Source organism: Pongo abelii, chromosome 16 (assembly GCF_028885655.2).
Source record: "Pongo abelii isolate AG06213 chromosome 16, NHGRI_mPonAbe1-v2.0_pri, whole genome shotgun sequence".
In the NCBI taxonomy this organism is placed as follows: Eukaryota; Metazoa; Chordata; class Mammalia; order Primates; family Hominidae; genus Pongo; species Pongo abelii.
This window is the reverse complement of record NC_072001.2, coordinates 5,449,152-5,521,240: the sequence shown is the minus strand read 5'-3', so window position 1 is coordinate 5,521,240 and position 72,089 is coordinate 5,449,152.

Below are 72,089 nucleotides of genomic sequence, written 5' to 3'. Positions count from 1 at the left end.
AATGCAAAACATTGAATGTAGAATGGAATATGCAATAGAATGTAATGGAATGTGGAATGGAATGTGGTATGGAATGGAATGGAAAATGAAATGGAATGGAATGGAATACGGAATGGAATGCAACAGAATGTGGAAAGTAATGGAATGGAATTAAATGGCAATTGAAATAGAATGGAATGGAAATTGGAATGAAATGGAATGTAATGAAATGTGGAATGGAACGGAATGGAAACTGGAATGGAATGTGGAAAGTAATGAAGTGGAATGTGGAATGGAATCGAGTGGAATGTGGAATGGTATGGAATGGAGAGGAATGTGGAAAAGAATGGAATCGAATGTGGAATGGAAGGTGGAATGTAATGGAACGGAATGTGCAATGGAATGGAATGGAATGTCGAGTGGAATGGAATTGAATGAGGATTGGAAAGTGGAATGGAATGAAATGGAATGTGGAAGGGCATGGAATGGAATGTAGAATCGAATGTGGAACGGAATGTGGAATGGAATTGAATGGAATGTGGATTGGAATGGAATGGAATGTAGATTGTAATGTGGAATGGAATGTGCAATGGAATTTAACGGAATGTGGAATGGAATGGAATGGAAAGTAGAATGGAATGTGCAATGGCATGGAAAGGAATGTGGAACGGAACTGAATGGAATCTAGAAAGTAACGTGGAATGGAATGTGGAATGGAACTGAATGGAATGTGGAATGGAATGTGGAATGGAATGGAATGGAATGTCGAGTGGAATGGAATTGAATGAGGATTGGAAAGTGGAATGGAATGAAATGGAATGTGGAAGGGCATGGAATGGAATGTAGAATCGAATGTGGAATGGAATGTGGAATGGAATTGAATGGAATGTGGATTGGAATGGAATGGAATGTAGATTGTAATTTGGAATGGAATGTGCAATGGAATTTAACGGAATGTGGAATGGAATGGAATGGAAAGTAGAATGGAATGTGCAATGGCATGGAAAGGAATGTGGAATGGAATGTGGTATGGAATGGAATGGAATGTGGAATGGAATGGAATTGAATGAGGATTGGAAAGTGGAATGGAATGAAATGGAATGTGGAAGGGCATGGAATGGAATGTAGAATCGAATGTGGAATGGAATGTGGAATGGAATTGAATGGAATGTGGATTGGAATGGAATGGAATGTAGATTGTAATGTGGAATGGAATGTGCAATGGAATTTAACGGAATGTGGAATGGAATGGAATGGAAAGTAGAATGGAATGTGCAATGGCATGGAAAGGAATGTGGAACGGAACTGAATGGAATCTAGAAAGTAACGTGGAATGGAATGTGGAATGGAACTGAATGGAATGTGGAATGGAATGTGGAATGGAATGGAATGGAATGTCGAGTGGAATGGAATTGAATGAGGATTGGAAAGTGGAATGGAATGAAATGGAATGTGGAAGGGCATGGAATGGAATGTAGAATCGAATGTGGAATGGAATGTGGAATGGAATTGAATGGAATGTGGATTGGAATGGAATGGAATGTAGATTGTAATTTGGAATGGAATGTGCAATGGAATTTAACGGAATGTGGAATGGAATGGAATGGAAAGTAGAATGGAATGTGCAATGGCATGGAAAGGAATGTGGAATGGAATGTGGTATGGAATGGAATGGAATGTGGAATGGAATGGAATGGAAGGGAATTCAGAATGCAATGTGGAATGCAATTTAACGGAATGTGGAATGGAATGCAATGGAATGGAATGTGAAAAGGAATGGAATGGAATGTGAAATGGAATGGAATGGAATGTGGAATCGAATTTAATGGAATGTGGAATGGAATGGAATGGCATGTGGAATGGGATGGAATGGAAAACAGAATGGAATAGAATGCAATGGAATAGAATGTGGAATGGAATGGAATGGAATGGAATATGGAATGCAAAGTGGAATGGAATGGAATGGATTGGAATGGAATGTGGTATGGAATGGAATGGAATGGATTGGTATAGTATGTGGAATGGTAAGGAATGGGATGTGAAATTTAATGGAATGGAATTTGGAAAGCAATAGAATGGAGTGGAAAGTGAATGGAATTTAATGGAATGTGGAATGGAATGCAGAAGGGAATGTGAAAAGGAATGTGGAATGGAATGAGGAATGTAATGGAATGGCAAGGAATGGAATGGAATTGAATATGGAATGGAATGGAATGGATTGCAGAATGGAATTGAATGGAAAGGAATATTGAATGGAATGTGCAGAATGGAATGGAATGGAATGGAATATGGAATGGAATGGAATGAAATGGAACGGAATGAAATGGAATGGTATGTGGAATGGTATTGAATGGAATGTGGAATGGAATGGAATGGAATGTAGAATGGGAACGTGGAATGAAATGGAATGGAATGCGGAACGGAACTGAATGGAATCTAGAAAGTAACGTGGAATGGAATGTGGAATGGAACTGAACGGAATGTAGAATGGAATGGAATTGAATGTAGAATGGAATCTGGAATGGAATCGAATGGACTGTGGAATGGAATGTGGTATGGAATGGAATGAAATGTGGAATGGAATGTGGTATGGAATGGAATGAAATGTCGAATGGATTGGAATGGAATGGAATGGAAGGGAGTGCACAATGGAATGTGGAGTGTAATTAAAATGAATGTGGAATGGAATGGAATGGAATGTGGATAGGAATGCCATGTAACGTAGAATGGAATGTGGAATGGAATGTGGAATGGAATGGAATGGAACGTAAAAGGGAACGTGGAATGGATTGTGGAATGCAAAGTGGAATGGAAAGTGGAATGAAATGGAATGCAGCTTGTAATTGAATGTGGAATGAAACGTGGAGTGGAACGTGGAATAGAATGTGGAACGGAATGGAAAGGAATGCGGAATGAAATGTAATGGAATGTGGAATGGAATTGAATGGAATGTGGAATGGACATGAATGGAATGTGGAATGGAAGGGAAAGGAATGTGAAATCGAATGGAATGGAAAGTGGAATGGAAAGGATTGGAATGTGGAATGGAATGGAATGTGGAATGGAATGTGGAATGGAATATTGAATGTTATGTGGTATGGAATGCAATGGAATGTGGAATGGAATGTGGAATTGAAAGGAATGGAATTTGCAATGGAATGAAGTATGGAATGGAATGGGATGTGGAATGGCATAAAGAGGAATGTGGAATGGAAGGGAAGGTAATGGGAAATGGAATGGAATGGAATGTTTAATCGAATGTGGTAAGGAATGGAAGGGAATTTGGAGAGGAAAGTGGAATGGAATTGAACGGAATGTGGAATGGAATGTGGAATGGAATGGAATGGAATTTGGAATGGAATGTAGAATGGAATGGAATGGAATGAGGAATGGAATGTGGAATAGAATAAAATGGAACGTGGAGTGTAAAGTGGAATGCAACGTGGAATAGAATGTGGAATGAAATGGAATGCAATGTGGAATGGAATGGAATGAAAGGTGTAATGGAATGGAATGGAATGTGGAATGGAATGGAATGGAATGTAATGGCTTGGAACGTGGAATATAATGGAATGAAAACTGGAGTGGAATGGAATGCAATTTGGAATGGAAGGTGGAATGGAATGGAATGGAATGTGGAATGGAATGTGGAATAGGACATGGAATGAAAAGGAATAGAATGAGGAATGCAATGGAATGGAATGTGGAGTTGAACGTGGAATGTAATGGTATACAGTGTGGAATGGAATGTGGCATACATGGAATGTGGAACGCAATGTAGAATGAAATGTGGAATGGTATGTGGAATGGATTGGAATGGAATGTGGAATGGAATGTTAAATGGAATGTGGAATGGAATGTGGAATGGAATGGAATGGAATGTGGAATGGATTGTAGAATCTAATGGAATGGAAAGTGTAATGGAAATGAATGGAATGGAATGAGAAATGGTATGGAATGGAATGTGGAGTGGAATGGAATGGAATGGAATGTGGAATGGAATGGAACGGAATGTGGAAAGGAACGGAATGGAATGGAATGTGGAATGGAATGGAATGGAACGAGGAATCGAATGGAATGTGGAATGGAATATGGAATGGAATGGAATGTGGAATGGAACGTAGAATGAAACGTGGTATGGGACATGGAATGGAAGGTGGAATGGAAAGTGGAATGGAATGGAATGGAATGTTGAATATAATGTAGAATGGAAAGGAATGGAATGGAATGGAATATGGAATGGAATGGAATGGAATGTGGAATGGAATGGAATGGAACTTGGAAAGGAAAGTGGAATGGAAAGTGGAATGGAATGCAATGCAGTGTGTAAAGGAATGTGGAATGGAATGGAATGCAATGTGGAATGGAATGCAATGTCGAATGGAATGTTGAAAGTAACGGATTGGAATTTGCAATAGAATGTTGAATGGAATGGAAAGGGATTTGGAATGGAATGGAATGTAATGTGGAATGGAATGGAAAGTGGAACTGAATGTGGAAAGGAATGGAATGGAATTTGGAGCAGAAAGTGGAATGTAACGGAGTGGAAAGTGGAATGGAATGTGTAATGGAATGGAATGGAATGTGGAATGGAATGGAATGGAATGGAATGTGGAATGGAATGGAATGGAATGGAATGGAATGCGCAAGAGAATGGAATCAAATGTGGAAGGGAATGGATTGGAATTGAATATGAAATGGAATGGATTGGAATTGAATTTGAAATGGAATGGAATGGAATGGAATGTGGAATAGAATGGAATTGAAAGTGGAATGAAATGGAATGGAATTGAATGTGAAATGGATTGGAATGAAACGTGGAATTGAATGGATTGCAATGTGGAATAGAATGGAATGGAATGCATGTGGAAAGGAATGGAAAGGAATGTGTAATGGAATGTGGATTGGAATAGAATGGAAAGAGGAATGGAATGGAATGTGGAATGGAATGTGGAACGGAATGTAGTGGAATATGGAATGGAGTGTGGAACGGAATGGAGTGGAGTGTACAATTGAATGGAAAGGAATGTGGACTGGAATGGAATGGAATGTGGAACGGAAAGTGGAATGATATGGAGTAGATTGTGTAATGGAATGAGGAATGGAATGGAATGGAACGTGGAATGGAAAGTGGAGTGGAACGTAAAATGGAATGTGGAATGGAATGGAATGGAATGAGGGAGAGGGATTGCATGTGGAATGGAATGGAATGGAATAAGGAATAGAATGGAATGAAACGTGGAATGGAACGTAGAATGGAACATGGAATGGAATGTGGAATGCAATGGAATGAAATGTGGAATGGAATGGAACGGAATGGAATGTGGAATGGAATGGAATGGAATGTGTGATGAAATTGAATGGAATGGAGCGGGATTTGAAAAGGAGTGCAAGGGAATTTGAAATGGAATGGAATGGAATGTGCAATGAAAGGGAATGGAATGTGAAGTGGAATGGAATGTGGAATGGAATGGAATGGAATGTTGAATTTAATGCAATGGAATGGAATGTGGAATGGAAATTGGAATGTAATGGATTGAAATGTGGAATGGAATGAGGAAGGGAATGGAATGGAACGTGGAATGGAACGTGGAATGGAACATGGAATGGAATGTGGAATGGAATTTAATGAAATGCAGAATTTAATGGAATGGAATGGAATGTGGAATCGAATGTGGAATGGAATTGAATGGAATGGAATGGAATTTGAAATGGAATGGATTGGAATGTGGAATCGAAATGAAAGGATTGTGGAATGGAAAGCACAGAAGTGGAGGGTGAATTGGAATGTAATGTGAAATGGAAGTACAATTGGAAGGTGGAAATCAATGTGTAATGGAATGTGGAAAGGATAGCAGTGGAAAGTGGAATGGAATGGAAAGTAATTGAATGAGGAATGGAATGTGAAATGAATTGGAAGGGAATGTGGAATGGAACGTGGAATGGCACATGGAATGGATCGTAAAATGGAACGTGGAATGGAATGAAATTGAATGGAAAGTTGAATGGAATGGATTGCAAAGTGCAATGGAATTGAATTTTAAATGGAATGCAATGGAATGTGGAATGGAATGGAATGGCACGTGGAATGGAATGGAATGGAATTTGGAATGGAATAGAATAGCGTAGAATGTGGAAGGGAATGGAAAGGAATTTGGAATGGAATGTGGAATAGAATGGAGTGGAAAGTGGAATGGAATGGAGAGGAATGTGGAATGTAATGGATTGGAATGTGGAATGGAATGTGGAATGCAATGGAAAGGAATGTGGAATGTGGAAATTAATGGAATGGAACGTTGAGTGGAACCTGAAAAAGAATGTGGAATGGAATGTGGAATGGAGTGGAATGCAATGAGGAATGGATTGTGGACTTGAATGGAATGGAACGTGGAATAGAACGTGCAATGGAATGGAACAGATGTGGAGTGGAAAGAGGAATGTAATGGAATGGTATGTGTAATGGACTGTGGAATAGAAAGGAATATGGAATGGAATGTGGAATGGAATGTTGAAAGGAATGGAATGGAATGGAATGTGGAATGGAATGGAGTGGAATGGAATGAAATGGAATGTTGAATGGAATGTATTGGAAAGAAATGAAATGCGTAATGCCATGAAATGGAATGTGGAAAGAAATCGAATGGAATGGAATGTGAAATGGAATGGAATGGAATGTGGAATGGAAAGTGGAATAGAAAGGAATGTGGAATGGAAAGTGGAATTGAATGGAATGAAATGCGGAATGGAATGGAATGGAATGTGGAAAGCAAAGGAATGGAATGTAGAATGGAACGGAATGGAATGTGGAATGAAATGCAATTTAAGGTGTAATGGAATATAATGTAATGTGCAGTGGAATGTTGAATGAAACGTGGACTAGAACGTGGAATGCAAAGTGGAATGAAACGTGGAATGGAATGGAATGCAATGTGGATTGGAATGGAAGGGAAGGTGGAATGGAAAGGAATGGAATGGAATGTGTAATGCAATGTGGAATGGAACGGAATGTGGAATGGAAAGGAATGGATTGAAAAGGAATGTGGAATGGAATGAAATTGTATGTGGAATGGAATGGAACCGAATATGGACTGGAAGAGAATGGAATGGAATGGAATGTGAAATGGAATGGAAAGGAATGTGAAAAGAAATGGTGTGGAATGTGGATTGGAATGGAATGGAAAGTGAAAAGGAATGGAATGGAATGTGGAATGAAATGGAAAGGATTGTGGAATGGAAATTAGAATGGAATGTGGAATGGAATGTGAAATGGAATGGAATGCAATGTGTAATGAAATGTGGAAAGGAATGGAAAGGAACGTGGAATGGAACATTGAATGGAACGTGAAAGGAACGTGGAATGGAACGTGGAATGGAATGGAATGAAATGTGTAATGGATTGGAATGGAATGTGGAATGGAAAGTTGAATGGAACGTGGAATGAAATGTGGAATGGATTGGAATGGAATGTGGAATGGAAAGTTGAATGGAACGTGGAATGGAATGTGGAATGGTAAGTGGAATGGAACGTGGAATGGAACGTGGAATGAAACGCGGAATGGAATGGAATGTAACGTGTAGTGGAACATTGAATGAAACGTGGAATACAACGTGGAATGGAACGTGGAATGGAATGGAATGCAATGTGAAATGGAATGGAATGCAAAGGAATGGAATGGAATGTGGAATGGAATGGAATGGATTGGAATGGAATGAGGAATGGAATGGAATGGTATGTGGAATGTAACGGAATGGAATATCGACTGGAATATGAAGGAATGGAATGGAAATTGGAATGGAATGTGAAATGGAATGTAATGTAATGTAGAATGCAATTCAATGGAATTTGGAAGGGAATGGAATGGAATGTGGAATGGAAAGCAAAGGAATGTGGAATGGAAAGTGGAATGGAATGGAATGGAAAGTGGAATGGAATGGAACGGAACGTGGAATGGAGTGGAATGGAATGTGGAAAGAAATGGAATGGAATGTGGAATGGAATGGAATGGAATCGAATGGAATGTGGAATGGAATGGAATGGAATGTGGAATGAAATGCGCAATGGAATGGAAATGAATGGAATGGAAAGTGGAAAGGAATGGAACGTGTAATGGAAATGAATGGAACGTGGAATGGAATGGAATGGAATACAGAATGGAATGTGGAATGGAATGGAATGGAATGTAGAAAGGAATGTGGAATGGAATGGAATGTGGAACAGAATGTGATATGGAATGGAAAGGAAAGTGAAATGGAATGGAATGGATTTTGGAACGGAAAGGAATGGAATGGAATATGGAATGGAATGTAATGGAATGGAATGTGGACTGGAATGGAATGGCATGGAATGTGGGTTGCAATGGATTGGAATGGAATGGAATGGAATGGAAGGGAATGGAAGGGAAGGGAATGCGGAATGGAATTTGGAATGAATTGGAAAGGAAAGTGGAATGGAATAGAAAGGAATGGAATGTGGAATGGAATGGAATGGAATGTTGAATGGAATGTGGAATGGAATGGAATGGAATGTGAAAAGGAATGGAATGGAATGTGGTATGCAATGGAATGTGAAAAGGAATGGAATGGAATGCGGAATGGAATGGAATGGAACGTGGAATGGCTCGTGGAATGGAACGTGGAATGGAAAGTGTAAAGGAATGTGTAATCGATCGTGGAATGGACTGTGGAATGGAATGTGGAATGGAATGGAATGGAAGCGAATGGAACGTTTAATGGAATGGAATGGAATGGAATGTGGAATGATATGTGGAATGGAATGGAATGGAATAATAAATGGAATGGAATGGAATGAGGAATGCAATGTGAAATGGAATGGAATGGAATGTGAAATGGAACGGAATGGAATGGAATGTGCAATGGAATGGAGTGCCAGTTGTAATGGAATGGAAAGGAATGGAGTGGAAAGTGGAATGGAATGGAATGGAATGTGGAATTGAATATAGAATGGAATGTGGAATGCAATGTGGAATGGAATGGAATGATATGTGGAATGCAAGGTGGAATGGAAAGGAATGGAATGTGAAATTGAATGGAATAGAATGGAATGTGGAATGGAATGAAATGTAATGTGGATCAGACTGGAAAGCCATGTGAAATGGAATGGAATGGAATGGCATGTGAAACGGAATGGAATGCAATGGTATGTTAAATGGAATGGAATGGAAGATGGAATGGAATGGAATGGAGCAGAAAGTGAAATCAAATTCAATGGAATATGGAATGCAATGCAGAATAGAATGGAATGGAAAGTTAAATGTAATGGAATGGAGTGTGGACAGGAATTAAACGGAATGGAATGGAAAGTGAAATGGATTGTAATGGAATGCTGAATGGAATTCAATGGAATTTGGAATGGAATGGAAAGGAATGTTGAATGGAAAGTGGAATGTAATGGAACGGAACGTGTATTGGAAGGGAATGGATCGCGGAATGGAAAGGAATGGAACGGAACGTGGAATGGAATGGAATGGAATGGGATGTGGAATGGAATGGAATGGAAAGGAATGGAAGGAGGACTGGAATGGAAAGAATGTGGAAAGGAATGTGGAATGGAATGGAAGGGATTGTGGAAAACAATGGAATGGAACGTTATGAAATGTAATGGAATGTGGAATGGAATAGAATGTGGAAGGGAATGTGAAATGGAATGGAATGGAATGGAATGGAATGTGGAATGGAATGGAATGGAACATGGACTGGAATGGAAAGGAATGGAATGGAATGTTAAACAGAATGGAAAGGAATGTGGAATGGAATTGAATGGAATGTAGAATGGAAAGTAATGGAATGTAGAATGGAATGTGGTAAGGAATGTGGAAAGGAATGTGGAATGGAACTGAATGGAATGTTTAATGGAATGGTTTGGAATACAGAAAGGAATGTGGAATGGAATGGAATGGAATGTGAAGTGCAATGTGGTATGTAATGGATAGGAAAGTGGAATGGAATGGAATGGATTGTGGAATGGAATGGAATGGAACGGAATGGAATATGGAAATGAATGGAATGGAACGGAATGTGGAATGGAATGGAATGGAAAGGAGTGTGGAAGGCAATGCATTGGAATGGAATGGAATGGAATCGTATCGAATGGAAAGGAAGAGAATGTGGAATGGAATGTGGACTGGAATGGAAAGAATGTAGAACGGAATGGAAAGAATGGAATGTGGAAATGAATGGAATGTAATGTGGAATGGATTGTGAAATGGATTGGAATGGAATGTGAAAAGGAATTAAAAGGAATGTGGAATGGAATGGAATGGAATGTGAAAAGGAACAGACTGGAATGTGGAAAGGAATGGCATGGGATGTGGAATGGAATGGAATGGAAAGTGGAATGGAATGTGGAATTTAATGGAAAGGAACGTGGAATGGATCGTGGAATGGAACGTAGAATGGAAAGTGGAAAGGAACGTGGAATGGACTGTGGAATGGAATGTGGAATTGATTGGAATGGAATCGAATTGAATGTGGAATGGAATGGAAGGGAATGTGGAAAGGAATGTGGAAAGGAATGGAATGGAATGTGAAATGGAAGGGAATTTAATGTGTAATGGAAAGTGGAATGGAAATGAATCGAATATGAAACGGAATGGAATGGAATGGGAAATGTAATGTGAAATGGAATGGAATGGAATCAAATGAAATGTGGAATGGAAATTGGAATGGAGTGTGGAATGGAATGGAAAGTAATGTGAAACGGAATGGAATGGAATGGAATGGAATGTGGAATGGAATGGAATAGGATGTGAAATGGAATGGAATGGAAGGTGGAATGGAATGGAATACAGTGGAAAGTGGAATGGTATGGAATGGAATGTGGAATTGAATGTAGAATGGAATGTGGAATGGAATGGAATGTGGTACATAACGGAATGGAATGTGCACAGGTATGGAATGGAATGGGATGCAACGTGAAATGGAATTGAATGGAATGTGGAATGGAATTCATTGGAATTTGGAATGGAATGGAATCGAAGGGAATGTGGTATGAAATGGAAAGTAACGTGGATTGGAAAGTGGAATGGAATGTGGAATGGAGTGGAATGGACTGCGAAATGGAATGGAATGCAATGGAATGTGGAGTGGAATGCAATGGAATGTGGAATGGAATGGAGTGGAAGTTGAATTGGAATGAAGTGGAAATTGGAATGGAACGGAATGGAATGGAATGGAATGGAATGGAGTGGAATGGAATGCGGAATGGAATGGAATGGAATGCAATGTGTAAAGGAATGTAATGGAAAACAATGGAATGGAATGGAATGTGGAATGAAATGGAATGAAAATTGGAATAGAATGCAACGGAATGTGGAAAGGAATGAGGAAAGGAAAGGAGGGGAATGCGGAATGGAAAGGAATATAATAGAATGTGGAATGGAATGGAATGGAATGTGCAATGGAAAGCAGAATAGAATGGATTCGATCGGAAATGGAATGGAATGGAATGAGGAATGGAATGGTATCGGATGTGAAATTGAATGGAATGGGAGGTGGAATGGAATGGAATGGAGTGGAAAGTGCAATGGAAAGGAATGGAATGTGGAATGTAATGTAGAATGGAATGTGGAATCGCAAGTGGAATGGAAAGAAATGTGGAATGGAATGGAATGGAAAGGAATGGAATAGAACGTGGAATTGAATGGAATGGAAAGTGTAATGCAATGGAATGGAATTTGGAGTGGAATGGAATTTAATGAAATGTGTAATGGAATGGAATGGATTGGAATGTGGACTGGAATGAAAGAAAATGGAATGTGGAATGGAGTGGAATGGAATGGAATGTTGAATTCAAAGGAATCGAATGGAGTGGAATGGAAGGGAATGCGGAATGTAATGTGGAATGGAATGGAAAGGAATATGTAATGTAATGGAATGGAAAGGAATGTGTAATGTAATGGAATTGAATGTGGAAAGGAATGGAATGGAAAGTGGAATGGAATGGAATGTGAAATGGAATGTGGAATGGAAATTGGATTGGAATGTGAAAAGGAATGGAATGGAATGGAATGGAATGTGGAATGGAATGGAATGGAATGGAATGGAATGTGGAATGGAATGGAACGGAATGTGGAATGGAACGTGGAATGCAATGGAACGGAATGGAATGTGGAATGGAATGTGGAATGGAACGTGGAATGGAAATTAAAGGAATGGATCGTGGAATGGAATGCAACGGAATGGAATGTGGAATACAATGTAATGAAATGGAATATGGAATGGAATGGAATGGAATGGAATGTGGAATGGAATGGAATGTGAAATGTCATGGAATGGAATGTAGAATGGTATGTTGAATGGAATGGAATGTGGAATGGAATAGAATGGAATTTGGAATGGAATGTGGAATGGAACGGAATGGAATATAGAATGGAATGGAATGTTGAATGGAATGGAATGGAACGTTGAATGGAATGTGGAATTTAACGTAGAATGGAACATGAAATGAAAAGTGCAACGGAATGCGGAATGGAATGTAATGGAATGTGTAATGGAATGTTTAATGTAGTGTGGATTGAAATGGAATGGAATGGAATGTGTAATGGAATGGAATGGAATGTGTAATTGAATGTGGAATGGAATGGAACGGAATGGAATGGAATGGAATTTGAAATGGAATGGAATGGAATATGGAATGGAATGACAGGGAATGTGGAATGGAATGGAATGGAATGTGGAATGGAATGGAATGTAACATGGAATGGAATGTGGAATTGAATGGAATGGAATGTGGAATGGAATGGAATATAACATGGAATGGAATGTGGAATTGAATGGAATGGAATGTGGAATGGAATGGGATATGGAATGGAATAGAATGAAATTTTCAATGGAATTGAATGGAGGGTGGAATGGAATAGAATGGAGCGTGGAATGGAATGTGGAATGGAATGGAATGGAATGGAATTTTGAATGGAATAGAATGGAACGTGTAATGGAAAATGTAATTCAACGTGGAACGGAACGTGAAATGGAACTGGCAATGGAATGCGGAATGGAGTGGAATGGAAAGTTGAATGTAATTTGGAATGGAATGGAATGGAATAGAATGTTGAATTAAATGTGGAATGGAATGGAATGGAAAGGAATTTGAAATGAAATGGAATGGAATGCGGAATGGATTGGAATGGAAAGTGGAATGGAATGGAATCTAATGGAATATGGAATGGATTGGAATTGAATGGGGAATGGAATGGAATGTGGAATGGAGGAATGGATTGGAATTTAATGGGGAATGGAATGGAATGTGGAATGGAGGAATGGAATGGAATGTGTAATGGAGGAAAGGAATGTAATGTGGAATGGAAGGAAAAATGGAGGAATGGAATGGAATGCAGAAACGAATGTGGAATGGAATGGAATGGAATGTGGAAAGAAATGTGGAATGGAATGAAATAGAATGAGGAATGGAAGATGAAATGGAATGGAAAGGAATCTGGAATGCAATGGAATGGAATAGAATGGAAGGTGGAAGGGAATGTGGAATGTAATGGAATGGAATGGAATGGAATGCGGAGTCGAATGTGGAATGTAACGTGGAATGGAAGGGAACAGAATGTGGGATGGAGTGGAAAGGAAAGTGCAATGGAATATAATGGAATTTGGAATGGAACGGAATGCAGTGTGGAATGGAATGGAATGGAATGGAATGGAAAGTGAAATGTAATTGAGTAGAATGTGGACTGGAAGGTAATTGACTGTGGAATGGAGTATGGAATGGAATGTGGAATGGAACAGAATGGAATGTGGAATGCAATGTGGAATGGAATTGCATGTAATGAGGAATGGAATGGAATGGAAAGGAATGGAATATGGAATGGAATGGAATGCAAAGGACTGGAATGCGAAATGGATACGCGAATGGAAAAGAATGCAACGCGGAATGGAATGTGGAATGCAATGTGGCATGCAATGCAATGGAATATGGAATGCAAAGGAATGGTATGTGGAATGGAATGGAATGGAGTGTGGAATTGAATGGAATAGAAAGGAATGTGGAAGGGAATGGTATCGAATGGAATCAGGAATGGAATGCAATGGAATGTGGAAAGAAACGTGAAATGGGATGGAATGGAATGGAAAGTGAAATGGAATGGAATGGAATGGAATGTGAAATGGAATTGAAAGCAATGGGGAATGGAAAGTGGAATGGAGTGGAATGGAAGATGGAATTGAATGGATCGGAACGCGGAATGGAATGGAATGGAATGGAATGTGTAATGGAACGGAATGGAAAAGAATGGACTGGAATGTGGAATGAAATGCAATGGAATGTGGAATGTATTTGAATGTAATGTGGAGTGGAATGGAATGGAATGTGGAAAGGAAAGGAATGGAAGAACTGGAATGTCGAATGGAAAGTGGAAAGGAAAAGAATGCAACGTCAAATGGAATGTGGAATGGAATGTGGAATGGAATGCAATGGAATGTGGAATTGAAAGGAATGGAATGTGGAATTGTGTGGAATGGAATGTGGAATTGTTTGGAATGGAATGTGGAATGGAATGGAATGGAATGGAATGTGGAATGGAATGGAATTGAATGGAATGAGGAATGGAATGGAATGGAGTGTGGAATCGAATACCATGCAATGTGAAATGGAATGTGAAATTGAATGGAATGGAATGGAATGTGAAATGGAATGGAATGAAATTGAATGTGGAATGGCATGGAATAGAATGTGGAATGGAACTTGGAATGGAATGTGGAATGGAATGAAATGGAAGTTGGAGTGTAAAGTGGAATGGAACGTGGAATGGAACTTGGAATGAAGTGGAATGCAATGTGGAATGGAATGGAATGAAAGTTGTAATGGAACAGAATGGAATGTGGGATGGAATGGATTGTAATAGATTGGAAAGTGGAATGTAATGGAATGGAATATTTAATGGAATGGAATGGAATTTGGAATGGAATGTGGAATGGAATGGAATGGAATGTGGAATGGAATGAAATGGAATGTGGAATGCAATGTGGAATGGAATGCAAAGGAAGGTGGTATGGAATGGAAAGGAATGCAGAATGGAATGGAATGGAATGTGGAATGGAATGTGGAATGGAATGGAATGTAATGTGGAATGCATTGTGGAATGGAATGGAATATGGAATGGATTGTGGAATGGAATGGAATGGATTGTAGAATGGAATTTAATGGAATGGAAAATAGAAGAGAATGGAATGGAACATGGAATGGAATGGAATGGAATGGAACGGAATGTGGAATTGAATGAAATGGAATGGAATGTGGAATGCAATGGAATGGAATGGAATGGAAGGGAATGGAGAATGGAATGAGGAATGGAGTGGAAAGGAATGTGGAATGGAATGGAATGGAATGGAAAGCAATGTGGAATGGAATTGAATGGAATGGAATGTGGAATGGAAAGGAATGGAATGTGGAATGGAATGGAATGGAATGTGGAATGGAATGTGAAATGGAATTGAGTGGAATGTAAAAAGGAATGGAATAGAATGTGGAATGGAATGGAAAGGAATGTGATATGGAATGGAATGGAATACGGAATGGAATTTGGAATGGAATGGAATGGAAAGTGAGAAGGAATGGAATGGAAGGTGGAATGGAATGGAATAGAATGTGGAATGGAATGTAATGAAATATGGAATGGAATGGAATTAAATGAAGATTTTAACGTGGAATGGAATGGAATGGAAAGTGGAATAGAATGTGGAATGGAATTGAATGGAATGTGGAATGGAATGGAATGGAATGTGGAATGGAATGTGAAATGGAATTGAGTGGAATGTGAAAAGGAATGGAATAGAATGTGGAATGGAATGGAAAGGAATTTGATATGGAATGGAATGGAATACGGAATGGAATGTGGAATGTAATGGAATGGAAAGTGAAAAGGAATGGAATGGAAGGTGGAATGGAATGGAATAGAATGTGGAATGGAATTTAATGAAATATGGAATGTAATGGAATTAAATGAAGATTTTAACGTGGAATGGAATGGAATGGAATGTGGAATGGAATGTGGAATGGAATTGAATGGAATGTGGAATGCAAAGAAATTGAATGTAGAATGGAATATGCAAGAGAATGTAATGGAATGTGGAATGGAATGTGGTATGGAAAGGAATGGAAAATGAAATGGAATGGAATGGAATGTGGAATGGAATGCAACAGAATGTGGAAAGTAATGGAATGGAATTAAATGGAAATTGAAATAGAATGGAATGGAAATTGGAATGAAATGGAATGTAATGAAATGTGGAATGGAACGGAATGGAAACTGGAATGGAATGTGGAAAGTAATGAAGTGGAATGTGGAATGGAATCGAGTGGAATGTGGAATGGTATGGAATGGAGAGGAATGTGGAAAGGAATGGAATCGAATGTGGAATGGAAGGTGGAATGTAATGGAACGGAATGTGCAATGGAATGGAATGGAATGTCGAGTGGAATGGAATTGAATGAGGATTGGAAAGTGGAATGGAATGAAATGGAATGTGGAAGGGCATGGAATGGAATGTAGAATCGAATGTGGAATGGAATGTGGAATGGAATTGAATGGAATGTGGATTGGAATGGAATGGAATGTAGATTGTAATGTGGAATGGAATGTGCAATGGAATTTAACGGAATGTGGAATGGAATGGAATGGAAAGTAGAATGGAATGTGCAATGGCATGGAAAGGAATGTGGAACGGAACTGAATGGAATCTAGAAAGTAACGTGGAATGGAATGTGGAATGGAACTGAATGGAATGTGGAATGGAATGTGGAATGGAATGGAATGGAATGTGGAATTTAATGAAATGGAATGTGGAATGCAATGTGGAATGGAATGCAAAGGAAGGTGGTATGGAATGGAAAGGAATGCAGAATGGAATGGAATGGAATGTGGAATGGAACGTGGAATGGAATGGAATGGAATGTGGAATGGATTGTGGAATGGAATGGAATATGGAATGGATTGTGGAATGGAATGGAATGCATTGTAGAATGGAATGGAATGGAATGGAAAATGGAAGAGAATGGAATGGAATATGGAATGGAATGGAATGCAATGGAACGGAATGTGGAATTGAATGAAATGTAATGGAATGTGGAATGCAATGCAATGGAATGGAATGGAATGAAATGGAAAGGAATGGAAAATGGAATGAGGAATGGAGTGGAAAGAAATGTGGAATGGAATGGAATGGAAAGCAATGTGGAATGGAATTGAATTTAATGGAATGTGGAATGGAAAGGAATGGAATTTGGAATGGAAAGGAATGGAATGTGGAATGGAATGGAATGGAATGTGGAATGGAATGTGAAATGGAATAGAGTGGAATGTGAAAAGGAATGGAATGGAATGTGGAATGGAATGGAATGGAATGTGATATGGAATGGAATGGAATACGGAATGGAATGTGGAATGGAATGGAATGCAAAGTGAAAAGGAATGGAATGGAAGGTGGAATGGAATGGAATAGAATGTGGAATGGAATGTAATGAAATATGGAATGGAATGGAATTAAATGAAGATTTTAACGTGGAATGGAATGGAATGGAATGTGAAATGGAATGTGGAATGGAATTGAATGGAATGTGGAATGCAAAACATTGAATGTAGAATGGAATATGCAATAGAATGTAATGGAATGTGGAATGGAATGTGGTATGGAATGGAATGGAAAATGAAATGGAATGGAATGGAATACGGAATGGAATGCAACAGAATGTGGAAAGTAATGGAATGGAATTAAATGGCAATTGAAATAGAATGGAATGGAAATTGGAATGAAATGGAATGTAATGAAATGTGGAATGGAACGGAATGGAAACTGGAATGGAATGTGGAAAGTAATGAAGTGGAATGTGGAATGGAATCGAGTGGAATGTGGAATGGTATGGAATGGAGAGGAATGTGGAAAAGAATGGAATCGAATGTGGAATGGAAGGTGGAATGTAATGGAACGGAATGTGCAATGGAATGGAATGGAATGTCGAGTGGAATGGAATTGAATGAGGATTGGAAAGTGGAATGGAATGAAATGGAATGTGGAAGGGCATGGAATGGAATGTAGAATCGAATGTGGAACGGAATGTGGAATGGAATTGAATGGAATGTGGATTGGAATGGAATGGAATGTAGATTGTAATGTGGAATGGAATGTGCAATGGAATTTAACGGAATGTGGAATGGAATGGAATGGAAAGTAGAATGGAATGTGCAATGGCATGGAAAGGAATGTGGAACGGAACTGAATGGAATCTAGAAAGTAACGTGGAATGGAATGTGGAATGGAACTGAATGGAATGTGGAATGGAATGTGGAATGGAATGGAATGGAATGTCGAGTGGAATGGAATTGAATGAGGATTGGAAAGTGGAATGGAATGAAATGGAATGTGGAAGGGCATGGAATGGAATGTAGAATCGAATGTGGAATGGAATGTGGAATGGAATTGAATGGAATGTGGATTGGAATGGAATGGAATGTAGATTGTAATTTGGAATGGAATGTGCAATGGAATTTAACGGAATGTGGAATGGAATGGAATGGAAAGTAGAATGGAATGTGCAATGGCATGGAAAGGAATGTGGAATGGAATGTGGTATGGAATGGAATGGAATGTGGAATGGAATGGAATTGAATGAGGATTGGAAAGTGGAATGGAATGAAATGGAATGTGGAAGGGCATGGAATGGAATGTAGAATCGAATGTGGAATGGAATGTGGAATGGAATTGAATGGAATGTGGATTGGAATGGAATGGAATGTAGATTGTAATGTGGAATGGAATGTGCAATGGAATTTAACGGAATGTGGAATGGAATGGAATGGAAAGTAGAATGGAATGTGCAATGGCATGGAAAGGAATGTGGAACGGAACTGAATGGAATCTAGAAAGTAACGTGGAATGGAATGTGGAATGGAACTGAATGGAATGTGGAATGGAATGTGGAATGGAATGGAATGGAATGTCGAGTGGAATGGAATTGAATGAGGATTGGAAAGTGGAATGGAATGAAATGGAATGTGGAAGGGCATGGAATGGAATGTAGAATCGAATGTGGAATGGAATGTGGAATGGAATTGAATGGAATGTGGATTGGAATGGAATGGAATGTAGATTGTAATTTGGAATGGAATGTGCAATGGAATTTAACGGAATGTGGAATGGAATGGAATGGAAAGTAGAATGGAATGTGCAATGGCATGGAAAGGAATGTGGAATGGAATGTGGTATGGAATGGAATGGAATGTGGAATGGAATGGAATGGAAGGGAATTCAGAATGCAATGTGGAATGCAATTTAACGGAATGTGGAATGGAATGCAATGGAATGGAATGTGAAAAGGAATGGAATGGAATGTGAAATGGAATGGAATGGAATGTGGAATCGAATTTAATGGAATGTGGAATGGAATGGAATGGCATGTGGAATGGGATGGAATGGAAAACAGAATGGAATAGAATGCAATGGAATAGAATGTGGAATGGAATGGAATGGAATGGAATATGGAATGCAAAGTGGAATGGAATGGAATGGATTGGAATGGAATGTGGTATGGAATGGAATGGAATGGATTGGTATAGTATGTGGAATGGTAAGGAATGGGATGTGAAATTTAATGGAATGGAATTTGGAAAGCAATAGAATGGAGTGGAAAGTGAATGGAATTTAATGGAATGTGGAATGGAATGCAGAAGGGAATGTGAAAAGGAATGTGGAATGGAATGAGGAATGTAATGGAATGGCAAGGAATGGAATGGAATTGAATATGGAATGGAATGGAATGGATTGCAGAATGGAATTGAATGGAAAGGAATATTGAATGGAATGTGCAGAATGGAATGGAATGGAATGGAATATGGAATGGAATGGAATGAAATGGAACGGAATGAAATGGAATGGTATGTGGAATGGTATTGAATGGAATGTGGAATGGAATGGAATGGAATGTAGAATGGGAACGTGGAATGAAATGGAATGGAATGCGGAACGGAACTGAATGGAATCTAGAAAGTAACGTGGAATGGAATGTGGAATGGAACTGAACGGAATGTAGAATGGAATGGAATTGAATGTAGAATGGAATCTGGAATGGAATCGAATGGACTGTGGAATGGAATGTGGTATGGAATGGAATGAAATGTGGAATGGAATGTGGTATGGAATGGAATGAAATGTCGAATGGATTGGAATGGAATGGAATGGAAGGGAGTGCACAATGGAATGTGGAGTGTAATTAAAATGAATGTGGAATGGAATGGAATGGAATGTGGATAGGAATGCCATGTAACGTAGAATGGAATGTGGAATGGAATGTGGAATGGAATGGAATGGAACGTAAAAGGGAACGTGGAATGGATTGTGGAATGCAAAGTGGAATGGAAAGTGGAATGAAATGGAATGCAGCTTGTAATTGAATGTGGAATGAAACGTGGAGTGGAACGTGGAATAGAATGTGGAACGGAATGGAAAGGAATGCGGAATGAAATGTAATGGAATGTGGAATGGAATTGAATGGAATGTGGAATGGACATGAATGGAATGTGGAATGGAAGGGAAAGGAATGTGAAATCGAATGGAATGGAAAGTGGAATGGAAAGGATTGGAATGTGGAATGGAATGGAATGTGGAATGGAATGTGGAATGGAATATTGAATGTTATGTGGTATGGAATGCAATGGAATGTGGAATGGAATGTGGAATTGAAAGGAATGGAATTTGCAATGGAATGAAGTATGGAATGGAATGGGATGTGGAATGGCATAAAGAGGAATGTGGAATGGAAGGGAAGGTAATGGGAAATGGAATGGAATGGAATGTTTAATCGAATGTGGTAAGGAATGGAAGGGAATTTGGAGAGGAAAGTGGAATGGAATTGAACGGAATGTGGAATGGAATGTGGAATGGAATGGAATGGAATTTGGAATGGAATGTAGAATGGAATGGAATGGAATGAGGAATGGAATGTGGAATAGAATAAAATGGAACGTGGAGTGTAAAGTGGAATGCAACGTGGAATAGAATGTGGAATGAAATGGAATGCAATGTGGAATGGAATGGAATGAAAGGTGTAATGGAATGGAATGGAATGTGGAATGGAATGGAATGGAATGTAATGGCTTGGAACGTGGAATATAATGGAATGAAAACTGGAGTGGAATGGAATGCAATTTGGAATGGAAGGTGGAATGGAATGGAATGGAATGTGGAATGGAATGTGGAATAGGACATGGAATGAAAAGGAATAGAATGAGGAATGCAATGGAATGGAATGTGGAGTTGAACGTGGAATGTAATGGTATACAGTGTGGAATGGAATGTGGCATACATGGAATGTGGAACGCAATGTAGAATGAAATGTGGAATGGTATGTGGAATGGATTGGAATGGAATGTGGAATGGAATGTTAAATGGAATGTGGAATGGAATGTGGAATGGAATGGAATGGAATGTGGAATGGATTGTAGAATCTAATGGAATGGAAAGTGTAATGGAAATGAATGGAATGGAATGAGAAATGGTATGGAATGGAATGTGGAGTGGAATGGAATGGAATGGAATGTGGAATGGAATGGAACGGAATGTGGAAAGGAACGGAATGGAATGGAATGTGGAATGGAATGGAATGGAACGAGGAATCGAATGGAATGTGGAATGGAATATGGAATGGAATGGAATGTGGAATGGAACGTAGAATGAAACGTGGTATGGGACATGGAATGGAAGGTGGAATGGAAAGTGGAATGGAATGGAATGGAATGTTGAATATAATGTAGAATGGAAAGGAATGGAATGGAATGGAATATGGAATGGAATGGAATGGAATGTGGAATGGAATGGAATGGAACTTGGAAAGGAAAGTGGAATGGAAAGTGGAATGGAATGCAATGCAGTGTGTAAAGGAATGTGGAATGGAATGGAATGCAATGTGGAATGGAATGCAATGTCGAATGGAATGTTGAAAGTAACGGATTGGAATTTGCAATAGAATGTTGAATGGAATGGAAAGGGATTTGGAATGGAATGGAATGTAATGTGGAATGGAATGGAAAGTGGAACTGAATGTGGAAAGGAATGGAATGGAATTTGGAGCAGAAAGTGGAATGTAACGGAGTGGAAAGTGGAATGGAATGTGTAATGGAATGGAATGGAATGTGTAATGGAATGTGGAATGGAATGTGGAATGGAGAATGGAATGGAATGGAATGGAATGTGGAATGGAATGTGGAATGGAATAGATTGTAATGTGGAATGGAATGGAATGGAATGTGGAATGGACTGTTGAATGCAATGGAATGAAATGGAATACAGAATGGATTGGAATGGAACGTGGAATGGAACGTGGAATGGAACGTGGAATTGAACGTGAAATGGAATGTGCAGTGGAATGCGGAATGGAATGGAATGCAATGCGGAATTTAATGTGGAATGGAATGGAAAGGAATGTGGAATGAAATGGAATGGAAAGTGGAATGAAATGGGATGGAATGTTGAATGGAACGGAATGGAATTTGGAATGGAACGTGGAATGAAATAGAATGGAATGTGGAATGGAATGAGGAATGGAACGGAATGGAATGGAAAGGAATGTGGAATGGAAAGGAATGGAATGCAATGTGGACTGGAATGGAATGGAATTGAATATGGACTGGAATGGAGTGGAATGCAATGGACTGTGGAATGGAACGGAGTGTGGAATGGCAAGGAATGGAATATGGAATGGAATGGAATGTGGAATGGAAAGGAATGGTATGTTGAATGGAAAGTGGAATGGAATGGAATATGGAATGGCATGTAAAATGCAATGGAATGGAATTCGGAATACAATGAAATGGAACTGAATGTGGACTGGACTGGAATGGAATGTGGAATTCAACGGAATGCAATGGAATGTGGAATGGAAAGGTATGGAATGTGGAATGCATTGGAAAGGAAATTGGAATGGAATGGAATGGAATGGAATGTGGACTGGAATGGAATGGAGTGTGGAATGGAATGGAATGGAATGTGGAATGGCATGGAATGGAATGTAGAATGGAAAGTTGAATGGAATGCAATGGAATGGAATGTAGAATGGAATGGAATATGGAATGGAATGGAACGTGGAATGGAATTGAAAGGAATGTGCAAAGTAATGTGGTATGGAGTGAAAGAGAATGTGGAATGGAAAGGAAAGTGGAAAGGAATGCGGAGGGAAATGGAATGGAATGTGGAATGGAATGTGGAATGGAATGGAATTGAATGTGGAATGAAATGGAATGGAAAGTGGAAAGAAATGGGATGGAATGTTGAATGGAACGGAATGGAACGTGGAATGGAACGTGGAATGAAATAGAATGGAATGTGGAATGGAATGTGGAATGGAACGGAATGGAATGGAAAGGAATGTGGAATGGAAAGGAATGGAATGCTATGTGGACTGGAATGGAATGGAATGGAATATGGACTGGAATGGAGTGGAATGCAATGGACTGTGGAATGGAACGGAGTGTGGAATGGCAAGGAATGGAATATGGAATGGAATGGAATGTGGAATGGAAAGGAATGGTATGTTGAATGGAAAGTGGAATGGAATGGAATATGGAATGGCATATAAAATGCAATGGAATGGAATTCGGAATACAATGAAATGGAACTGAATGTGGACGGGAATGAAATGGAAAGTGGAATTCAAAGGAATGCAATGGAATGTGGAATGGAAAGGTATGGAATGTGGAATGCATTGGAAAGGAAATTGGAATGGAATGGAATGGAATGGAATGTGGACTGGAATGGAATGGAGTGTGGAATGGAATGGAATGGAATGTGGAATGGCATGGAATGGAATGTAGAATGGAAAGTTGAATGGAATGCAATGGAATGGAATGTGGAATGAAATGGAATATGGAATGGAATGGAACGTGGAATGGAATTGAAAGGAATGTGCAAAGTAATGTGGTATGGAGTGAAAGGGAATGTGGAATGGAATGGAATGGAAAGTGGAAACGAATGCGGAGGGAAATGGAATGAAATGTGGAATGGAATGGAATTGAATGTGGAATGAAATGGAATGGAGCGTGGAATGGAACGTGGCATGGAACGTGCAATGGAACGTGGAATGAAAAGGATTGTGAAATGGAATGGAATGTGGAATGGAATGTGGAATGTAATGTGGAACAGAATGGAATGTAATGTGGAATCGAATGGAACGGATTGTGGAATGGAATGTGTAATGGAATGGAATGGAATGTCGAATGGAATTTAATGGAATGTGGAATGGAATAGAATCGAATGTGTTATGGAATGGAAAGGAAAGGAATGTGGAATGGAAGGGAATTGATTGTGGAATGGAATGGAATGGAATGTGGAATTGAACGTGTAAAGGAATGTGGAATGAAATGGAATGGAATAGAATTTGCTACAGAATGGAATGGAATGGAATTTAATGTGGAATTTAATGGAATGTAATGTGGATTGGAATTAAATGGAATGGAATAAAATGTGCAATGGAATGGAATGGAATGTGGAATGCAATGTGGAATGGAATGGAATGGAAAGTGGAATTGAATGTTGAATGGAATGGAATGGAATTTGGAATAGAATCTGGATGGGAATGGAATGGACAAAGGAATGGCATGTGGAATGCAATGGAATGGAATGTGGAAAGGAATGCTGGATGGAATGGAATGGAAATTTGAATTTAATGTGGAATGGAATGGAATGGAATATGGAATGGAATGGAATGGAATGTGGAATAGAATGTGGAACGGAATGGAATGCGAAACAGAATGGAATGGAACGTGGAATTAAATGGAAAGGAACGTGGAATACAATGGAATGGAACGCGGAATGGAATGGAACGGAATGTGGATTGGAATGGAATGGAAATTGGAATGGAAAGGAAAGGAATGGAATGTGGAGTGGAATGATGTGGAATGTGGAATGGAATGTGGAATGGAATGGAGTGGAAGGTGAAATGGAATGTGGAATGGGACGTGGAATGGAATGAAATGGAATGTGGAATGGATTGCGTATTGGAATGCAATGTAATGTGGAAAGGAATGGAATGAAAAGTGGAATGGAATGTGGAAAGGAATGTGGAATGGAACATGGAATGGAATGGAATGGAATATGGAATGGAATGAGGAATGCAATGGAATGGAAAATAGAATGGAATGGGAAATGGAACGTGGAATGGAAAATGGAGTGGAATGTTTAATGGAATGAAATGGAATGTGGAATGGAATGGAATGGAATGTGCAATGTAATGTAATGGAATGTGGAATGGAATGTTGAATGGAATGGAATGTGGAATGGAACCTGGAATGCAACCTGGAAAGGAACATGGAACGGAAAGTGGAAGGGAACGTGGAATGGAATGTGGAATGGATCGTGGAGTGGAATGTAACGTGGAATGGAATGTGGAATGAAACGTGGAATGGAAAGTGTAATGGAAAGTGGAAGGAAAACTGGAATGGAACGTGGAAAGGAAGGTGAAATGGAATGGAATGGAACATGGAATGGAAGGGAATGGAATGGAATTTTATGTGTAATGGAATGTAATGGAATGTGGAATGGAAGGCAATGGAATGGAATGGAAAGTGTAATGGAATGGAATGGAATATGGAATTGAATGTGGAAAGGAATACAGAATGCAATGTGGAATGTAATGGAATGGAGTATGGAATGGAACCTGGAATTGAATAGAATGGAATTTGGAATGGAATGGAAGGGAATGTGGAATGGAACGTGGAATGGAATGGAATGGAACGTGGAATGGAATGGAATGCAATGTGGAATGGAATGGAATGGGATGCGGAATGAAATAGAATGGACCTTGGAATGGAATGGAATGGAATGTGGAATGGAATGGAATGGAATGGAATGTGGAATGAAATGGAATGGAATCTGGAATGGAATTTGGAATGTAATGGAATGGAATGTGGAATGGAATGAGGAATGGGACGTGGAAAGGAAAGTGGAACGGAACCTGGAATTAAATGGAATGGAAACTGGAATGGATTGGAATGGAACGTGCAATGGAATTGAAATAAATTTGGAAAGCAATGGAATCGAATGTGCAATGGAATGGAAGTGAATGTGGAATGGAATATTATCTGGAATGGAATGTGGAATGGAATGGAATGGAATGTGGAGTGGAATAGAATGGTATGTGGAATGGACTGTGGAAAGGAATGGAATGGAATGTGGAATGGAATGGAATGGAATGTGGAATGGAACACGGAATGGAATGGAATGGAATGTTGAATGGAATGGAATGGAAAGTGGAATAGAACGTAATGGAATGTGGAATGGAAAGGAATGGAACGTGGAAAGGAATATGGAATGGAATGGAATGGAATGTTGAATGAAATCTGGAATGGAGTGGAATGCAACGTAGAATGGAACCTGGATTGGAAGATGGAAGGCAATGTGCAATGGATTGGAATGGAATGTGGAATTGAATTTGAAATGTAATGGACTGGAACGGAATGGAATTTAATGGAATTGAATGGAATGGAATAGAATTGAGTGGAATGGAATGGAATTTGAAATGGAACATGGAATGGATTGGAATGGAATGTGGAATGAAATTGAATGGAATGGAATGCAATTTGAAATTCAATGGAATGGAATGTGGAATGCAATGGAATAAAGAGGAAATTGGAATGGAATGGAATGGAATGTGGAATGGAATGTGGAATGGAATGGAATGGAATATGGAATAAAATGGAATGTAATGGAATTTCGAACGGAATGTGGAATGGATTGCAATAAAATCTGAAATGGAATGTGGAATGGAGCGTGGAAAGTAATGGAATGGAATGCGTAATGGAATTTGGAATAGAACGTGGAATTGAACCTGGAGTGGAAGGTGGAGTGGAATGGAATCTAATGGAATGTGGCATGGAATGGAATGGAATGTGGAATGGAATGAAATGTGGAATGGACTGGAATATGAAATGGAATCGAATGGAAAGTGGAATGGAATGGAATGGAATGTGGAATGGAAAGTGGAATGGAACGTGGGAAGGAACATGGAATGGAACGTGGAATGGAACGTGGAACGGAATGTGGAATGGAATGTGTAATGGAATGCAATGGAATGTGGAATGGAATGTGGAATGGAATGTGGAATGGAACGTGGAATGGAAGGGGGAAAGGAACATGGAATGGAAAGTAGAATGCAACGTGGAATGGAATGTGGAATGGAATGCGGAATGGAATGCAATGAAATTTGAAATGGAATGTCGAATGGAATGGAAGGTGGAATGCAATGTAGAACGATATATGCAATGGAATGTGGAATGTAATGGAATGGAATGTGGAAAGGAATACGGAATGGAATGTGGAATGGAATGGAATGGAATGTGCAATGGAATGTGGAATATAATGGAATATGTAACGGACTGTAGAATGGAATGTGGAATGGAATGTGGAATGCAATGGAGTGGATTCTGGAATGGAATGTGGAATGCAATTGAATGGAAAGTGGAATGGAATGGAATGGAATGTGCAATGGAATGTGGAATGGAATGAAATGGAATGTGGAATGGAATGTGGAATGGAATGGAATGGAATGTGGAATTTTATGTGGAATGGAATCAAATGGAATGTGGATAGGAATGCGGGATGGAATGGAATGGAATGTGGAATGGAATGGAATGGAATGTGGAATGGCATGTGGAAGGAATGGAATTTAATGTGGAATGGAAGGGAATAGAATATGCAATGGAATGGGATGGAATGTGGAAAGGAATGTGGAATGGAATGAAGAATGGAATCGCATGGAATGTGGAATGGAATTGAATTGAATTTTGAATGGAATGTGGAATGAAAGGGAATGCAAAGTAAAGTGGAATGGAATGCAATGTGTAATGGAATAGAATGGAACGTGGAATGGATTGGAATGGAATCTGGAACGGAATGTGGAATGGATGGTACGGAATCTGGAATGGAATGTGGACTGGAATGGAATGTGTAATAGAATGAAAGGTGGAATGAAATGGAATGGAAATGAGTTTGATATGGAAGGAAATGTAATGTGGAACGGAATGTGGAATGCAATGGAATGTTGAATACAATGTGGAATGGAAAGGAATGGAATGAAATGGAATGTGGAAAAGTCTGGAATTTAATGAAATGTGGAATGGAATGGAATGGAACGTGGAATGGAACGTTTAGTGGAAAGTGGAAAGGAATGTGGAATTGAATTGAATGGAATGGAATGTGGAAGCGAATGTAAGGAAAATTAGAAAATATTGTGGAATGGAATGGAAGCAAATTTGGAATGGGATATGGAATGGAATGGAATAGAATGTGGAATGGAATGTAACTGAATTTGGATTGAAATAGAATGAAATTGAATGTGGAATTGAATGGAATGGAATGTGAATTGGAAAGTAATGGAATGTAATGGAATGTGGAATGGAATGGAGTGGAATGGAACTGATGTGGAATGGAATGGAATCGAATGGAATGGAATGTGGAATGGAATGGAATGTGGAAAGAAATGTGGAATGGAATGTAAAATGGAATGGAGTGGAATGTCGAATGGAATGTGGAATGGAATGAAATGGAACATGGAAAGGAATGGAATGGAATGTGGAATGGAATGTGGAATGGAATGGAATGGAATGGAATGTGGAATGAAATGAGGAATGGAATGGAATGGAACGTGGAATGGAACCTAGAATGGAACAAAGAATGCAATATGCAACGGAATGGAATGGAATGTGGAATGGAATTTGGAATGTAATGTAATCTAATGAAATGGAATCTGGAAAGCATTGGAATGTAATGTGGAACGGAATTGAATGAAATGGAATGGAATTTGAAATGGAATGTGAAATTGTTTGGAATGGAATGTGGAATGGAATTGAACGGAATGGAATGGAAATTTAAATGGAATGGAATGGAATGTGGAATGGAATGGAATGATGAGGAGGGTGGAAAGGAATGCAATGGAATGTGGAATAGAATGTGGAATGGAATGTGGAATGGAATGGAGTGGAAATTGGAATGGAATGGAATGTAAAGCAATTTCGTATAGAATGTGGAATGGATTGCATTGAATTGTGGAATGGATTGTGGAATTAAGCGTGGAATGGAATGGAATGGAATGTGTAATGGAACGTGGAATAGATAGTGGAATGGAACGTGGAATGGAAGATGGAATGGAATGGAATAGAATGGAATGTGGCATGGAATGGAATGGAATGTGGAATAGAATGAAATGTGGAATGGAATAGCATATGAAATGGAATGGAATTCAATGTGGAATGGAATGGAATGCCATGCGGAGTGGAATGGAATTGAGTGGAATGTGGAATGGAATGGAATGGAACATGGAAAGGAATGTAGAATGGAATATGGAATGGAATGGAGTGGAATGTGGACGGGAATGTGGAATGGAATGGAGTAGAATGCGGAATGGAATGTGGAATGGAATGTGGAATGAAATGAGGAATGGAATGGAATGGAACGTGGAATGTAACCTAGAATGGAACAAGAAATGCAATATGCAACGGAATGGAATGGAATGTGAAATGAAATTTGGAATGTAACGTAATGGAATGGAATGGAATCTGGAATGGATTGGAATGGAATGCGGAACGGAATTGAATGGAATGGAATGGAATTTGAAATGGAATGTGGAATTGATTGGAATGGAATCTGGAATGGAATTGAACGGAATGGAATGGAAATTGAAATGGAATGGAATGGAAAGTGGAATGGAATGGAATGATGAGGAGAGTGTAATGGAATGCAATTGAATGTGGAATAGAATGTGGAATGGAACGTGGAATGGAATGGAGTGGAATGTGGAATGGAATGGAATGGAATGTGGAAAGAAATGAAGAATGGAATATGGAATGGAATGGAGTGGAATGTGGACGGGAATGTGGAATGGAATGGAGTGGAAGGTGGAATGGAATGTGGAATGGAATGGAATGTGGAATGCAATGCAATTTAACGTTTAATGGAATGTGGAATGGTATGGAATGGAACGTGGAATGGAACGTTTAATGTAAGGTGGAAAGGAATGTGGAATTATGTGCAATGGTATGTGGAATGAAATGTCGAATGGCATGCAATGGAACTTGGAATGGAGCGTGGAATGGAACGTGGAAAGGAACGTGGAATGGAAGGTGGAATGGAACGTGGAAAGGAATGTCGAATGCAATGTGGAATGGAATGCAATGGAATGTGGAATGGATTGTGGTATGGAATGGAATGTGGAATTGAAAGTAAAATGGAATATGGAATGGAATGTGCATTGGAATGGAATGGAATATGGAATGGAATCTGGATTCGAAGGTAAAGTAGAATGGAATGTAGAATGGAATGTGGAATGGAATGTGGAACAGAATGTGGAATGGAATGGAATGGAATGTAGAATGGAATATGGAATGGAATGTGAAATGGAATGGAATGGAAAGTGCAATGGAATGTTGAATGGAATGGAATGTGGAATGGATGGTTGAATGGAATGTGGAATGGAATGCGGAATCGAATGGAGTGTATTGTGGAATGGAATGTGCAATGCAATGGAATGGAATGTGGAATGGAATGTGGAATGGAATGGAATGGAATGCAATGTGGAATGGAATGTGGAATGGAATGGAATGGAATGTGGAATGCACTGCAATTTAATGGAATGTGGAATGGTATGGAATGGAACATGGAATGGAACGTTTAATGTAAGGTGGAAAGGAATGTGGAATTATGTGCAATGGAATGTGGAATGAAATGTCGAATGGCATGCAATGGAACATGGAATGGAGCGTGGAATGGAACGTGGAAAGGAACGTGGAATGTAAGGTTAAATGGAACGTGGAAAGGAATGTCGAATGCAATGTGGAATGGAATGCAATGGAAGGTGGAATGGATTGTGGAATGGAATGGAATGAGGAATTGAAAGTAAAATGGAATATGGAATGGAATGTGCAATGGAATGGATTGGAATATGGAATGGAAACTGGATTCGAAGGTAATGTAGCATGGAATGTAGAATGGAATGTGGAATGGAATGTGGAACGGAATGTGGAATGGAATGGAATGGAATGTAGAATGGAATATGGAATGGAATGTGAAATGGAATGGAATGGAATGTGCAATGGAATGTTGAATGGAATGGAATGTGGAATGGATTGTTGAATGGAATGTGGAATGGAATGCGGAATGGAATGGAGTGTATTGTGGAATGGAATGTGCAATGCAATGGAATGGAATGTGGAATGGAATGTGGAATAGAATGGAATGGAATGCAATGTGGAATGGAATGTGGAATGGAATGGAACATAATGTGGAATGCAATGTGGAATGGAATGGAATGGAATGTTGAAAGGAATGTGGAATGAAATGGAGTGGAATGTGGAACGGTATGTGGAATGCAATGGAATGGAATTTGTAATGGAATCTGGAATGGAATGGAATGGAATGTGGAATTGAATGGACTGGAATATGGAATGGAATGTGGAATGGAATGTGGAATGCAATGGAAAGAATGTGGAAAAGAATGTGGAATGCAATATGGAATGGAATGCGGAATGGAATGGAATGATATGTGGAATGAAAAGTGGAATCGAATGGAATGGAATGGAATGTGGAATGGATTGGAATGGAATGGAGTGTTGACTGGAATGGAATGGAAGGGAATGTGCAGCGAAACGTGGAATGGAATGGAATGGAAATTGGAATGGAATGTGAAATGGAATGGAAAAGAATGTGGAATGGAAGGTGGAATAGAATGGAATTGAATTTGGAATGGAATGTGGGATGGAATGGAGTGCAACGTGGAAAGGAATGGAATGCAACATGGAATGGAATGGAATGGAATATGGATTGGAATGGAATGTAATGGAATATGGATTGGAATGGAATGGAATGTGGAATGGAAAAGAATGGAATGTGGAAGGGTAGGTGGAATGGAATGGAATGGAATGTGGAATGGGATGTGGAATGGAATGGAAAGTGGAATAGAAAAGTGGAACGGAAAGGAATGGAATGGAGTGTGAAATGGATTGGAATGGATTGTGGAATGGAATGTGGAATGCGATGGAATGTTTAATGCAATGTGGAATGGAAAGGAATGCAATGAAGTGGAATGTGGAATTTAATGGAATGGAATGGTATGTGGAATGGAATGGAATGGAAAGGAATTGAATGTGCAATGCAAGGAAATGGAATGTGTAGAAGTATGGAATGGAATGGAATGTGCAATGGAATGGAATGGAATGGAATGGAATATGGAATGTAATGCAATTGAATGTGGAATGGAAAGGAATGGAATGTGGAATGGAATTGAAATGAATATAGAATGGAATGGAATGGAAAGGAATGGAATGTGGAATGGAGTGGAAGAGAATGTGGAATGTAATGTGGAATGGAATGGAACGGAAAGATTGGAATGTGGAAAGGAATGGAAGGGAATTTGAATGGAATTCGGAATGGAATGGAATGGAATGCAGAATTGAATGGAATGGAATTTCGAATGGAATAGAATGGAATAGGTTGTGGAATGGAATGGAAAGGAATGTGGAACGTAACGTAATGGAATGTGGATTGGAATGGAGTGGAATGCAAAGAATGTGGAATGGAATGGAATGCAATGTGGAATGGAATGGAGTGGAATGTGGAATGGAATGGAGTGGAATATGGAATGGAATGGAATGGAATGTGGAATGGAATGTGGAATGGGATATGGAATGGGATATGGAATGGGATGTGGAATGGGATGTGTAAAGGAATGGAGTGGAATGTGGAATGGAATGTGGAATGGAATGAAATTGAACGTGGAAAGCAATGGAGTGGAATGTGGAATGGAATGTGGCCTGGATTGGAATGGAATGTGGAAAGGAATGTGGAATGGAATGGAATGGAACGTGGATTGGAATGTGGAATGGAACATGGAACGCAATGTGCAGTGGAATGGAATGGACTGTGGAATGGAATTTGGATTGGAATGGAATCGAATGGATTTTAATGGAATGCGGAATGGAATGAAACGGAATGTTGAATAGGATTGAATGGAATGGAACGGAATGTGGAATGGATTGGAATGAAATCTGGAATGGAATGTGAAATGTAATGGAATGGAATTTGGAATGGAATGTGGAATGGAATGTGGAATCGAATGTGGAAAGGAATGGAATGAAATGTGCAATGGAATGGAATGTAATTTGGAATGGAATGTGGAATTGAATGGAATGAAATGTGAAATGGAATGGAATGTGGACTGGAATGGAAAGGAATGGAATGGAATATGAAATGCAATGGATTGGAATGTGGAATGGAATTCAATTGAATGTGGAATGTAATGGAAAGAATTGTGGAATGGAATGCGGAATGGAATGGAATGTAGAATGATATGTGGAATGGAATGGAATGGAATGTGGAAAGGAATGTGGTATAGAATTGAATGGAATATGGAAAGGATTGGAATGGGTTGTAGAATGGAATGGAATGGAATAGAATAGAATATGAAATTTTATGGAATGGAATATGGAACGGAATGGAAAGGAATGGAATGTGGAATGGAATGGAATGGAAAGGAATGTGGCATGCAATGGAATCAAATGGAATGGAATGGAATGGAAAGAATGAGGAATGCAAAAGAATCGAATGGAATGGAATGGAATGGAAGGGAATGGAGAATGGAATGTGGAATGGATTCGAAAGAAATGCGGAATGGAATGGAATGGAATGGAATGTGGAATGGAATGGAATGGAATGTGGAATGAAAAGAGGAATGCATTGGAATGGAAAGTGAAAAGGAATGGAATGGAATGGATTGTGGAATTGAATGGAATGGAATGGATTGGAATATGGAATGGAATGGAATGGAATGGAATGGATTGTGGCATGGAATGTAATGGAATGGAAATAGTAATGCAATGGAACGGAATGGAATGGAATGGAATTGAATGAGAATTGGAACGTGGAATGGAATGGAATGGAATGTGGAATGGAATGGAATTTGGAATGGAAATGAATGCAATGTAGTATGGAATGGAATGAAATGTAGAATGGAATGTGGAATGGAATGTGGAATGCAATTGAATGGAATGTGGAATGGAATGTGGAATGGAATTTGGAATGGAAAGTGGAATGGAATGTGGAATGGAATTGGATGGAAGGTGGAATAGAATGGAATGGAATGTACAATGGAATGTGGAATGGAATGGAATGGAATTTGGTATGGAATGGAATAGAATATGGAATGAATTGGAATGTATTTTAGAATGGAATGGAATGGAATAGAATGGAATATGGAATGGAATGGAGTGGAATATGCAATGGAATGGAATGGAATGAAATGTGGTGTGGAATGGAATGGAAACGAATGAGGAATGCAATGGAATCGAATGGAGAGGAAGCGAATGGATAATGGAATGGGGAATGGAATGCAAAGGAATGTGGAATGGAATGGAATGGAATGTGGAATGGAAAGTGGAATGAAGTGGAATGGAAAATGAAAAGGAATGGAATGGAATGTGGAATGGAATGGAATGGATTGCAGAAATTAATGGAATGGAATGGAAAGGAATATTGAATGGAATGAAATGGAATAGATTGTGGAATGGAATGGAATGGAATGGAATGTGTATTGCCATGGAATGGAATGGAATGGAATGGAATGGAAGGGAATGGAGAATGGAATGTGGAATGGAATGCAACGGATTGTAGAATGGAATGGAATGTGTAATGGAATGGGATGGAATGTGAAAAGTAATGGAATGTAATGTGGAATGGAATGGAAGGGAATGTGGAAGGGAATGGAATGGAATGGAATGTGGAATTGAATGTGGAATTTAATGGAATGGAAACTGAAAATGAAAGGCCTGGAATGTAGAACGGAATGGAATGGAATGTCGAATGAAATTGAAAGCAATGTGGTATGGAGTGTAATGGAATATAGAGTGGAATGTGGAGTGGAATGTAGAATGGAATTGAGTGGAATGTGGAATGGAATCTAATGTAATGTAGAATGGAATTTGGAATGGAATATAATGCGGAATGGAATGGAACAGAAGGTGGAATGGAATGTGGAGTGGAACTTGGAATGGAAAGGAATGGACCATGGAGTGGAAAGTGGAATAGAACGTGGAATGGAAAGTGAAATGGAAAGGAATGCAATGTGGAATGTAATGAAATGGAAGGTGGAATGCAATGGAATGGAAGGTGGAATGTATAGAAATGGAATGTGGAAGTGAATTGAATGGAATGTGGAATGGAATGAGGAATGGAATGAAATGGAAAGTGGAATAGAATATGAAATGGAAAGGAATGGAACCGAGAATGGAATGTGGAATACAAAGTGGAATGGAATGTGGAATGTAATTTGGAATTGGATGGAATGGAATGTGGAATGCAATGGAGTGGAATGTGGAATGGAATGGAATGGAGAGCAACGTGGAATGGAATGGAATGGAAAGTGGAATGGAATGTGGAATCGAATGTGGAATGCAACATCGAATGGAATGGAATGTAACATGGAATGGAATGGAATGGAGTGTGGAATGGAATGCAAAGCAATGTGGAATGGAAAGGAATGTAATTAAATGGAAATTGAAATGCAATTGAATGGAACGTAGAATCGAATGGAATGGAATGCGGAATGGAATGGAATAGAATGGAAAGTGGAAGGGAAGGGAATGGAATGTGGAACGGAATGTGGGATGGAATGCGGAATGCAAAGTAGAAAGGAATGTAGTGGAATGTGGAATGGATTGTTGAATGGAATGGAGTGGAATGTGAAATAGTATGGAATGGAGAGGAATGTGGAAAGGAGTGGAATGGAATGCGGAATAGAATGTGGAATGGAATGGAATGGAATGTGAAATGGAATTAATGGAAAGTGGAATGGAACCTGGAAAGGAATGTGGAATGGAATGTGTAATGAATGGAATGGAAAATGGAAACAAAGACGGATGGAATGGAATGGAATGTGGAATGGAATGGGATGGAGTGGAATGTGGAATGGAATGTAGAATGGAATGGAGTGGAATTTGAAATGGAATGTAGAAAGGAATGTGTTATGCAATGTGGAATGGAATGGAATGTGGAATGGAAAGTGGAGTGGAATGGAATGGAATGGAATGGAATGTGGAATGGAATTTGGAATGGAATGTAATGGAACGGATTGGAATGGAATGTGGAATGGAATGGAATTTAAAGAAATGAAATGTGTAATGGAATGACACGGAATGTAGAAAAGAATAGAATGGAATAGAATGTGGAATTGAACGTAATGGAAAGGAAAGTAATGCGGAATGGAATCGAATGTAATACGGAATGGAATGGAATGGAATATGGAATGGAATGTGAAAAGGAATAAAATGAGATGCGGAATGGAATGTTAAATGGAATGGAAAGGAATTTGGAATGGAATTTGTAATGGAATGCAGAATGGAATGTGGAATCGAATGTCGAAAGGAAATTAATGCCATGTCTAATGTAATGTAGAAAGGAGTGTGCAATGGATTAGAATGGAATGTGGAATGGAATGGAATGTAGGGTGAAATGGAATGGAATGGAATGTGCAATGGAATGTGAAATGGAATTGAATGTGGAACGGAATGGAATGTGGAATGGAATGGAATGGAATGTGAATTGCAATGGAAACGAATGGAATGGAATGTGAAATGGAATATGGAATGGAATATGGAATGGAATTGAGTGGAATGTGGAATGGAAAGGAATGGAAAGTCGAATGGAATGTGGAATGGAATGGAATGGAATGTGGAAAGAAATGTGGTATGGAATGTAATGGAATGTGGAATGGAATGGAATGGATTGTGGAATGGAATGGAATAGAATGGAACGGAATACGGAATGGAATAGAATGGAATGGAATATAATGTGGAATGGAAAGGAATGCAATCGAATGTGGAATTCAATGGAAAGGAAGGGAACGGAATGGAATGGAATGGAATGGAATTCAACGCACGGGAACACGGAATGGAATGTGGAACGGAATGTAAAGATATGTGGAATTGAATGTGGAATGGAATGCAAAGGAATGGGAAAACGAATGGAATTGAATGTGGAATGGAATAGAATGGAATGTGCAATGGAATGGAATCGAATGTGGAATGGAATGTAAAATGGAATAGAATGTGGAATGGAATGGAATGGAATGTGGAATGGAATGGAATGGAAAGTGGAAAGGAATGGAAACGAATGGAATGCAATTTGAAATGGAATGGAATGGAAGGGAACGGAATGTGGAATGGAATGGAGTGGATTGCAGAATATAATGGCAGGGAATGGAATCTGGAATGGAATGGAATGGAATTTAATGGAATGGAATCTGGAATGGAATCGAATGGAATTGAATGGAATGGAATGGAATGTGGAATGGAATGGAATGGAATGGAATGTGGAATTTAAAGTCATGGAATGGAATTGAATGCAACGTGGAATGGAAAGGAATGGAATACGGAATGCAATGTGAAATGGAAAGGAATGGAACGTGGAATGGAATGGAAGGCAATGTGGAATGGAATGTGGAATGGAATGGAAAGGAATATGAAACGGAATGCAATCGAATGTGGAATGGAATGGAAGGAGGAATGGAAAGTAATGGAATGTGTAACGGAATGGAATGGAAAGGAATGCATTGGAATGTGGTATGGAATGGAATGGAATGTTGAATGGAATGGAAGGGAATTTGGAAAGGAATGGAATTTAAAGGAAGCGAATATGGAATGGAATGGAATGGAATGCAATGTGGAATGGAATGGAATGGAATAGAATGTGGAATGGAATGCAATGGAATGGAATTAAATGGAATATGGAATGGAATATGGAATGGAATGGAATATGGAATGGAATATGGAATGTAATGGAATATGGAATGGAATATGGAATGTAATGGAATATGGAATGTAATGGAATATGGAATGGAATGGAATATAGAATGGAATGGAATATGGAATGGAATGGAATATAGAATGGAATGGAATGCATTTCGGAATCTAATGGAATGAAATGGAATGGAAGGTGGAATGGAAAGTGGAAAGGAATGAAATGGAATACAATGGCATGGAATGTGGAATGGAATGGAATGGAATATGGAATGGGATGGTATGCAATGTGGAATGGAATGGAATGGAATATGAAATGGACTGGAATGGATTGTGGAATCTAATGGAATGGAATGGAATGGAACTTGGAATGGAACGTGGAAAGGAATGGAATGAAATAGAATGGAATGGAATGTGGAATGGAATGTAATGGAATGTGGAATTGAATGTTATCTCTAATGGAAAGTGGAATGGAATGGAATGGAATGTTTAATGGAATGAAATGGAATTTAATGTGGAATGGAATGTGGAATGGAATAGAATGGAATGTGGAAAGGAATGTGGAATTGAATGGAATGAAATGTGTACTTTAAAGGAATGGATTGTGGAATGGAATGGAACGGAATGTGGAATGGAAAGCGGAATTAAATGGAATGGAATGTGAAATCGAATGGAATGTAATGTGGAATGGAACGTGGAAAGGAATGGAATGGAATGTGGAAGGGAAAGTGGAATGGAATGTGGAATGAGACGTGGAATGGAATGGAATATGGAAACGAATGTGAAATGGAATGAGGAAAGGAATGGAATGGCAAGTAGAATGGAATGTGGAATGGAATGGAATGGAATGTGGAATGGAATGTGGAATTAAATGAGGAAAGGAAAGTGGTATGGAATTGAATGTGGAATGGAATGTAAACTGGAATGAAATGGAATGGTATGTGGAAAGGAATGGAATGGAATTTGGAATGGAATGGAATGGAATGGAATGTGGAATGGAATGGAAATTGGAACGGAATGGAACGTGGAATGGAATGTGGAATGGAAGGGAATGGAATGTGGAATGAAATGTGGAATGGAATGAGGAATGGAAAGTGGAATAGACCGTTGAGTAGAACGTGGAATGGAACGTGGAATGGAATGTGGAATAGAAAGGAAAGGCATATGGAACGGGATGGAATGGAATGGTATGTGAAATGAAATGGAATGGAAAGTGGATTTGAATGGAATGGAATGTGGAATGGAATGTAATGAAATGTGGAATAGAATGTCAACTGGAATGCGGAATGGAATGGAATGGAATGAAATGGAATGCGGAATGCAATGTGGAATGGAATGGAATGGAATGTGGCATGGAAAGGAATGGAAACTGGATAGGAATGGAATCGAATGGAATGTGGAATTGAATGGAATGGAATGGGAAAAGGAATGGAATGTGGAATGTAATGTAATGTTGAATGTAATGGAGTGGAATGTGAAATGCAATGGAATGGCATGTGCAATGCAATGGAATGGAAAGCGGAATGGAATGTGAAAGGAATGGAATGGAATGGAATAAAATGTGGAATGGAACGTGGAATTGAACGTGGAATGGAACGTGGAATGGAACGTGGAAAGGAATGTGGAATGGAAGGGAATTGAATGGAATGGAATGTGGAATGCAATGTGGAATGGAATGGGATTGAATGTGGAATGAAATGTGGAATGGAATTTGCAATGGAATGTAGAGTGGAATGGAATGGAATATGTAATAGAATGTTGAATGGAATGTGTAATGGATCGTGGAGTGGATCATGGAATGGAATGTGGAATGGAATGGAATTGAATGGAATGTGAAATTTCATGGAATGCAATGTGGAATGGAACGTGGAACGGAATGGAATTTAATGGAATGTGGAATGGAATGGAAAGTAGAATGGAATGGAATGTGGAATGGAATGAGGAATGGAAGGGAATGGAATGTGGAATTTAATGTGGAAGTGAATGAGGAATGGAATGTGGAAGGGACCGTTGAGTAAAACGTTGAATGGAACATGTAATTGAATGTGGAATAGAAAGGTATGGAATATGGAATGGAATGGAATGGAATGGTAAGTGAAATGAAATGGAATGGAAAGTGTATTTGAATGGAATGGAATGTGGAATGGAATGGAATGATATGTGGAGTAGAATGTCGAATGGAATTTGGAATGGAACGGAATGGAATGAAATGGAATGTGGAATGCAATATGGAATGGAATGGAATGGAATGTGGAATGGAAAGGAATGGAAACTTTAATGGAATGGAATCAAATGGAATGGAATGGGAAAAGAAATGGAATGTGGAATGTAATGTAATGTTGAATGTAATGGAATGGAATGTGAAATGGAGTGGAATGGAACGTGTAATGCAATGGAATGGAAAGAGGAATGGAATGTGAAAGGAATGGAATTGAATGGAATGAAATGTGGAAAGGAAAGGGGAATGGAACGTGGAATGGAACGTGGAATGGAATGTGGAAAGGAATGTGGAATGGATGGGAAAGGAATGGAATGGTATGTGGAATGGAATGTGGAATGGAATGCGATTGAATGTGGAATGGAATGTGGAACAGAATTTGCAATGGAATGTAGAGTGGAATGGAGTGGAATATGTAATCGAATGTGGAATGGAATGTGTAATGGATCGTGGAGTGGATCATGGAATGGAATGTGGAATGGAACGTGGAATGGAAAGTGGAATTGAATGCAATGGAACGTGGAATTGAACATCGAATAGAATATGAAATGGAATGGAATCGAATGTGGAATGGAATGGAAACGAAAGGACTGTGGATTGGAATGTAATGGAATGGAATGTGAAATAGAATGTGGACTTGAAAGGAATGGAATGGAATCGAAAGTGGAATTGAATGGAATCAAACGTGGAATTGAATGGAATGAAATTTGGACTTGAATGGAATGGAATGGAATGGAATGTGGAATTGAATGTAATCGAATGTGAAATTGAATGGAATGGAGTGTGGATTATAACGGAATGGAATGTGGAATAGAATGTGAAATGGAATGGAATGGAATGTGGAATGAAACGGAAAGGAATGGATTGTGGACTGGAAAGGAATGGAATGTGGAATGGAATGGAATGCAAAGGAATGGGGATTGCAAAGGAATGGATTGTGGAATGGAATGGAATGTGGAATGGAATGGAATGGAATTTGCAAAGGAATGTGGGTTGGAATGTGGATTGGAATGGAATGGAATGTGGAATGGAATGTAATTGCTTGGAATTTGGAATGGAATGTCCAATGGAATATCATGGAATGTGGAATGCAATGGAATGGATTGGAATGTGGAATGGAATGGAAAGGAAATTGGAATGGAATGGAATTTGGAATGCAATGGAATGGAATGTGGAATGGAATGTGGAATGGAATGGAATTTGGAATGGAATGAAATGGAAAGTGGGATGGAATGTGGAATGGAATGCAATATAATGTGTAATGGAATAGAATGGAATGCAGAATGGAATGGAACGGAAATTAGAATGGAATGTGGAATGGAATGGAATGCAATGTGGAATGGAATGGAATGGAATGCGGAATGGAACGTGGAATGGAACGTGGAATTGAACGTGAAATGGAATGTGCAGTGGAATGCGGAATGGAATGGAATGCAATGCGGAATTTAATGTGGAATGGAATGGAAAGGAATGTGGAATGAAATGGAATGGAAAGTGGAATGAAATGGGATGGAATGTTGAATGGAACGGAATGGAATGTGGAATGGAACGTGGAATGAAATAGAATGGAATGTGGAATGGAATGAGGAATGGAACGGAATGGAATGGAAAGGAATGTGGAATGGAAAGGAATGGAATGCAATGTGGACTGGAATGGAATGGAATTGAATATGGACTGGAATGGAGTGGAATGCAATGGACTGTGGAATGGAACGGAGTGTGGAATGGCAAGGAATGGAATATGGAATGGAATGGAATGTGGAATGGAAAGGAATGGTATGTTGAATGGAAAGTGGAATGGAATGGAATATGGAATGGCATGTAAAATGCAATGGAATGGAATTCGGAATACAATGAAATGGAACTGAATGTGGACTGGACTGGAATGGAATGTGGAATTCAACGGAATGCAATGGAATGTGGAATGGAAAGGTATGGAATGTGGAATGCATTGGAAAGGAAATTGGAATGGAATGGAATGGAATGGAATGTGGACTGGAATGGAATGGAGTGTGGAATGGAATGGAATGGAATGTGGAATGGCATGGAATGGAATGTAGAATGGAAAGTTGAATGGAATGCAATGGAATGGAATGTAGAATGGAATGGAATATGGAATGGAATGGAACGTGGAATGGAATTGAAAGGAATGTGCAAAGTAATGTGGTATGGAGTGAAAGAGAATGTGGAATGGAAAGGAAAGTGGAAAGGAATGCGGAGGGAAATGGAATGGAATGTGGAATGGAATGTGGAATGGAATGGAATTGAATGTGGAATGAAATGGAATGGAAAGTGGAAAGAAATGGGATGGAATGTTGAATGGAACGGAATGGAACGTGGAATGGAACGTGGAATGAAATAGAATGGAATGTGGAATGGAATGTGGAATGGAACGGAATGGAATGGAAAGGAATGTGGAATGGAAAGGAATGGAATGCTATGTGGACTGGAATGGAATGGAATGGAATATGGACTGGAATGGAGTGGAATGCAATGGACTGTGGAATGGAACGGAGTGTGGAATGGCAAGGAATGGAATATGGAATGGAATGGAATGTGGAATGGAAAGGAATGGTATGTTGAATGGAAAGTGGAATGGAATGGAATATGGAATGGCATATAAAATGCAATGGAATGGAATTCGGAATACAATGAAATGGAACTGAATGTGGACGGGAATGAAATGGAAAGTGGAATTCAAAGGAATGCAATGGAATGTGGAATGGAAAGGTATGGAATGTGGAATGCATTGGAAAGGAAATTGGAATGGAATGGAATGGAATGGAATGTGGACTGGAATGGAATGGAGTGTGGAATGGAATGGAATGGAATGTGGAATGGCATGGAATGGAATGTAGAATGGAAAGTTGAATGGAATGCAATGGAATGGAATGTGGAATGGAATGGAATATGGAATGGAATGGAACGTGGAATGGAATTGAAAGGAATGTGCAAAGTAATGTGGTATGGAGTGAAAGGGAATGTGGAATGGAATGGAATGGAAAGTGGAAACGAATGCGGAGGGAAATGGAATGAAATGTGGAATGGAATGGAATTGAATGTGGAATGAAATGGAATGGAGCGTGGAATGGAACGTGGCATGGAACGTGCAATGGAACGTGGAATGAAAAGGATTGCGAAATGGAATGGAATGTGGAATGGAATGTGGAATGTAATGTGGAACAGAATGGAATGTAATGTGGAATCGAATGGAACGGATTGTGGAATGGAATGTGTAATGGAATGGAATGGAATGTCGAATGGAATTTAATGGAATGTGGAATGGAATAGAATCGAATGTGTTATGGAATGGAAAGGAAAGGAATGTGGAATGGAAGGGAATTGATTGTGGAATGGAATGGAATGGAATGTGGAATTGAACGTGTAAAGGAATGTGGAATGAAATGGAATGGAATAGAATTTGCTACAGAATGGAATGGAATGGAATTTAATGTGGAATTTAATGGAATGTAATGTGGATTGGAATTAAATGGAATGGAATAAAATGTGCAATGGAATGGAATGGAATGTGGAATGCAATGTGGAATGGAATGGAATGGAAAGTGGAATTGAATGTTGAATGGAATGGAATGGAATTTGGAATAGAATCTGGATGGGAATGGAATGGACAAAGGAATGGCATGTGGAATGCAATGGAATGGAATGTGGAAAGGAATGCTGGATGGAATGGAATGGAAATTTGAATTTAATGTGGAATGGAATGGAATGGAATATGGAATGGAATGGAATGGAATGTGGAATAGAATGTGGAACGGAATGGAATGCGAAACAGAATGGAATGGAACGTGGAATTAAATGGAAAGGAACGTGGAATACAATGGAATGGAACGCGGAATGGAATGGAACGGAATGTGGATTGGAATGGAATGGAAATTGGAATGGAAAGGAAAGGAATGGAATGTGGAGTGGAATGATGTGGAATGTGGAATGGAATGTGGAATGGAATGGAGTGGAAGGTGAAATGGAATGTGGAATGGGACGTGGAATGGAATGAAATGGAATGTGGAATGGATTGCGTATTGGAATGCAATGTAATGTGGAAAGGAATGGAATGAAAAGTGGAATGGAATGTGGAAAGGAATGTGGAATGGAACATGGAATGGAATGGAATGGAATATGGAATGGAATGAGGAATGCAATGGAATGGAAAATAGAATGGAATGGGAAATGGAACGTGGAATGGAAAATGGAGTGGAATGTTTAATGGAATGAAATGGAATGTGGAATGGAATGGAATGGAATGTGCAATGTAATGTAATGGAATGTGGAATGGAATGTTGAATGGAATGGAATGTGGAATGGAACCTGGAATGCAACCTGGAAAGGAACATGGAACGGAAAGTGGAAGGGAACGTGGAATGGAATGTGGAATGGATCGTGGAGTGGAATGTAACGTGGAATGGAATGTGGAATGAAACGTGGAATGGAAAGTGTAATGGAAAGTGGAAGGAAAACTGGAATGGAACGTGGAAAGGAAGGTGAAATGGAATGGAATGGAACATGGAATGGAAGGGAATGGAATGGAATTTTATGTGTAATGGAATGTAATGGAATGTGGAATGGAAGGCAATGGAATGGAATGGAAAGTGTAATGGAATGGAATGGAATATGGAATTGAATGTGGAAAGGAATACAGAATGCAATGTGGAATGTAATGGAATGGAGTATGGAATGGAACCTGGAATTGAATAGAATGGAATTTGGAATGGAATGGAAGGGAATGTGGAATGGAACGTGGAATGGAATGGAATGGAACGTGGAATGGAATGGAATGCAATGTGGAATGGAATGGAATGGGATGCGGAATGAAATAGAATGGACCTTGGAATGGAATGGAATGGAATGTGGAATGGAATGGAATGGAATGGAATGTGGAATGAAATGGAATGGAATCTGGAATGGAATTTGGAATGTAATGGAATGGAATGTGGAATGGAATGAGGAATGGGACGTGGAAAGGAAAGTGGAACGGAACCTGGAATTAAATGGAATGGAAACTGGAATGGATTGGAATGGAACGTGCAATGGAATTGAAATAAATTTGGAAAGCAATGGAATCGAATGTGCAATGGAATGGAAGTGAATGTGGAATGGAATATTATCTGGAATGGAATGTGGAATGGAATGGAATGGAATGTGGAGTGGAATAGAATGGTATGTGGAATGGACTGTGGAAAGGAATGGAATGGAATGTGGAATGGAATGGAATGGAATGTGGAATGGAACACGGAATGGAATGGAATGGAATGTTGAATGGAATGGAATGGAAAGTGGAATAGAACGTAATGGAATGTGGAATGGAAAGGAATGGAACGTGGAAAGGAATATGGAATGGAATGGAATGGAATGTTGAATGAAATCTGGAATGGAGTGGAATGCAACGTAGAATGGAACCTGGATTGGAAGATGGAAGGCAATGTGCAATGGATTGGAATGGAATGTGGAATTGAATTTGAAATGTAATGGACTGGAACGGAATGGAATTTAATGGAATTGAATGGAATGGAATAGAATTGAGTGGAATGGAATGGAATTTGAAATGGAACATGGAATGGATTGGAATGGAATGTGGAATGAAATTGAATGGAATGGAATGCAATTTGAAATTCAATGGAATGGAATGTGGAATGCAATGGAATAAAGAGGAAATTGGAATGGAATGGAATGGAATGTGGAATGGAATGTGGAATGGAATGGAATGGAATATGGAATAAAATGGAATGTAATGGAATTTCGAACGGAATGTGGAATGGATTGCAATAAAATCTGAAATGGAATGTGGAATGGAGCGTGGAAAGTAATGGAATGGAATGCGTAATGGAATTTGGAATAGAACGTGGAATTGAACCTGGAGTGGAAGGTGGAGTGGAATGGAATCTAATGGAATGTGGCATGGAATGGAATGGAATGTGGAATGGAATGAAATGTGGAATGGACTGGAATATGAAATGGAATCGAATGGAAAGTGGAATGGAATGGAATGGAATGTGGAATGGAAAGTGGAATGGAACGTGGGAAGGAACATGGAATGGAACGTGGAATGGAACGTGGAACGGAATGTGGAATGGAATGTGTAATGGAATGCAATGGAATGTGGAATGGAATGTGGAATGGAATGTGGAATGGAACGTGGAATGGAAGGGGGAAAGGAACATGGAATGGAAAGTAGAATGCAACGTGGAATGGAATGTGGAATGGAATGCGGAATGGAATGCAATGAAATTTGAAATGGAATGTCGAATGGAATGGAAGGTGGAATGCAATGTAGAACGATATATGCAATGGAATGTGGAATGTAATGGAATGGAATGTGGAAAGGAATACGGAATGGAATGTGGAATGGAATGGAATGGAATGTGCAATGGAATGTGGAATATAATGGAATATGTAACGGACTGTAGAATGGAATGTGGAATGGAATGTGGAATGCAATGGAGTGGATTCTGGAATGGAATGTGGAATGCAATTGAATGGAAAGTGGAATGGAATGGAATGGAATGTGCAATGGAATGTGGAATGGAATGAAATGGAATGTGGAATGGAATGTGGAATGGAATGGAATGGAATGTGGAATTTTATGTGGAATGGAATCAAATGGAATGTGGATAGGAATGCGGGATGGAATGGAATGGAATGTGGAATGGAATGGAATGGAATGTGGAATGGCATGTGGAAGGAATGGAATTTAATGTGGAATGGAAGGGAATAGAATATGCAATGGAATGGGATGGAATGTGGAAAGGAATGTGGAATGGAATGAAGAATGGAATCGCATGGAATGTGGAATGGAATTGAATTGAATTTTGAATGGAATGTGGAATGAAAGGGAATGCAAAGTAAAGTGGAATGGAATGCAATGTGTAATGGAATAGAATGGAACGTGGAATGGATTGGAATGGAATCTGGAACGGAATGTGGAATGGATGGTACGGAATCTGGAATGGAATGTGGACTGGAATGGAATGTGTAATAGAATGAAAGGTGGAATGAAATGGAATGGAAATGAGTTTGATATGGAAGGAAATGTAATGTGGAACGGAATGTGGAATGCAATGGAATGTTGAATACAATGTGGAATGGAAAGGAATGGAATGAAATGGAATGTGGAAAAGTCTGGAATTTAATGAAATGTGGAATGGAATGGAATGGAACGTGGAATGGAACGTTTAGTGGAAAGTGGAAAGGAATGTGGAATTGAATTGAATGGAATGGAATGTGGAAGCGAATGTAAGGAAAATTAGAAAATATTGTGGAATGGAATGGAAGCAAATTTGGAATGGGATATGGAATGGAATGGAATAGAATGTGGAATGGAATGTAACTGAATTTGGATTGAAATAGAATGAAATTGAATGTGGAATTGAATGGAATGGAATGTGAATTGGAAAGTAATGGAATGTAATGGAATGTGGAATGGAATGGAGTGGAATGGAACTGATGTGGAATGGAATGGAATCGAATGGAATGGAATGTGGAATGGAATGGAATGTGGAAAGAAATGTGGAATGGAATGTAAAATGGAATGGAGTGGAATGTCGAATGGAATGTGGAATGGAATGAAATGGAACATGGAAAGGAATGGAATGGAATGTGGAATGGAATGTGGAATGGAATGGAATGGAATGGAATGTGGAATGAAATGAGGAATGGAATGGAATGGAACGTGGAATGGAACCTAGAATGGAACAAAGAATGCAATATGCAACGGAATGGAATGGAATGTGGAATGGAATTTGGAATGTAATGTAATCTAATGAAATGGAATCTGGAAAGCATTGGAATGTAATGTGGAACGGAATTGAATGAAATGGAATGGAATTTGAAATGGAATGTGAAATTGTTTGGAATGGAATGTGGAATGGAATTGAACGGAATGGAATGGAAATTTAAATGGAATGGAATGGAATGTGGAATGGAATGGAATGATGAGGAGGGTGGAAAGGAATGCAATGGAATGTGGAATAGAATGTGGAATGGAATGTGGAATGGAATGGAGTGGAAATTGGAATGGAATGGAATGTAAAGCAATTTCGTATAGAATGTGGAATGGATTGCATTGAATTGTGGAATGGATTGTGGAATTAAGCGTGGAATGGAATGGAATGGAATGTGTAATGGAACGTGGAATAGATAGTGGAATGGAACGTGGAATGGAAGATGGAATGGAATGGAATAGAATGGAATGTGGCATGGAATGGAATGGAATGTGGAATAGAATGAAATGTGGAATGGAATAGCATATGAAATGGAATGGAATTCAATGTGGAATGGAATGGAATGCCATGCGGAGTGGAATGGAATTGAGTGGAATGTGGAATGGAATGGAATGGAACATGGAAAGGAATGTAGAATGGAATATGGAATGGAATGGAGTGGAATGTGGACGGGAATGTGGAATGGAATGGAGTGGAATGCGGAATGGAATGTGGAATGGAATGTGGAATGAAATGAGGAATGGAATGGAATGGAACGTGGAATGTAACCTAGAATGGAACAAGAAATGCAATATGCAACGGAATGGAATGGAATGTGAAATGAAATTTGGAATGTAACGTAATGGAATGGAATGGAATCTGGAATGGATTGGAATGGAATGCGGAACGGAATTGAATGGAATGGAATGGAATTTGAAATGGAATGTGGAATTGATTGGAATGGAATCTGGAATGGAATTGAACGGAATGGAATGGAAATTGAAATGGAATGGAATGGAAAGTGGAATGGAATGGAATGATGAGGAGAGTGTAATGGAATGCAATTGAATGTGGAATAGAATGTGGAATGGAACGTGGAATGGAATGGAGTGGAATGTGGAATGGAATGGAATGGAATGTGGAAAGAAATGAAGAATGGAATATGGAATGGAATGGAGTGGAATGTGGACGGGAATGTGGAATGGAATGGAGTGGAAGGTGGAATGGAATGTGGAATGGAATGGAATGTGGAATGCAATGCAATTTAACGTTTAATGGAATGTGGAATGGTATGGAATGGAACGTGGAATGGAACGTTTAATGTAAGGTGGAAAGGAATGTGGAATTATGTGCAATGGTATGTGGAATGAAATGTCGAATGGCATGCAATGGAACTTGGAATGGAGCGTGGAATGGAACGTGGAAAGGAACGTGGAATGGAAGGTGGAATGGAACGTGGAAAGGAATGTCGAATGCAATGTGGAATGGAATGCAATGGAATGTGGAATGGATTGTGGTATGGAATGGAATGTGGAATTGAAAGTAAAATGGAATATGGAATGGAATGTGCATTGGAATGGAATGGAATATGGAATGGAATCTGGATTCGAAGGTAAAGTAGAATGGAATGTAGAATGGAATGTGGAATGGAATGTGGAACAGAATGTGGAATGGAATGGAATGGAATGTAGAATGGAATATGGAATGGAATGTGAAATGGAATGGAATGGAAAGTGCAATGGAATGTTGAATGGAATGGAATGTGGAATGGATGGTTGAATGGAATGTGGAATGGAATGCGGAATCGAATGGAGTGTATTGTGGAATGGAATGTGCAATGCAATGGAATGGAATGTGGAATGGAATGTGGAATGGAATGGAATGGAATGCAATGTGGAATGGAATGTGGAATGGAATGGAATGGAATGTGGAATGCACTGCAATTTAATGGAATGTGGAATGGTATGGAATGGAACATGGAATGGAACGTTTAATGTAAGGTGGAAAGGAATGTGGAATTATGTGCAATGGAATGTGGAATGAAATGTCGAATGGCATGCAATGGAACATGGAATGGAGCGTGGAATGGAACGTGGAAAGGAACGTGGAATGTAAGGTTAAATGGAACGTGGAAAGGAATGTCGAATGCAATGTGGAATGGAATGCAATGGAAGGTGGAATGGATTGTGGAATGGAATGGAATGAGGAATTGAAAGTAAAATGGAATATGGAATGGAATGTGCAATGGAATGGATTGGAATATGGAATGGAAACTGGATTCGAAGGTAATGTAGCATGGAATGTAGAATGGAATGTGGAATGGAATGTGGAACGGAATGTGGAATGGAATGGAATGGAATGTAGAATGGAATATGGAATGGAATGTGAAATGGAATGGAATGGAATGTGCAATGGAATGTTGAATGGAATGGAATGTGGAATGGATTGTTGAATGGAATGTGGAATGGAATGCGGAATGGAATGGAGTGTATTGTGGAATGGAATGTGCAATGCAATGGAATGGAATGTGGAATGGAATGTGGAATAGAATGGAATGGAATGCAATGTGGAATGGAATGTGGAATGGAATGGAACATAATGTGGAATGCAATGTGGAATGGAATGGAATGGAATGTTGAAAGGAATGTGGAATGAAATGGAGTGGAATGTGGAACGGTATGTGGAATGCAATGGAATGGAATTTGTAATGGAATCTGGAATGGAATGGAATGGAATGTGGAATTGAATGGACTGGAATATGGAATGGAATGTGGAATGGAATGTGGAATGCAATGGAAAGAATGTGGAAAAGAATGTGGAATGCAATATGGAATGGAATGCGGAATGGAATGGAATGATATGTGGAATGAAAAGTGGAATCGAATGGAATGGAATGGAATGTGGAATGGATTGGAATGGAATGGAGTGTTGACTGGAATGGAATGGAAGGGAATGTGCAGCGAAACGTGGAATGGAATGGAATGGAAATTGGAATGGAATGTGAAATGGAATGGAAAAGAATGTGGAATGGAAGGTGGAATAGAATGGAATTGAATTTGGAATGGAATGTGGGATGGAATGGAGTGCAACGTGGAAAGGAATGGAATGCAACATGGAATGGAATGGAATGGAATATGGATTGGAATGGAATGTAATGGAATATGGATTGGAATGGAATGGAATGTGGAATGGAAAAGAATGGAATGTGGAAGGGTAGGTGGAATGGAATGGAATGGAATGTGGAATGGGATGTGGAATGGAATGGAAAGTGGAATAGAAAAGTGGAACGGAAAGGAATGGAATGGAGTGTGAAATGGATTGGAATGGATTGTGGAATGGAATGTGGAATGCGATGGAATGTTTAATGCAATGTGGAATGGAAAGGAATGCAATGAAGTGGAATGTGGAATTTAATGGAATGGAATGGTATGTGGAATGGAATGGAATGGAAAGGAATTGAATGTGCAATGCAAGGAAATGGAATGTGTAGAAGTATGGAATGGAATGGAATGTGCAATGGAATGGAATGGAATGGAATGGAATATGGAATGTAATGCAATTGAATGTGGAATGGAAAGGAATGGAATGTGGAATGGAATTGAAATGAATATAGAATGGAATGGAATGGAAAGGAATGGAATGTGGAATGGAGTGGAAGAGAATGTGGAATGTAATGTGGAATGGAATGGAACGGAAAGATTGGAATGTGGAAAGGAATGGAAGGGAATTTGAATGGAATTCGGAATGGAATGGAATGGAATGCAGAATTGAATGGAATGGAATTTCGAATGGAATAGAATGGAATAGGTTGTGGAATGGAATGGAAAGGAATGTGGAACGTAACGTAATGGAATGTGGATTGGAATGGAGTGGAATGCAAAGAATGTGGAATGGAATGGAATGCAATGTGGAATGGAATGGAGTGGAATGTGGAATGGAATGGAGTGGAATATGGAATGGAATGGAATGGAATGTGGAATGGAATGTGGAATGGGATATGGAATGGGATATGGAATGGGATGTGGAATGGGATGTGTAAAGGAATGGAGTGGAATGTGGAATGGAATGTGGAATGGAATGAAATTGAACGTGGAAAGCAATGGAGTGGAATGTGGAATGGAATGTGGCCTGGATTGGAATGGAATGTGGAAAGGAATGTGGAATGGAATGGAATGGAACGTGGATTGGAATGTGGAATGGAACATGGAACGCAATGTGCAGTGGAATGGAATGGACTGTGGAATGGAATTTGGATTGGAATGGAATCGAATGGATTTTAATGGAATGCGGAATGGAATGAAACGGAATGTTGAATAGGATTGAATGGAATGGAACGGAATGTGGAATGGATTGGAATGAAATCTGGAATGGAATGTGAAATGTAATGGAATGGAATTTGGAATGGAATGTGGAATGGAATGTGGAATCGAATGTGGAAAGGAATGGAATGAAATGTGCAATGGAATGGAATGTAATTTGGAATGGAATGTGGAATTGAATGGAATGAAATGTGAAATGGAATGGAATGTGGACTGGAATGGAAAGGAATGGAATGGAATATGAAATGCAATGGATTGGAATGTGGAATGGAATTCAATTGAATGTGGAATGTAATGGAAAGAATTGTGGAATGGAATGCGGAATGGAATGGAATGTAGAATGATATGTGGAATGGAATGGAATGGAATGTGGAAAGGAATGTGGTATAGAATTGAATGGAATATGGAAAGGATTGGAATGGGTTGTAGAATGGAATGGAATGGAATAGAATAGAATATGAAATTTTATGGAATGGAATATGGAACGGAATGGAAAGGAATGGAATGTGGAATGGAATGGAATGGAAAGGAATGTGGCATGCAATGGAATCAAATGGAATGGAATGGAATGGAAAGAATGAGGAATGCAAAAGAATCGAATGGAATGGAATGGAATGGAAGGGAATGGAGAATGGAATGTGGAATGGATTCGAAAGAAATGCGGAATGGAATGGAATGGAATGGAATGTGGAATGGAATGGAATGGAATGTGGAATGAAAAGAGGAATGCATTGGAATGGAAAGTGAAAAGGAATGGAATGGAATGGATTGTGGAATTGAATGGAATGGAATGGATTGGAATATGGAATGGAATGGAATGGAATGGAATGGATTGTGGCATGGAATGTAATGGAATGGAAATAGTAATGCAATGGAACGGAATGGAATGGAATGGAATTGAATGAGAATTGGAACGTGGAATGGAATGGAATGGAATGTGGAATGGAATGGAATTTGGAATGGAAATGAATGCAATGTAGTATGGAATGGAATGAAATGTAGAATGGAATGTGGAATGGAATGTGGAATGCAATTGAATGGAATGTGGAATGGAATGTGGAATGGAATTTGGAATGGAAAGTGGAATGGAATGTGGAATGGAATTGGATGGAAGGTGGAATAGAATGGAATGGAATGTACAATGGAATGTGGAATGGAATGGAATGGAATTTGGTATGGAATGGAATAGAATATGGAATGAATTGGAATGTATTTTAGAATGGAATGGAATGGAATAGAATGGAATATGGAATGGAATGGAGTGGAATATGCAATGGAATGGAATGGAATGAAATGTGGTGTGGAATGGAATGGAAACGAATGAGGAATGCAATGGAATCGAATGGAGAGGAAGCGAATGGATAATGGAATGGGGAATGGAATGCAAAGGAATGTGGAATGGAATGGAATGGAATGTGGAATGGAAAGTGGAATGAAGTGGAATGGAAAATGAAAAGGAATGGAATGGAATGTGGAATGGAATGGAATGGATTGCAGAAATTAATGGAATGGAATGGAAAGGAATATTGAATGGAATGAAATGGAATAGATTGTGGAATGGAATGGAATGGAATGGAATGTGTATTGCCATGGAATGGAATGGAATGGAATGGAATGGAAGGGAATGGAGAATGGAATGTGGAATGGAATGCAACGGATTGTAGAATGGAATGGAATGTGTAATGGAATGGGATGGAATGTGAAAAGTAATGGAATGTAATGTGGAATGGAATGGAAGGGAATGTGGAAGGGAATGGAATGGAATGGAATGTGGAATTGAATGTGGAATTTAATGGAATGGAAACTGAAAATGAAAGGCCTGGAATGTAGAACGGAATGGAATGGAATGTCGAATGAAATTGAAAGCAATGTGGTATGGAGTGTAATGGAATATAGAGTGGAATGTGGAGTGGAATGTAGAATGGAATTGAGTGGAATGTGGAATGGAATCTAATGTAATGTAGAATGGAATTTGGAATGGAATATAATGCGGAATGGAATGGAACAGAAGGTGGAATGGAATGTGGAGTGGAACTTGGAATGGAAAGGAATGGACCATGGAGTGGAAAGTGGAATAGAACGTGGAATGGAAAGTGAAATGGAAAGGAATGCAATGTGGAATGTAATGAAATGGAAGGTGGAATGCAATGGAATGGAAGGTGGAATGTATAGAAATGGAATGTGGAAGTGAATTGAATGGAATGTGGAATGGAATGAGGAATGGAATGAAATGGAAAGTGGAATAGAATATGAAATGGAAAGGAATGGAACCGAGAATGGAATGTGGAATACAAAGTGGAATGGAATGTGGAATGTAATTTGGAATTGGATGGAATGGAATGTGGAATGCAATGGAGTGGAATGTGGAATGGAATGGAATGGAGAGCAACGTGGAATGGAATGGAATGGAAAGTGGAATGGAATGTGGAATCGAATGTGGAATGCAACATCGAATGGAATGGAATGTAACATGGAATGGAATGGAATGTAACATGGAATGGAATGGAATGGAGTGTGGAATGGAATGCAAAGCAATGTGGAATGGAAAGGAATGTAATTAAATGGAAATTGAAATGCAATTGAATGGAACGTAGAATCGAATGGAATGGAATGCGGAATGGAATGGAATAGAATGGAAAGTGGAAGGGAAGGGAATGGAATGTGGAACGGAATGTGGGATGGAATGCGGAATGCAAAGTAGAAAGGAATGTAGTGGAATGTGGAATGGATTGTTGAATGGAATGGAGTGGAATGTGAAATAGTATGGAATGGAGAGGAATGTGGAAAGGAGTGGAATGGAATGCGGAATAGAATGTGGAATGGAATGGAATGGAATGTGAAATGGAATTAATGGAAAGTGGAATGGAACCTGGAAAGGAATGTGGAATGGAATGTGTAATGAATGGAATGGAAAATGGAAACAAAGACGGATGGAATGGAATGGAATGTGGAATGGAATGGGATGGAGTGGAATGTGGAATGGAATGTAGAATGGAATGGAGTGGAATTTGAAATGGAATGTAGAAAGGAATGTGTTATGCAATGTGGAATGGAATGGAATGTGGAATGGAAAGTGGAGTGGAATGGAATGGAATGGAATGGAATGTGGAATGGAATTTGGAATGGAATGTAATGGAACGGATTGGAATGGAATGTGGAATGGAATGGAATTTAAAGAAATGAAATGTGTAATGGAATGACACGGAATGTAGAAAAGAATAGAATGGAATAGAATGTGGAATTGAACGTAATGGAAAGGAAAGTAATGCGGAATGGAATCGAATGTAATACGGAATGGAATGGAATGGAATATGGAATGGAATGTGAAAAGGAATAAAATGAGATGCGGAATGGAATGTTAAATGGAATGGAAAGGAATTTGGAATGGAATTTGTAATGGAATGCAGAATGGAATGTGGAATCGAATGTCGAAAGGAAATTAATGCCATGTCTAATGTAATGTAGAAAGGAGTGTGCAATGGATTAGAATGGAATGTGGAATGGAATGGAATGTAGGGTGAAATGGAATGGAATGGAATGTGCAATGGAATGTGAAATGGAATTGAATGTGGAACGGAATGGAATGTGGAATGGAATGGAATGGAATGTGAATTGCAATGGAAACGAATGGAATGGAATGTGAAATGGAATATGGAATGGAATATGGAATGGAATTGAGTGGAATGTGGAATGGAAAGGAATGGAAAGTCGAATGGAATGTGGAATGGAATGGAATGGAATGTGGAAAGAAATGTGGTATGGAATGTAATGGAATGTGGAATGGAATGGAATGGATTGTGGAATGGAATGGAATAGAATGGAACGGAATACGGAATGGAATAGAATGGAATGGAATATAATGTGGAATGGAAAGGAATGCAATCGAATGTGGAATTCAATGGAAAGGAAGGGAACGGAATGGAATGGAATGGAATGGAATTCAACGCACGGGAACACGGAATGGAATGTGGAACGGAATGTAAAGATATGTGGAATTGAATGTGGAATGGAATGCAAAGGAATGGGAAAACGAATGGAATTGAATGTGGAATGGAATAGAATGGAATGTGCAATGGAATGGAATCGAATGTGGAATGGAATGTAAAATGGAATAGAATGTGGAATGGAATGGAATGGAATGTGGAATGGAATGGAATGGAAAGTGGAAAGGAATGGAAACGAATGGAATGCAATTTGAAATGGAATGGAATGGAAGGGAACGGAATGTGGAATGGAATGGAGTGGATTGCAGAATATAATGGCAGGGAATGGAATCTGGAATGGAATGGAATGGAATTTAATGGAATGGAATCTGGAATGGAATCGAATGGAATTGAATGGAATGGAATGGAATGTGGAATGGAATGGAATGGAATGGAATGTGGAATTTAAAGTCATGGAATGGAATTGAATGCAACGTGGAATGGAAAGGAATGGAATACGGAATGCAATGTGAAATGGAAAGGAATGGAACGTGGAATGGAATGGAAGGCAATGTGGAATGGAATGTGGAATGGAATGGAAAGGAATATGAAACGGAATGCAATCGAATGTGGAATGGAATGGAAGGAGGAATGGAAAGTAATGGAATGTGTAACGGAATGGAATGGAAAGGAATGCATTGGAATGTGGTATGGAATGGAATGGAATGTTGAATGGAATGGAAGGGAATTTGGAAAGGAATGGAATTTAAAGGAAGCGAATATGGAATGGAATGGAATGGAATGCAATGTGGAATGGAATGGAATGGAATAGAATGTGGAATGGAATGCAATGGAATGGAATTAAATGGAATATGGAATGGAATATGGAATGGAATGGAATATGGAATGGAATATGGAATGTAATGGAATATGGAATGGAATATGGAATGTAATGGAATATGGAATGTAATGGAATATGGAATGGAATGGAATATAGAATGGAATGGAATATGGAATGGAATGGAATATAGAATGGAATGGAATGCATTTCGGAATCTAATGGAATGAAATGGAATGGAAGGTGGAATGGAAAGTGGAAAGGAATGAAATGGAATACAATGGCATGGAATGTGGAATGGAATGGAATGGAATATGGAATGGGATGGTATGCAATGTGGAATGGAATGGAATGGAATATGAAATGGACTGGAATGGATTGTGGAATCTAATGGAATGGAATGGAATGGAACTTGGAATGGAACGTGGAAAGGAATGGAATGAAATAGAATGGAATGGAATGTGGAATGGAATGTAATGGAATGTGGAATTGAATGTTATCTCTAATGGAAAGTGGAATGGAATGGAATGGAATGTTTAATGGAATGAAATGGAATTTAATGTGGAATGGAATGTGGAATGGAATAGAATGGAATGTGGAAAGGAATGTGGAATTGAATGGAATGAAATGTGTACTTTAAAGGAATGGATTGTGGAATGGAATGGAACGGAATGTGGAATGGAAAGCGGAATTAAATGGAATGGAATGTGAAATCGAATGGAATGTAATGTGGAATGGAACGTGGAAAGGAATGGAATGGAATGTGGAAGGGAAAGTGGAATGGAATGTGGAATGAGACGTGGAATGGAATGGAATATGGAAACGAATGTGAAATGGAATGAGGAAAGGAATGGAATGGCAAGTAGAATGGAATGTGGAATGGAATGGAATGGAATGTGGAATGGAATGTGGAATTAAATGAGGAAAGGAAAGTGGTATGGAATTGAATGTGGAATGGAATGTAAACTGGAATGAAATGGAATGGTATGTGGAAAGGAATGGAATGGAATTTGGAATGGAATGGAATGGAATGGAATGTGGAATGGAATGGAAATTGGAACGGAATGGAACGTGGAATGGAATGTGGAATGGAAGGGAATGGAATGTGGAATGAAATGTGGAATGGAATGAGGAATGGAAAGTGGAATAGACCGTTGAGTAGAACGTGGAATGGAACGTGGAATGGAATGTGGAATAGAAAGGAAAGGCATATGGAACGGGATGGAATGGAATGGTATGTGAAATGAAATGGAATGGAAAGTGGATTTGAATGGAATGGAATGTGGAATGGAATGTAATGAAATGTGGAATAGAATGTCAACTGGAATGCGGAATGGAATGGAATGGAATGAAATGGAATGCGGAATGCAATGTGGAATGGAATGGAATGGAATGTGGCATGGAAAGGAATGGAAACTGGATAGGAATGGAATCGAATGGAATGTGGAATTGAATGGAATGGAATGGGAAAAGGAATGGAATGTGGAATGTAATGTAATGTTGAATGTAATGGAGTGGAATGTGAAATGCAATGGAATGGCATGTGCAATGCAATGGAATGGAAAGCGGAATGGAATGTGAAAGGAATGGAATGGAATGGAATAAAATGTGGAATGGAACGTGGAATTGAACGTGGAATGGAACGTGGAATGGAACGTGGAAAGGAATGTGGAATGGAAGGGAATTGAATGGAATGGAATGTGGAATGCAATGTGGAATGGAATGGGATTGAATGTGGAATGAAATGTGGAATGGAATTTGCAATGGAATGTAGAGTGGAATGGAATGGAATATGTAATAGAATGTTGAATGGAATGTGTAATGGATCGTGGAGTGGATCATGGAATGGAATGTGGAATGGAATGGAATTGAATGGAATGTGAAATTTCATGGAATGCAATGTGGAATGGAACGTGGAACGGAATGGAATTTAATGGAATGTGGAATGGAATGGAAAGTAGAATGGAATGGAATGTGGAATGGAATGAGGAATGGAAGGGAATGGAATGTGGAATTTAATGTGGAAGTGAATGAGGAATGGAATGTGGAAGGGACCGTTGAGTAAAACGTTGAATGGAACATGTAATTGAATGTGGAATAGAAAGGTATGGAATATGGAATGGAATGGAATGGAATGGTAAGTGAAATGAAATGGAATGGAAAGTGTATTTGAATGGAATGGAATGTGGAATGGAATGGAATGATATGTGGAGTAGAATGTCGAATGGAATTTGGAATGGAACGGAATGGAATGAAATGGAATGTGGAATGCAATATGGAATGGAATGGAATGGAATGTGGAATGGAAAGGAATGGAAACTTTAATGGAATGGAATCAAATGGAATGGAATGGGAAAAGAAATGGAATGTGGAATGTAATGTAATGTTGAATGTAATGGAATGGAATGTGAAATGGAGTGGAATGGAACGTGTAATGCAATGGAATGGAAAGAGGAATGGAATGTGAAAGGAATGGAATTGAATGGAATGAAATGTGGAAAGGAAAGGGGAATGGAACGTGGAATGGAACGTGGAATGGAATGTGGAAAGGAATGTGGAATGGATGGGAAAGGAATGGAATGGTATGTGGAATGGAATGTGGAATGGAATGCGATTGAATGTGGAATGGAATGTGGAACAGAATTTGCAATGGAATGTAGAGTGGAATGGAGTGGAATATGTAATCGAATGTGGAATGGAATGTGTAATGGATCGTGGAGTGGATCATGGAATGGAATGTGGAATGGAACGTGGAATGGAAAGTGGAATTGAATGCAATGGAACGTGGAATTGAACATCGAATAGAATATGAAATGGAATGGAATCGAATGTGGAATGGAATGGAAACGAAAGGACTGTGGATTGGAATGTAATGGAATGGAATGTGAAATAGAATGTGGACTTGAAAGGAATGGAATGGAATCGAAAGTGGAATTGAATGGAATCAAACGTGGAATTGAATGGAATGAAATTTGGACTTGAATGGAATGGAATGGAATGGAATGTGGAATTGAATGTAATCGAATGTGAAATTGAATGGAATGGAGTGTGGATTATAACGGAATGGAATGTGGAATAGAATGTGAAATGGAATGGAATGGAATGTGGAATGAAACGGAAAGGAATGGATTGTGGACTGGAAAGGAATGGAATGTGGAATGGAATGGAATGCAAAGGAATGGGGATTGCAAAGGAATGGATTGTGGAATGGAATGGAATGTGGAATGGAATGGAATGGAATTTGCAAAGGAATGTGGGTTGGAATGTGGATTGGAATGGAATGGAATGTGGAATGGAATGTAATTGCTTGGAATTTGGAATGGAATGTCCAATGGAATATCATGGAATGTGGAATGCAATGGAATGGATTGGAATGTGGAATGGAATGGAAAGGAAATTGGAATGGAATGGAATTTGGAATGCAATGGAATGGAATGTGGAATGGAATGTGGAATGGAATGGAATTTGGAATGGAATGAAATGGAAAGTGGGATGGAATGTGGAATGGAATGCAATATAATGTGTAATGGAATAGAATGGAATGCAGAATGGAATGGAACGGAAATTAGAATGGAATGTGGAATGGAATGGAATGCAATGTGGAATGGAATGGAATGGAATGCGGAATGGAACGTGGAATGGAAAGTGGAATTGAACGTGAAATGGAATGTGCAGTGGAATGCGGAATGGAATGGAATGAAATGCGGAATTTAATGTGGAATGTAATGGAAAGGAATGTGGAATGAAATGGAATGGAAAGTGGAATGAAATGGGATGGAATGTTGAATGGAACGGAATGGAATGTGGAATGGAACGTGGAATGAAATAGAATGGAATGTGGAATGGAATGTGGAATGGAATGGAACGGAATGGAAAGGAATGTGGAATGGAAAGGAATGGAATGCAATGTGGACTGGAATGGAATGGAATTGAATATGGACTGGAATGGAGTGGAATTCAATAGACTGTGGAGTGGAACGGAGTGTGGAATGGCAAGAAATGGAATTTGGAATGGAATGGAATGTGGAATGGAAAGGAATGGTATGTTGAATGGAATGTGGAATGGAATGGAATATGGAGTGGAATGTAAAATGCAATGGAATGGAATTCGGAATGCAATGGAATGGAACTGAATGTGGACTGGACTGGAATGGAATGTGGAATGCAACGGAATGCAATGGAATGTGGAATGGAAGGTATGGAATGTGGAATGGATTGGAAAGGAAATTGGAATGGTATGGAATGGAATGGAATGTGGACTGGAATGGAATGGAGTGTGGAATTGGATGGAATGGAATGTGGAATGGCATGGAATGGAATGTAGAATGGAAAGTTGAATGGAATGCAATGGAATGGAATGTTTAATGGAATGGAATATGGAATGGAATGGAACGTGGAATGGAATTGAAAGGAATGTGCAAAGGAATGTGGTATGGAGTGAAAGGGAATGTGGAATGGAATGGAATGGAAAGTGGAAAGGAACGCGTGGTGAAATGGAATGGAATGTGGAATGGAATGGAATGGAATGTGAAATGAAATGGAATGGAACGTGGAATGGAACGTGGAATGGAACTTGGAATGAAATGGAATGCAAAATGGAATGGAATGTGGAATGTAATGTGGAATGGAATGAAATGGAATGCAATATGGAATGGAATGTGGAATGGAATGTGGAACAGAATGGAATGTAATGTGGAATCGAATGGAATGGATTGTGGAATGGAATGTGTAATGGAATGGAATGGAATGTTGAATGGAATTTAATGGAATGTGGAATGGAATAGAATGGAATGTGTTATGGAATGGAAAGGAAAGGAATGTGGAATGGAAGGGAATGGATTGTGGAATGGAATGGAATGGAATGTGGAATAGAACGTGTAAAGGAATGTGGAAAGAAATGGAATGGAATAGAATTTGCTATGGAATTGAATGGAATGGAATTTAATGAGGAATGGAATGAAATGTAATGTGGATTGGAATTAAACTGAATGGAATAAAATGTGCAATGGAATGGAATGGAATGTGGAATGCAATGTGGAATGGAATGGAGTGGAAAGTGGAGTTGAATTTTGAATGGAATGGAATGGAATTTGGAATAGAATCTGGATTGGAATGGAATGGACAGAGGAATGGCATGTGGAATGCAATGGAATGGAATGTGGAAAGGAATGTTGAATGGAATGGAACAGAAATTTGAATTTAATGTGGAATGGAATGGAATGGAACGCGGAATGGAATGGAATGGAACGGAATGTGGATTGGAATGGAAAGGAAATTGGAATGGAATGGAATGGAATGTAGAATGGAACATAATGAATGTGGGATGGAATGTTGAATGGAATGGATTGGAATGTGGAAAGGAACATGGAACGGAATGGAATGGAACGTGGAATGGAAAGGAATGGGAAGTGTAAAGGAATCTAACGGAAAGTGGAATTGAATGTAATGGAGGGCAATGTATAATGGAATGGAATGGAATGTGGAATGGAACGTGGAATGGAATGGAATGTGGAATGGAATGTGAAATAGAAAGGAATGGAACCTATAATGGAATGTGGAATGGAAAGTGGAATGGAATCTGGAATGGAACTTGGAATGGAATGGAATGGAATGGAGTGTAAAGTGGAATGGCATGGAATGGAATGTGGAATGCAATGGGTAATGGAATGTGGAATGGAATGAAGTGGAATGATGAGTGGAATGTGGAATGGAATGCGGAATGGAATAGAATGGAATGTGGAATGGAATGTAATGTTGAATGAAATGTGGAATGTAATGAATAGGAATGAGGAAATTAATGTGGAATTTAATGGAATGGAATGTGGAATTGAATGGAATCGAAAGTGGAATGGAATGTGAAATAGTATGTGGAATGGAACGTGGAATGTAATGGAATTGAACGTGGAATGGAATGGAATGGAACGTGGAATGGAATGGAATGGAATGTGGAATGCAATGCAAAGGAATGTAGAATGGAATGGATTGGAATGAAATTTAAATGGAAATGGAATGGAATGGAATGTGGAATGGAATGAGATGGAATGCGGTATGGAATGGAATTGAATGGAATGTGGAATGGAATGGAATGGAATGTGGAATGGAATGTGGAATGGAATGTGGAATGGAATGTGCAAAGGAATGAAGTAGAAGGTGGAACTGAATGTGTAATGGAAATTAGTGGAATGAGGAATGCTATGGAATGGAGAAGAATACGGAAAGGAATGGAATGGAATGTGTAATGGAAAGTGGAATTTAATGGAATGGAATGTGGAATGGAATAGGGAATAGAATTTATTGGAGCTTGGAATGCAATGTGGAATAGAACGTGGAATGAAATGCGCAATGAATGAAATGGAATATGGAAAGAAATGTGGAATGGAATGGAATGGAATGGAATGTCCAATGGAATGGAATGGAGTGGAATGTGGAATGCAATGTAGAATGGAATGTGGAATGCAATGTGGAATCGAATGGAAGGTGGAATGGAAAGTGGAATAGAATGGAATGGAAGGGAATGGAATGTGGAATGAAATTAGGAACAGAATAGAATGGAATGGAATGGAATGTGGAATGGAATGGAAAGGAAATGAATGGGATGGAAAGTGGAATGGAATGCAATGCAATGTGGAATGGAATGGAATGGACTGCAATGTGGAAAGGAAAGGAATTGAAAGGAATGGAAAGTGCAAAGGAATGGATTGTAATGTGGAATGGTATGTGGAATGGAATGGAATGGAATGTGGAAAGGAAATGAATGGAATGTGGAAAGGAATGGACTGGAATGTGGAATGGAACGTGGAATGGAATGGAATGGAATGTGGAAAGGAACGGAATGGATTCTGGAATGGAACGGAATGGAATGTTGAATGGAATGGAATGGAATGAGGAATGGAATGGAATTGAATGGAATGTGGACTGGAATGGAAAGGAATGTGGTATGGAATGTGGAAAGCAATGGAAGGGAATGGAACGTGGAATGGAATGGAATGCATTGTGGAATGGAATGAATTTTGGAATGGAATGGAATGGAATGCGGAAGAAAATGGAGTGGAATGTGCAATGGAACATGAAATGGAATGTAATGGAATGTGTAAAGGAATGAAATGGAATGCAGACTGGAATGGAGTGGAATGTGGAATATAAAGAGGAATGGAATGGAAGGGAATATGGAATGGAATGGAATGGAATTGAATGGAATTTGGAATGGAATGTAATGGAGTGGAACGTGGAATGGAATGGAATGGAATGTGGAATGGAAGGTAGAATGGAATGTGGAATGCAATGTGGAATGTAATTTGGAATGGAAAGCAATGGCATATGAAACGTATTGGAATTGAATGTGAGTTGGAAAGGAATGGAATTTAATGGAAAGTGAAATGGAATGGAATGTGCAGTAGAATTCAATGGAATTTGGAATGCAATGGAATAGAACATGGAATGGAAAGGAAAGGAATGTAAAATGGAATGGAATGTAAAGTGGAATAGAATGGAATCGAATGTGGAATGGAATGGAATGGATTATGGAATGTAATTGAATGGAATGGAATGTGGAATGGAATGCAATGGAAAAGAATGGAATGGAATGCGGAATAAAATGCATTGGAATGTGGAATGGAATGGAATGGAACATGGTATGGAAAGAAATGGAATGTGGAAAGCAATGTGGAATGGAAAGGAATGGAACGTGGAATGGAATGTGGAATGGAATGTGGAATTAAATGGAATGGAATGTGGAATGCAAAGGAATGGAATGTGGAATGGATCAGAATAGACTATTTAAAGGAATGGAATGTGGAATGGAATGGGATGGAGTGGAATGTGGAAAGGAAAGTAATGTAATTGAATGGAATGGAATGGAATGTGGAATAGAATGGAATTGAATGTGGAAGGGAATAGAATGGAATTTGGAATGGAATGCAATGGAAAGGAATGGAATGTGAAATGGAATGTGGAATGGAAAGAAATGGAACGTGTAATGGAAAGTGGAATGGAATGTGGAATTGAATGGAATGGAATGTGGAATGCAAAGTGAAATAGAATGGAATGGAATGTGAGAAGTAATGGAATGGAATGTGGAATGGAATGGAATGCAATGCAAAAAGGAATGGAATAGAATGTGGAAAGTTTGGAATGGAATGGAATGTGGAATGGAATGGAATTCAGTCAGGAATGGAACGTGGAATGGAAAGGAAAGGAATGTGGAATGGAATTGAATGGAAAGTGGAAAGGAATGACAGGGAATGTAGAATGGAATGTGGAATGGAATGTGGAATGGAATTGAATAGAATGTGGAATGGAATGGAATGAAACGTAGAATGGAATGTGGAATGGAATGTGGTATGGAATGGAATGGAATTTGGAATGGAATGGAATGCAATGGAATGTTTAATGGAATGGAAAGGAATAGAATGGAATGGAATGGAATGGAATGGAATGGAATGGAACGGAATGGAATGGAAGGGAATGCGGAATGGAAAGTGGAATGTAATGGAAATGAATGTGGAATGGAATGGAATGGAATGGAATGTGGAATGGAATGGAATTGAATGTGGAATGGAATGTGGAATGGAATGGAATGGAATGTGAAAAGTAATGGAAGGGAATGTGGAATGGAAACTGGAATGGAATGGAATGGAACGTGGAAGAGAACATGGAATGGAATGTGGAATGGAATGGAATGGAATGGAATATGGAAAGTAATGTGGAATGGAAAGGAAAGGAATGCGAAAAGGAATGGAATGGAATGTGGAATGAAATGGAATGGAATGTGGAATGGAAAGGAATGGAATTTAAAATGGAATGGAATGGAATGTGGAATGGAATGTGGAATGGAATGGAAAGGAACATGGAATGGAACGGGGTATAAAACGTGGAATGGAATGGAAAGGAATGTGGAATGGAATGGAACGGAATGTGGAATGGAACGGAATGTTATGGAATGGACTTTGAAATGGTTTGGAATGGATTGGAATGGAATGTGGAATGGAATGGAGTGCATTGATGAATGGAAGGGAAAGGAAGGGAATGTGGAATGGAAAGTAATGGAAAGGAATGGAAAGGAATTGAATGGAATGTGGAATGGAATGGAATGGAATGTGGAGTGGAATGTGGAATGGAATGGAATGGAATATGGAACGGATTTTGGAATATAATTGAATGGAATGTGAAATGGAATGGAAAGGAATATGGAATGCAATGAGAAATGGAAATGAATGGAATGTGGAAAGGAATGGAATGCAAAGTGGAAGGGAATGTGGAAAGGAATGGAGTGGAATATGAAATGGAGGGGAATGGAATGTGGAATGGAATGGTATGGAATGGAATGAGGAATGGAAAGGGATGCATTTTGGAAAGGAATGTAATGGAATGGAATGTGGAATGGAATGGTATGTAATGGAATTGATTGGAATGTGGTATGGACTGGAATTGAATGTGTAATGGAATGGAATGGAATTTGTAATGGAATGGAATGGAATGTGGATTTGAATGGAATGGAGTGGAACGGAATGTGGAATGGAATGGAAAAGAATGTGGAATGTAAAATGGAAGGGAATGGAATGGTATGTGGTATGGAATGGAAAGAAATCTGGAATGGAATTGAGTGTAATTGAATGTGGAATGGAATGCAATGGAATAAAATGTGGAATGGAATGGAAAGGAATGGAACAGAATGGGATATGGAATGGAATGGAAGGGAATGTGAAATGGAATGGAATGGAATGTGGAATGGAATGGATTGGAATTTAGAAAGGAATGGAATGGAATGGAATGTGGAATAGAATGGAATGGAAAGGAACTAAATATGGAAAGGAATGTGGAATGGAATGGAATGGAATGTGGAATGGAATGGAATGGAATACGGAATGGAAATTGGAATGGAATGGAAAGGAATGAATGGAATTGAATGTGGAATTGAATGTAGAATGCAATGCAACGGAATGTGAAATGTCATGGAAAGGAATCTGGAATGGAATTGAATGGAATGGAATGTGGAATGGAATGGAATGTAGTGGAAGGTGGAATAGAATGGAATGGAATTTGAAATGGAATGGAATGGAATGTGTAATGGAATTTGGAATGGAATGGAGTGGATTGAGGAATGGAATGGAATGGAATGGAATGTGGAATGGAATGGAAAGGAATGGAATGGAAAGTAGAATGGAACGTGGAATGGAACGTGGAGTGGAACGTGGAAGGGAACGTGGAATGGACCGTGGAAAGGAATGTGGAATGCAACGTGGAAGGGAACGTGGAATGGAAAGTGGAATGGAACATAAAATTGAACATGGAATGGAATGGAATGGAACGTGGAGTGGAAAGTGGAATGGAACGTGGAGTGGAAAATGGAATGGAAAGTGGAATGGAACGTAGAATGGAATGGAATGTAATGTGGAATGGAATGGATTGGAAAGTGGAATGGAGTGGAATTGAATGTGTAATGGAATGGAATGGAATATGAAATGTAATGGAATGGAATATGTAATATAATGGAAGGGAATGTGGAATGGAATGGAATGGAACTTGGAATGGAATGTGGAATGCAATGGCTTGAAATGTGGAATGGAATGTGGAATGGAATGGAATGGAAAGTGGAATGTAATGTGTAATGGAACGTGGAATAGAATGGAATGGAAGGTGGAATAAAATGGAATGGAATATGGAATTCTATGCAACGGAATGTGGAACGGAATGGAAGGGAATGTTGTTTGGAATTGAATGGAGTGGAATCTGGAATGGAACGGAATGGAATGTGGCAAGGATTGTGGAATGGAATGTGGAAATGAATGAAGTGGAAGGTGGAATGGAATGTTGAATGCAATGGAGTGGAATGTGGAATGGTATGGAATGGAGAGTAATGTGGAAACGAATGCAATGGAATGTGCAATGGAATGTGGAACGGAAAAGAATCGAATGTGGAGTGGAATGGAATGGAATGAGGAAAGGAAAGTGGAATGGAATGAGGAATGGAATGGAATGGAATGTGGAATGGAATGGAATGGAGTGCAATGTGGAATGGAAGGGTGTGGGATGTGGAATGGAATGGAATGGAATGGAATGTGGAATATAATGGAATGGAGTGGAATGTGGAATGGAATTGAATGTAATGAGGAATGGAATGTGGAATGGAATGGAGGGGAATGCGGAATGGAATGTGGAATGGAAAGGAATGGAATGTGGAATTGAATAGAATGGAATGTGGAATGGAATGGAATGGAATGTGGAATGGATTGTGGAATAAAATGTGGAATGTAATGTGGAATGGAGTGGAGTTGAAAGGAATGGACTGGAATGAGTAAAGGATTGTGGAATGGAATGGAATGAAATATGGAATGGAATGTGAAATGGAATTAAATGGAATGCAATGGAATGTGTAATGGAATTGAATGGAATGTGGAATGGAATGGAATGAAATGGAATGGAATTGAAAGTGGAATGGATTTTGGAATGGAATGTGGAATGGAATGAGTAATGGAATGGAAGGGAATGCAATGGAATGTGTCATGGAATGGAATGGAATGGAATGGAATGAAATGTGGAATGGATTTTGGAATGGAATGGAATGGAAACTGGAATGGAATGTGGAATGGAATGGAATGAAATGTAATATGGAATAAAAGGAAATAGAATTTGGAATGGAATGGAATGGAATTTGGTATGCAATGTGAAATGGAATGAGGAATGGAAAGTGGAATGGAATGTGGAATTGAAAGTGGAATGGAACGGAATGGAATGGAATGTGGAAAGGATTAGAATGGAATGGAAAGGAATGTGGAATGGAATGGAATGGAATGTGGAATCAGTGAAATGGAATGGGGAATGGAATGGAGTGGAATGGAATGAGGAATGGAATAGAATGGAATGTTGAGTTAAATGTAATGCAATGTGGAATGGAATGGAATGGAACGTGGAATGGAACGTGTAATGGAACGTTATGGAATGTGGAATGAAATGTGGAATGGAATGGAAAGGAACGTGCAATGGAATGTGGAATGGAAAGGATTGGAATTTGGACAGGAATGTAGAATGGAGTGTGGAATATAATAGAATGGAAGGTGGTATGGAATGTGGAATGGAATGTGGAATGGAATGGAATGGAATGTGGAATGGAAGGGAATGGAATGGAATGGAGTGTGGAATGGAACGTGAAATGGAATGGAATCGAACATGCATTGGAATGGAATGGAATGGAATGGAATGTGGAATTGAATGGAATGGAATGTGAAATGGAATGGAATGGAAAGCAACGGAATGTAGAATGGAATGTGGAATGGAATGTGGAATGGAAAGGAATGGAATGGATTGAAATGCAGAATGGAATGGATTTGAACGGAATGTGAAATGGAATGGAATGGAATGGAATGGAATGGAAGATGGAATGTAAAGCAATGGAATGTGGAGTGGAATGGATTGGAATGTGGAAGGGAATGGAATGGAATGGAATGTGAAATATAAAGGAAAGGAACGTGGACTGGAATGGAATGGAATATAGACAGGAATGGAATGGAATGGAATGTGAAATGGAATGGAATTTGGAATGGAATTGAATGGAATATGGAATGCAATGGAATGGAATGCAGAATGGAATGTCAAAAGGAATGGAGAGGAATGTGTAATGGAATTTGGATTGGAATGTGGAATGGAATGGAAAGAAACGTGGAATGGAAAGTGGAATGGAACGTGGAGTGGAATGGAATGGAATGTGGAATGGAATGGAATGGAAGGGAATGTGGAATGGAAGGGAATTGAACGTGGAATGGAATGTAATGGAATGTAATGGAAAGTGGAATGGAATGTGCATTGGAATGGAATGGAATGGAATGTGAAATGGAATATGAAATTGAACAGAATGAAATGTGGAATGGAACGTGGAAAGGAACGTGGAAAGGAACGTGGAAAGAAACGTGGAATGGAACGTGGAAAGGAATGGAATATAATGTGGCATGAAATGGAATGCAATGTGGAACAGAATGGAATGGAATGTGGAATGGAATGGATTGGAATGTGAAATGGAATGTGGAGTGGAATGGAATGGAACGTGGAATGGAACGTGGAATGGAAATTGGAAAGGAATGGAATGTAATGAGGAATGGAATGCAATGCAATATGGAATAGAATTTAATGGAATGTGGAAAGGAATGGAATGGAATATGAAATGGAATGTAGAATGGAATGGAATGGAATTTGTAATGGAATGTGTGATGGAATGGAATGGGAAGTTAAAAGGAATGGAATGGATTGTGGAATGGAATGGAATGGAAGGTGGAATGGAATGTGGAATGGAATTTGTGATGAAATTGAATCGAATGTGGGATGGAATGGAATGCAACGTGGAATGGAACGTGTACTGGAATGCTAAGGAATTTGGAATGTAATGTGTGATGGAATTGAATGGAATGTGGAATGGAATAGAATGGAATTTGAAACGTTATGTGTGATGGAAGGCAATGGAATGTGGAATAGAATGGAACGGAAAGTGGAATGGAATGGAATGGATTGTTGAATAGAATGTGGAATTGAATTGAATGGAAAGGAATGTGGAATGGAACGTGGAATGCAATGTATTGGAATGTGGATTGGAATGCAATGTATTCGAATGTGGAATGGAATGAAATGGAACGTGGAATGCAATGTGGAAGGGAATGGAATGGAATGTAGAATGGAATAGAATAGAATGTGGAATGGAATGCAATGGAAAGTGGAATGAAATTGAATGGAACGTGGAATGGAAAGCGGTATGCAATGGAATGGAATGTGGAATGGAATGTGGAATAGAAAGTGGAATGGAAACTGGAATGGAAAGTGGAATGGAACGTGGAATGGAATGGAAGGGAATGCAATGTGTAATGGAAACGAATGGAATGTGCAATTGAAAGTGAAATGCAATGGAATAAAATGTGGATTGGAATGGAATGGAATGGAATGCAATGTGGTATGCAAAGTGTAATGGAATGGAATGGAATGTATAATGGAATATGGAATGAAATGGAATGGAATGTGGAATGGAACGTGGAAGGTAAAATGGAGTGGAAACTAGAATGGAACGGGGAATGGCACGTGAAATAGAATGTGGAATGGTATGTGGAATGGAAGGGAATGGAATGGAATGGAATGGAAGGTGGAACGGAATGAAATGGAATGTGGAATTGAATGGAATGGAACAGAATGTGGAAATGAATGCGGATTGGAATGCAATGGAATGTGGAATGGAATGAAATGGATTGAAGAACGGAATCCGGAATAGGATGTGGAATTGAATGGAATGGAATGTGGATTGGAATGGAATGGAATGTGTAAGGAATGGAAGGGAATGTGGAATGGAATGTGGAATGGAATGTAGAATGGAATGGAATGCAATGGGAAATGGCATGAGGAATGGAATGGAATATGGAATGGAATATGGAATGGAATGGAATGGAATGTGGAATGGAATGAAATGGATTGTGGAATGGAATGTGTAATGGAATGTGGAATGGAATGTAATTGAACGTGGAATCGAATGTGGAATGGAATGGAATGGAATGTGAAATAGAATGGAATGGAATCTGGATTGGAAAGGAACGGAATGTGGTATGCAATTGAAGGGAATGTGGAATGGAATGTGGAATGGAATGTAGAATGGAATGGAATGCAATGTGGAATGGCATGAGGAATGGAATGCAATGTGGAATGGAACGGAATGGAATGTTGAATGTAAGGGAATGGAATTGAATTTGGAATGGAACTTGGAATATGATGGAATGGAACAGAGAATAGAATGGGAAATGGAATGGAAGGGAACGTGGAATGGAACGTGGAATGGAATTTAATGGAACGTGGAATGGAACGAAGAATGGGATGGAATTGAAAGTGGAAGGCAACGTGGAATGAAATGGAATGGAACATTGAATGGAACGTGGAATGGAATATGGAATGTGCAATGTAATGGAATGGAATGTGGAATGGAATGTAGAATGGAATGGAATGGGATGTGGAATGGAATGTGGAATGGAATAGAATGAAATGTGGAAAGGAAAGTGGAATGGAATGGAAAGCAATGTGGAATGGAATGTTGAATGGAAAGGAAAGGAATGAAAAGGAAAGTGGAATGGAATGTAATGAAATGTGGAATGCAAAAGAATGGAATGTGGAATGTAATGTAATGGAATTGGATGGAATGGAAAGTGAAATGAAATGCAATGGAACATGGATTGGAATTTAATGCAATGTGGAATGGAAATAAACGGAATGTGGAATGGAACATAGAATGGAATGGAAAGCATTGTAGAATGGAATGTGGAATGGAATTTAAAGGAATGTGGAATGGAATGTA